Source organism: Phasianus colchicus, chromosome 9 (assembly GCF_987193195.1).
Source record: "Phasianus colchicus chromosome 9, bPhaCol1.hap1.1, whole genome shotgun sequence".
NCBI lineage: Eukaryota > Metazoa > Chordata > Aves > Galliformes > Phasianidae > Phasianus > Phasianus colchicus.
In genome coordinates, this window is record NC_143444.1 from 4,711,251 (window position 1) to 4,781,203 (window position 69,953).

At 51.5% G+C, this 69,953-nt stretch overlaps 3 protein-coding genes across 3 annotated transcripts; all 3 read right to left on the reverse strand.

Moving 5' to 3' along the window:
- Positions 1–24,519: 24,519 nt before the first annotated feature.
- LOC149916774 (uncharacterized) lies at positions 24,520–27,857 on the reverse strand. Its single transcript, XM_090145873.1, has 4 exons — positions 27,140–27,857; positions 25,203–26,998; positions 24,874–24,943; positions 24,520–24,680 (listed from the first exon to the last, which is right to left on the reverse strand). The coding sequence occupies exons 1-4, from the start codon at positions 27,855–27,857 to the stop codon at positions 24,520–24,522; spliced, it is 2,745 nt and encodes a 914-aa protein (XP_090001999.1).
- A 2,905-nt stretch (positions 27,858–30,762) lies between these two features.
- LOC149916775 (uncharacterized) lies at positions 30,763–34,100 on the reverse strand. The gene is made up of 4 exons (XM_090145874.1): positions 33,383–34,100; positions 31,446–33,241; positions 31,117–31,186; positions 30,763–30,923 (listed from the first exon to the last, which is right to left on the reverse strand). The coding sequence occupies exons 1-4, from the start codon at positions 34,098–34,100 to the stop codon at positions 30,763–30,765; spliced, it is 2,745 nt and encodes a 914-aa protein (XP_090002000.1).
- Positions 34,101–49,943: 15,843 nt separating this feature from the next.
- Positions 49,944–53,281, reverse strand: LOC149916776 (uncharacterized). Its single transcript, XM_090145875.1, has 4 exons — positions 52,564–53,281; positions 50,627–52,422; positions 50,298–50,367; positions 49,944–50,104 (listed from the first exon to the last, which is right to left on the reverse strand). The coding sequence occupies exons 1-4, from the start codon at positions 53,279–53,281 to the stop codon at positions 49,944–49,946; spliced, it is 2,745 nt and encodes a 914-aa protein (XP_090002001.1).
- Positions 53,282–69,953: the final 16,672 nt, after the last annotated feature.

Sequence of the window (69,953 nt, forward strand, 5' to 3'; positions counted from 1 at the left end):
ACGGCGGTGTGGAGAAGGAGGCGTGGGATGGAGGTGGCGAAGTCGCCAGCAGCGTGCCCAGCAGCAGCAGCGACTTCAAAGGCCGCCAGCGGCCCGGCCGAGCCCGGCCCTGCTGCTCTCCGCCCTCGGCCCTGGCAGTTAGTGCTGGCAGTTAGTGCTGGCAGTTAGTCCTGGTAGTTCATGCTGGCAGTTAGTGCTGGTAGTTAGTGCTGGCTGTGCTGGCAGTGCTGGCAGTTAGTTCTGGCAGTGCTGGCAATTAGTGCTGTAGGCGCAGGCAGTGCTGGCAATGCTGGCAGTGCAGGCCGTGCAGGCAGTTTCACCAGCAGAGGTTTAGGTTGGAACACAGGAAATCCTGTGTACAGAAGGGCGTGTTAAGCACTGGAACAGGCTCCCCAGGGCGGTGGTTGAGTCACCGTCCCTGAATGTGTTTAAAATCCATTTGGATGTGGTGCTCGGGGACATGATTCAGCGGTGGGTAGTTAGAGTGAGGGTAGGATGGTTAGGTTGTGGTTGGACTTGATGATCTTGAAGGCCTTTTCCAACCTGAGCAATTCCACGATTCTATGACCTGCGTAACCCGAATTGAGGGCTATACGCTTTTTAGAAGGGATAGGCAAGGTAGGAGAGGTTGGGAATTGCCGCCTACGACAAAAAGAGGACAGACTGCAAAGAGCTGCCTCAGAGAAATAGTCAGGCACACGTGGGGAGCCTGTGGGTTAAAACCAGGGACGAGACCAACAAAAGACAGCTGGTGGTCGGGGAATACTACAGGCCACCAAATCAAGGGGAGCCTGTAGGTGTGACCTTCTTCCTTCAGCTGCAGGAGCTGTTGTGCTCCCAGACTCTGATCCCTCTGGGGGATTTCAACCACCCAGATACCTGCTGGGAAATGAACATGGCGAGCTAGCTGCAAGTGATCCAGGAGACTCCTGGAGCCCAATAATGGTAACTTTCTGGTACCGGACTTGGACAGGTCAGGACCAGAGGGGACCAGCTGGTCACCAGTGGTTGCCGAGTTTGGTGCTCATCCGTGCAGAGGAGGTGGTCGAAGACGTTAAGATTGGAGGCAGCCTGAGCTGCAGCAACCATGCCCTGGTTGAGCTTGCGATCTCCAGGAACATGGGCCTGGCAAAGAGTGGAGTCAAGACACTGAACTTCAGGAGAGTGAACTTCAGTGACCTGTTTAAGGAATGGTTGAATGAGATCTCCTAGGAAACTGTCCTTAGGCACAAAGGAACGGAACACAGCTGGCAGCACAGTTAAGAACATGCTTCTGAGAGCACGAGAGCTCTCCATCCCCCAGAAAAAGAAATCAGGCAGGGGTGGCAGGAAACTCAGCTCAGCTGAGCACGGGGCTGCTGGGAAGGCTGAGGGAAAAGAAGGAAGCAGTGGAAGTGGGGATAGGTGGCCAGGGAGGAACAGAGGGATGTTGTTTGGATGTGCAGGGATGGCATCGGGAGGGCCAAGGCGCAGACAGTATAAAGTTCAACAAGGGATGTGGAAAGAAAAGAATAAAAAAAAAAAAAAAAAGTGTTTGTTGAAGTACATTATGAGTAGCTGGCGCCAAGCATGGAAGGAGGGATGGGCAATCCTAATAGCCCAGAGCATATTCTGAAAATGTTGAGGGACCTTGATTCTTCTCTTGCCCAGAACCAACAGGCAGTATGCAACTGGGTAGCAGACTTAAGGGCTGCTTATATTAAAGAATACAAATATCGCTGAAGAAGAGGGAAAGCAGTGGTTTGTGCAGTACTCGGGACACAGCTGGTCACACTCACAAGTACTATGGGCAGCCATGATTCTCAGGAGCCAGCATTATCTCCTCCTTGCAGGAGGAAGTAGGAAAATTATAAGAGCAGCTGGTTGAGGAGCAACAGCAGTGTCAGCAGGCAGAAGCACTGATGAAGTGCTTGGGGAGGGAAGAGGCCTTCTGCCTCTAGGCCAACTCTTAGACTACTGTAGGCAGCCCCGGCCCCACTTCCTTCCAAGACAACAAACATGAAGCCCAACCCACTCCCTTTAGGAGCTAAGGAAGGCACAGCCCCCCCTTGTAGCTGAACTATGCAATCAAGGGATTACAGCACCTGCAAACTCTCCTTGTAACTTTCCTGTATGGCCAGTGTGGGAGCCCTGTGGCAAATGGAGACTTAGAGTGGACTGCAGGCGTCTGGGTGCCGAGACTGCCCCTTCAGCAAAAGCGGCCCCAAATGTTTCAGAATTGATTACTGCCCTACGGGAACAGCCTCATCCCTTTCTGGCTGCCACTGATGCCTAAGACAGCTGTTTTATGGTCCCCTTGAGGAAGGTGGAGGACAATCAATTTGCATTTACTTGGAGGGAGTGCAATGCACAGTCACCCGATTACCCCAGGGGTACAGACACTCGCCCACTCTGGCGCTCGGAGCATTGGCACGGAGGCTGGAGAAGCTCACGTTGGACCACGGTGTCTGGGTTTGTCTGTATACCGATGACATCCTCATATGGGGGAATGATGATGTCAACGTAGGGAATACCCAAGCCTGCGCAGTGAGACACCTGAGGAGCCCTGAGCCAGCCGGGACACTTTGGTCTCCTCTCAGTAGGTGCCTGGCTGTGCTCGCACCCCTACAGACACACCGGTGCTCTCCCACCAGGGCTGCCCCTTTCACAGCCCCTCACCCCGATCATCACAGCCCACCTCACACACACACCGGCTCAGCCAGCTCACACTTTGCAAGTCACAAATCACTCTCCCTTGCACGCCCACGCTCTCTGCACTTGCTGCCACCACCGACACATGGATCCATTGCCCCGTGCTCTGAGCCCAGTAGTCGCACTCAGAGACCAACCATGCACGAGTGCACAGATGAGACAGCACTCAGGCAGGATAGAATAAAGATAGCATTTAATCAGAATTCTATGTTGACAAGATGGAATCAGAATTCTGCATTGACAAGTTGGAATCAAAATTCTTCACTGACATGATGGAATCAGAATTCTACATTGACAGGATGGAATCAATCTCTGGGGAGCTGCCTGGTGTTTACAGCCTCGTGCCTCTCCTCTCGCTGTCCCCTGATGCAGCTGCAGGTGCAAACCCTGCGCAGAGCCCGGAGCACACTCCTGATGACAGCTGGCATCCGGCGGCGAGCTGCTGTGTGTGGTGCGGCTGTGGTACCTGTGGGGGACAGAGAGCTGTAGGCAAGGGGCAGAGGCGAGCTCCTGCCTGCCACCCACCACCATGGAATTTCCCTGGGAGGACTGGCCTGGATATGGCAGCGCATGGAACGCTGTCAGCCTCCATGCCACTTGGTGGGCCATCTGAGCTTGACAGGTCCCTCCCTGGGATTGTTTTCTGTCTGGGGACGTACCTGGGCCATCCTCCGGTGCATCTCTGAAGCACACGGAGCTCTGTGCACGTTCTTCAGCCTCTGCAGAAACCTGTGTGAAGAGAACAAAACCACACACCTGTAATACCACTGGCTGTTGATGGTGTGGGTGCCAGGGGTCCAGGGGAGGGATCCCCTTTCCAGGCCCCTTTGATTGAAGGCAAGGCAGGAATAACAGAGGGGCTGTCCACCCTAATGCATGGAGCTGGTTGGAAAGGAGACAGCATCTCCAGGCATCTCCCCACAGCGCACACTCCAGGCACCACTCCTGCCTCTGCCTCCAATTCATGCCTGGTGCTGACCTTGCTCACCTCATGCTGAGGGCCCACATCTTCTGCTCCCTCACATGCTGACACATGCTCCTCAGTCATGGGATCTGCAGCTACAGATGAAGCTGAAGAAATGGCCTCCACCTCACCAGATGGCTCATCGGATGTGCTGGATGTGATGCTGACTGCCTCTGATGCAGCATCTTCCTCAGAGTCACATCCCCAGTCTTCCTCCACATTCTCCAGTGTTGAAGGGCAAGGACAGGAGGGCGGGTGCATGCCCTCATCTCTCACTGCATTGTCTCTGGCATCCAGCGTGCCCTCAGCAGTGCTGGCAGCACTGTCGCTGTCATCACTGGACTCTTCCAGTATAACTGACAGTCTAACAGTCCACTTTCTGGAGTCACCAGAGTCAAGAAACCCATCCCGTGATGTCGTGGGCCAGATACCTGGCGTGCCCTGAAGAGCGCCAACATTATTGAATGTGTCACCTCTTGCCTGGAGCCTTCGCTGCCTGGGGCTTCTCACATTCCTTGGCCAGGAAATATTCCAGTGTGACAACATCTGCTCGTTTCTGTCCTCCTCACGAATTCTCCGCATTGCTGGGATCATAGGAGAGTACCCAGAGGGCTCCCTGTTGATCTCGCTGGGATCTGGCAGTCTCCGTGCTTCTCCCAGACCTTGTCCGGAGGATTCAGGCATGGCCATAGCTGATTCTTCTCTTTCTCCTCCCTCGGACATTGGCAAGGGGAGCGATACTGCATCAGTCTCCTCTGCAGAGCTTGCAGCCTCGGAAGAATCTGAGCTTTCTGCATCTTCCAGCACTGATGCAGGTAAAGGCTCAAGGTGCCCTGCAGGCCCTGGCTCAGCATCCAGAAGAGATGGTGAACACACAGTGCGTACCTCATCAGATGGGGCAAGAGATGCAACTTGCAGGGTGCCAGATGACTGTCCTGCCGTTTCTATCTCTGCAGCCTCTTCCAACTCTAGCTGCGAGTCCTGGACTATAACACCTCTGGCTGAGGAATCATCAGAAGCAGAAAACTGGCCCTCAGCCCTCGATGTCACACTGCAGACGCTCAGCGTGTCCTGAGCACTGTCAGCTGCACTGGCACTGTCTTCTGTTGCTTGGGGCCTTAGCAGCGGGGGCACGCTCATGCTATTTGGCCAGGAGATGTTCCAGTTGGACAGCATCTGGTCCTTCTTTGCCTCATCCCGGATTCTCTGGATTGCTGGGTGACGTCGCCGTCGCTGACGGGCTCGCCCTCGGCCGCGCCGGGGCCGTCGAAGCGGCTGGAAGCGGCCGCGTCCGGCACGGAGCGGCCCCTGCCCTCGTCTCGTCGCCCAGCCCGGCCGAGTCCACCCGGCCCGAGCGGCCCGTCCGCACCTCGGCCCCGTCTTCGTGTTGCGGCTCTCCGGCCCCGCTTAGCGCTCGGATGTGCCGCGCTCTGTGGAGCAGCGTGCGGGACGCAGCTCAAGTCTCTGGAGATGAGCTCGCTGTGGAGCAAGAGTTGTGGTGGGAGCTGCATCTCATAATGAGACCCATGGTGGAGCAGTCTGTGACAGAATGACTTTAGTCCTTGGCTTGAATCCGGATTGGATTGATTCTTTATAAACTGCTGTCTTTGGGAAGTCCTCTCTGGATCACTTTGGGAAGGAGCACATCCCAGATGAGGGGCTTCGTGCTGGAGCTGGGCACAAGGCGAGGATGAACCGGCTGCAGAGGCGAAGCTTCATTATCTGTCCACAGTCCCTAATTCCCCAGCTCCAGCAATTGGTTTACTTCTTAAACATCTCCTGATTGCCACAAGGCACACATATTTCAGGATATATTTTGGAGTAGGCCTTTGTCTAATTAGCTGTTACGTATCAACTTGGAAACTAAAACAAATGTGAAGGTAATTTAATTGTATAGACTGCTATTGAATAAAAAAGTTATGAGCTAAATTTTGCCTCAATACTCAGAAACAGCTTCTCACAACAATTGCATTTTCACTGAATCACACAGAATCACAGAATGGCCCGGGTTGGAAGGGACTCCAAAGATCATGAATCTCCAATCCCCCTGCCACATGCAGGGCTACCAACTTCCACATTTAATACTAGACCAGGCTGCCCAGGGCCCCATTCAACCTGGCCTTGAACACCTCCAGGGATGGAGCATCCACAGCCTCTCTGGGCAACCTGTTCCAGCACCTCACCACTCTCACAGTAGAGAACTTCCCCCTGACATCCAACCTCAATCTTCCCTCCCTCGATTTAAAACCATTTCCCCTTCTCCTTTACTCCCCTCCTGTTTGTAGGTTCCCTTTAGGTATTGAAACGCTGCAATGAGTCGCCCCGCAGCCACCTTTTCTCCAGGCTGAACAAGCCCAGCTCCCTCAGCCTGTCTTCAAAGGAGAGGCGCTTCAGCCCTCCGCTCATCTTCGTGGCCCTCCTCTGGACCCTCTCCAACAGCTCTCTGTCGTTTTTGTACTGGGGGCTCCAGACCTGGACGCAGTACTCCAGATGGGGCCTCACAAGAGCAGAGAGGGACAATCACCTCCCTGTCCCTGCTGGTAACCCCTCTTCTGATGGAGCCCAGGATACCATTTGCTTTACAAGCTGCAAGGGCACACTGCTGGCTCATGTTAAGATTTTCATCCACCAGGACCCCCAGGTCCTTCTCTGCAGGTCTGCTCTCAAGGACTGCTCTTCGAGTCTGTAGGGATGCCTGGGATTCCTCGGCCCAAGTGCGAAACCTTGCACTTTTTTGTGTTGAAATTCATCAGGTTCATCCGGGCCCACCTTTCAAGTCCATCGAGGTCCCTCTGAGTGGCATCCCTTCCTTCCACCGTGTCAACCGCACCACTCAGCTCGGTGTCGTCAGCAAACTTGCTGAGGGTGCACTCGATTTTGTCGTCGATGTCACTGATAAAGATGTTAAAGAGCCCTGTCCCAAGACAGAGCCCTGGGGGACACCGCTTGTTACCAGCCTCCATCTGGACATAGAACCACTAATCACCAGTAGAACCATTAATCACGTATAGAACCATTAATCACCATTTTCATGGTATCTCAACTGATTCTTAGTTTCTTAGTTGCAGTTTTCAATTTTGAGCATGTCAGTGGTTTATGGGCCAGTTCAGCCTGGTTCCATGACTAATGGAGCAGGGGGCAACAGATCTACATCCTAGGAAAAAGGGAAGGGGAGAGGGGAAAAAGGGTGGGAAATGGGCCTGAAAACAGAACAGCAGCAACTATCTGAGGAGGAAAGTTAATTTACTAAATAGGATAGCGGAATGCAAGGTAACACAGTATAACACAGTATAAAAGGAATCGAAGCTAATAAATCAAATAAAGTGAGAGAGAGTGTGTTCAAAAAACTGAAGGCCTTACTCTACTGCTGAAGACCAGACGGCTAGGGAGTGCACACTGCCGAGATGAGCAGAAAGGGAAAAGGGCACATCTCATGGTCTATGAACAGTTTTATCTTTCCCTCTGAATGGAAAACAGAAACAGAACAGTGAACAGTCCTCTGGGATATGTCGTTCTTCTTCTCTTCTGAGACACGTATAGACGGAACTATCCACTACCCACGGAACTGGAGCATTAACTCTTTAACTCCCCGTGCACTACATGATTTTATGATGTGGAATACCTATAGCGAAAGTCATGAAACCATGATAGAGCAGAAAGTATTTCTTTCATACTGAAGTACATTAGGCATTCAGGTTCAGCTCAGCGGGTCTGTTTTTATCAGTGTGTATATTCTGCATGTTCTAGCATTGTTTTTGCAGTTCTGAGCTCCTTGGCAAAATTGTAGTGGGAGCAGTTACAGAGTTCTACTTAGTCCAGGGAATATTTTTAAGATAACCAATCTAGATCAAAATGAAGTCTACCTCTATATTTTTTTTTCCAGGAAAATGACATTCACCGTGTTGTGATTTAAACCCTCAGGAAGCTCAGTGCAACACAGGTGTTTGCTCCCTGCTCCATCAGTGGGATGGAGAGATAAAAACTCTTTACTAAGACAGAAAAGATAGTGAAAAAAAATGATAGTAATAATAATATATATATATATAGTTATAAATGTTTTGAAAACAAGTGATGCACAACATAATTGCTCACCACCCATGGGCAATGCCCAGTCCATCCCCAAGCAGCGGTGGCCCTCTCAGCCAATTCCCCATGGTTTTATAGTTTTTTGACACGATGCCATATGGTATGGAATATCCCTTTGGCAGTTTAGATCGACTCTCCTGGTTCTGTTCCCTCTCAACTCCTTGTGCTCCTCCAGGGCCCTCGCTGGCAACAAAGGATGAGAAGCTGAGCAACCAAAATGTTTTGGCTCTGTGCAGCACTGCTTAGCAACAACTAAGGCGTTGGTGTGTTACCAACGTTGTTTTTTCTCCTAAAGCCAAAACATAGTACCAGATGATCTGAAGAAGATCATCTGTGATAAAAATAGGACACACAGATATATCTAATTGCTAAGCTCGGAAAAAGTTGTTTATAAGAAAAAGCAATAAAACATTATTAAAGTAACCTATGGTTGAATTAATGCACTATCTTGATTCTGCCATAGCTGAACAGATGTTTCAGAGAAAACTGCATGAATATTTTTTGATACCAGTCAGTACATAGTCAGCTACCACAGGGAAGCCTTCTTTACGTGTATAAGCAATTACTGCAGATTATCCCTTTCCAGAATAAAAGAATAGTATGAAGTCATACTACTAAATTTACTCTGTTTTCTCTTATTTTTGCTGTATAAGCTCTGATATTTTAGTACAGGAGCACTAGAAATATGTCTGCTCTGACAGAAGATGATAAATAACTTTTAGAGTCTTAAGTAGTGTCATTACAGACCTTTTCTTTTACTATAGGAGAGACAATGTTCCAGATTGTAAAGTGAGAATCTATATATGTTTACCAGAAACGTTTGAGATATTTCAGACCTAAAGATGTCCTTCTGTGTTATTTAAGCAGATGATCTCAACGTCTCTAGTTTTGCTGGTTTTCTTAGATTAACAGGAATAGTGAATATCAAGTGTGAAAATCTCGAGTTATAACAGAGTTATTTCAAAACTCTTAAGAATGTTCTCTTTCTTAATTTGAGCTAATGTTTTCTTTCTTTTTGACAGTTGTCACTTTTATATCACAGAAGATACCAACTAATTTTTTACATTGTGTAGTCTATTTTATTTTACTGTCAGGTACTCTTTGAAATAGAATTATTAAGAGTGTAACTAGTAACTGGCAAAGAATAAGAAGAATTTCTTTTCACATCCAACAACGAAATCCAGGGAAAGGCCCCTCTTTTCATTATTCTCCAGTATATACCTTTTCATGTAAGTTTTACTCAGCTTATCTGCATGCAACAAAAAGCTGGTGTGCAAGCACTCTCCCCTCTGATTTTTTAGCGATGACAAATGTCATCCTTTACCCAGTGACATACTGGATCTTCACACAAAATCATTTGGCATTATTTTTAAGACTCAACAAAAACTCAGCAAAGTGCTCTGAGACAAAAGTGGTTTGACATAATACACCTGCAGAATAATACGGAATATACTTTTAACAAATCCAGGTATGATCTGTAGGGAGAGCGAGTTTTGAAGACATTCAAATGAAAGTGGTGCAAGATTTCTACCTGACAAGTTTTGACAGCAGCATTCTTCATGGCATAAGAGATTTCAGTTGTCTGGAACTATTTAATGGCCACCCAGCTTGATTTATAAAGAGCAAATTGTTGTTAACGAACTGCTCTGGCTTCTGGATCATGTGAGAGTCTGTGAAAGTATGGCAGTATAACATGGGCATCAAATATAACCTGCAGTAAATAGGGCTTGCTTCTATGAAGATATTCAAAACTTCACATGATATTCATGACATTTTTGGGGAAGAAGGTTACACTGAGACACTCGTGTACTTGAATATGTACTGGCATATTCGCTAGGGAATATCACATTGCTTGATTCTTGTCTTGCGCCACTGGGCTCAGTTGGACAAGACATAACTGGCAGAACCAGCAGGCAGTATGCAACTGGGTACCAGACTTAAGGGCAGAATACAAATATTGCTGAAGGGAAAGCAGTGGTTTGTGCAGTACTCAGGACAGTGCTGGTCACACCCACAAGTGCTACGCACAGCAATGATTCTCAGGAGCCAGCATTATCTCCTCCTTGCAGGAGATAGTAGGAAAATTACAAGAGCAGCTGGTGAGGAGCAGCAGCAGTCTCAGCAGGCAGAAGCACTGATGAAGTGCTCAGGGAGGGAAGAGGAGCGGCCTTCTGCCCCCGCTCCTTCCCAGCACCAAACTAGCACAGGCACAGAGAAATTATTCTTGAGGATGGACCCTTCTTTCGACTGCTCCCTTGGAGCAGACCCTACAGTAAATCACAACCTCATCAATGCTAACTCCCTCAGAAGTTGACCCTCAGAAGAGTGAGTTAAGTTAGATCTAGGCACTGGAGTGAGAAACTGCCTTTCCCATCTCTGTTAAGCAACGGGGGAGATGGGACATGTGGGTATTTACTAACCCTTGTGTATGCGAACAGTTCCGTTGTGGATGATGGTGCTGTTTAGGCACTCTCCCCCCAGTTCCCCACTGGGCTAGTCCAGCTCTTAGACTACTGTAGGTAGCCCCGGCCCCACTTCCTTCCAAGACAACAAACATGAAGCCCAACCCTCTCCCTTTAGGAGCTAAGGAAGGCACAGCCCCCCTTGTAGCTGAACTATGCAATCAAGGGATTACAGCACCTGCAAACTCTCCTTGTAACTTTCCTGTATGGCCAGTGTGGGAGCCCTGTGGCAAATGGAGACTTAGAGTGGATTGCAGGCGTCTGGGTGCCGAGACTGCCCCTTCAGCAAAAGCGGCCCCAAATGTTTCAGAATTGATTACTGCCCTACGGGAACAGCCTCATCCCTTTCTGGCTGCCACTGATGCCTAAGACAGCTGTTTTATGGTCCCCTTGAGGAAGGTGGAGGACAATCAATTTGCATTTACTTGGAGGGAGTGCAATGCACAGTCACCCGATTACCCCAGGGGTACAGACACTCGCCCACTCTGGCGCTCGGAGCATAGGCACAGAAGCTGGAGAAGCTCACGCTGGACCACGGTGTCCGGATTTATCTGTATACTGCTGACGTCCTCATATGGGGGAATGACGATGTCAACGTAGGGAATACCCAAGCCTGCGCAGTGAGACGCCTGGTAGTTAGTGCTGGCAGCAGGCAGTGCTGGCAATGCTGGCAGTGCAGGCAGTGCGGGCAGTTTCACCAGCAGAGGTTTAGGTTGGAGCACAGGAAATCCTGTGTACAGAAGGGCGTGTTAAGCACTGGAACAGGCTCCCCAGGGCGGTGGTTGAGTCACCGTCCCTGAATGTGTTTAAAATCCATTTGGATGTGGTGCTCGGGGACATGATTCAGCGGTGGGTAGTTAGAGTGAGGGTAGGATGGTTAGGTTGTGGTTGGACTTGATGATCTTGAAGGCCTTTTCCAACCTGAGCAATTTAATGATTCTATGACCTGCGTAACCTATATAACCCCAGCATATCCTTAGAAATAGCTGATGTGAAAGGTATGAATACCATATACATGTTCGTAACGTATTTTAGAAACAGTTACTGAATTACGTGACAAATTATTTCTCACAAAGCTGCAATGGACTTTAAATGTTCTAAAGAATGTGGGTATAGTATTCTGAAGTAGGAAACGCACTGTAAGGTTGTTCATTAGGCCAGCAGAAATGAAATGCATTTAACAGACTTTCAAGGAGTCAGAGCCTTTACACAAAGCAGAACTGTCCTACCCTGTGGGAACGTTAGGATGCCGTAGGCAGGCTCCAAGATACTCCCCTCTATCCTCCTTCCAAGCTTTTCTCTACGCAAGGACAGACGGATGACCAGAACAATGACCCAGTGTAAAAGGGCACAAATGCTAGGGGGTAATTGAACAATTAAGAGGCTATGCTTATGTTTATGTTGTAAAGCAGACATCGGAAAGTTACGGCCAAATGCTTGTTAAGAAAGCAATTGTTAGAAGGCAATTAACCAATTAAGGTATTTGTGTTTGGGTGGTAAGAATTTGTGTTTACTTGGTATTTGCATGATTAGTGAAGCGATTTTTCTGCTAATATCATGTCTAGGGCGATCCTATTCTCCCAGGCCATCCTACTTGTAGCATCCAATTGCTCTGCAATTCCCTTTATTGCCTTCTTTGTATAGTTTATACATCTCTGTTGATTGTAATAGATGTAGTTTATCCAATCCACGTTCTTGTTAATCGTCACCCACCAGAATAGCGACTCAAATCCTGCAGCAATTTGATTTCTAGCCTTAAATTCATCAGGGGCACCTCTGGGCACCCCAATGGAATCTATATGTATTATATCACCATCAAATGGGACTCCTAAACCTCTTCTGTTCCTTTTGTGAATGTGAGATAGATCCTTCTCAAATGCCAGAGTGAACGGAATGGCCAGTTGAACAAGTGCACAGGTACCTCCCCAATTAGATGGGAGAGTGGACCATAAGATCTTCCCACCGCAGCACTACCAGAGATCCGCTCTAGGGATTCCCAGCCTTGAACAGTTCCCCGCTAAATCCGTTGTAACATCCACGGTTTCACTGCACAGTGAGAAATTCCCTATAAGCCTGGTAGCCTTCACACCCTGTCTTGAGAGACAAGCTGTATGGTACCTATGGCCTTAGAGAATGCAGGAGGGATTTTGGCATCCATCTCCAATATGGGGGGAAACAACAGGGACAGTGATTTACAGGCTTCATTTCCCCAGGCGGTTTTCTCCTGGTACAGGGCAATCATACATTGCATCCCTTGGGAATCCTTGGTCCACCCTAAAGGAAGGGATACGACCTGAGCTATAGGCCGTCCTGATGCACAAGCATAGCAGTTGCTATGGTTGAGACTCCGGACAGTCTACTTAATCCATTCTACCCAGGCATTCACATCCCTGTATCCCGTCTCAATTTCAAATGTTTGTCTGAGATCTTTTATTTCCGTAATTAGCAGAGTTGCAGGACTTTTAGAAGGAATTTTCTCTCCTTTTTTCTCATCCTGAACCTTTTGAGTATAGTCAGGTAATGAATCCCATACAGCTACTCTGAATCTAGCTACTGGGTCCTTTCCCCGAATGTTTATTCCAATGCCAAAAGTGATGCTAACAAGGCTATCGGCCTTGCTAATTGTTATTGTTACCGGATTACACTGCAAAGTCTGGCAGTCTGGTTGGACAATTCCCTTGAACGTACTAATCCGTTCTTTCAGGGTGTGTGATTGCAATGTATCAGATATCCCTGGGGTGTATGTCCAGCCTTGATAGACAGTCGTCCACCATACATTATTCCATCCCCCACAGGGGGATCTCTTGTTCATGCCTAATTCAGGACACAGATATTTCTCTTCATGACTCAATTGTCGTTGGGCACTTAAGCCCCCACAGGATATCGCATTGCAAGCATCAAATGTGACAGTCTGAGGCATTTCTTTCCTTGTTACATTTACCCACATCTTCACAGGGTATCCTCCCGCTCCCCTCTGCAGGTCATCCTTTTCCCAAGCAGTCAGTTGACTAAGGCATTTTTTGAAGGTGATTGCTGTCAAAATCAAAATTACTAATTGGTCTTTCCCCCACATCATTATTTACTCATAAATATTTGTACCGTTACTACAGTGAAGAACAGGATATACTCCACTAGAAATACAAATATATCCTAAATGCCTCTCTGTCTATATTAGTAATGGAAAAAAAGATTAGTTTATTTACAATTTCTTTCTAATTTTTATCTATAGAGGATCCTTCATGGCAACAGTTTCCCACACTTCAGGGTTAGTGGAGGGTTTTACTCGGGTGTAGTGAGTCCAACCTTTCTCGGCTGTCCTGATGGCTGTTTCTGTTATCAGAAGTACTTGGAACGGTCCTTCTCAGTCGGGTTGCAGCTTTGCCTCCTTCCAGGTCTGGATGAGGACCCAGTCTCCAGGTTGGAATGGATGAATCGGAAATTCCAGAGGTGATGTCTGTGCTAACAGTCCTTGGATTCTGAGAGACGATAGTGAGGAAGACAATCCGAGTATATAGTTCTTAAGAAACATACCTTTAGTTTCAAACTGCGGTACCTCATTTTTTATTCAGCTTTATTTTTAAAGGGGTTATTTTCAACCTCCCCCCCATTCCCTTCCTTTGCCCAGACCATGGGATCTATATCTTTCTCATCTGTCTCAGTTAACACATTCATTGATACTGTAATTCCCTCCTGACAGATTGTTATTTGTATTCCCAATTTCATCATAAGATCTCTCCCCAATAAATTAGTACCAGCATCATGTACATACAATAATTGTCCTGTTACTGTCTTACTCCCTAATCTCAATTCAGTGTTTTCAAAAAGTGGTACCGTCATCCCCTTTCTCTACCCCACTTGTACCCCGTTCCTGGTACCAGGATTATACAGTTACTTTCTGGTGTCTGTACCCCCCCATAAGTTTTATTATGTTCCCTTAGAACCAAATTCTATAAAATACTAAAGGGCACAAGAAGGTGTCCATCTGGATATACACCCATCTGTCAGCTTGCTCTCTTCCCTTCTAAATCATTAATTAGATTCCTATCCTCTTTAGAATACCTTATAGGCTCTGATTAAGGTTCAGATGTTTTAAGTTTACCGTCTGGAATTAAAGCCAGTTCACCAATTTCTTTTCCTTCAGCTGCCTGTTCTGCCAGCTGATCCACCATCATATTCCCAGTTTCCTGTACAGTGTCACTCTTCTGATGTCCTTCAGTGTATGCTGCTCTTTGGTAGATTTACATCACGCTGAATTTGTTTTCCTTGTGTGTAAGCAACCCTTGCTCTTTCCAGATGATACCACGAGTGGGTACCATATACACATGCATATTTAGCATCTGTCCATATTTTTAAGTTTCTTGTTATTTCAGCCTTCTGAGCGGAAGTCCCCACAGCTAATGGTTTTGCTTCATTTACCTTGTCAGTAGCAGTTACTGCATATCCTGCCTTACAGTTTCCTTGTCTCACAAAACTGGTTCTGTCGATGAATCCAGGGGTCCTCAGCGTCGTCCAGTGGTTCCTCCTGCAGGTCTGACCAACTGGTATAGACAGCCTCATGCAGTCGCACACTGCTGGCTTGGAGGTAGCTCTTTGTTGGTGTTCTGGGTGTTCAGCAAATTGCTTCCTTCTTTTTGATCAGTTGTGCTTTCTGTTGAGAAACTTGATACCCATTTAAATCAAGAAATTCAGCAAACTCACAGTCCGTTGTACACAGTTCTCCTTTGATACTGTGGCATCCACGTACTGCAGTAAAGTTCCACCATGGAATAGAGGAACCCAAATCTCAGGCTCACAAGCTGACCAGTTCTCAAACATCATTGGGTTGTTCTCGCAACCCTGGGTCTCACTGTCCAGGTTAACTGAATTTTTGTTTTTGTGTACTTCAAATCCAGAATGGCAAACCCCACCAACTTATTCCTCAGCTTGGTTAATAAAGTGCATGGATTTACCACCATGGGTTGCATGTCTTCAACATTTCTATTAACTGCCCTCAAATCTTTTACCAAAGCATAGCTCTTGCCAATCCAAAAAGTTATTTATTATTTCTTTTATCCTCCTTCAATCTTGTATCCGAAAAGGGCATTGCTTTACCCTGGCTAGGCTGACTCCCATCTATAACTTAACTTTTATTGAGTTGCACTGTTTTTTTGGTTTTTTTTTTGGCTCTGCCAGGCACTCCTGATGCCTGCAGTCCTGTGTATACCTGATTTAGGATTTACCTAACTTCTGGGGGTACAACATTGCTTTTGCCAGTTTGTGTTAAAGCCAGACCTAAAATTTTCAGTCAATTGGTCTTGCTTGACAATTAGCTCCAATTTTCTCTACTGAATTTAATCTCTACATTCAACTGTTCTAATACATCATGCCCAAGTAATGGTTTTGGAGAACCTGGTGTGTACAAGAATTTATGTATTCCTACTTGTTCTCCTAGCCTGTATTTAATTGGTCCCCCCAAAAAGTAACCTTCTCTTGCCAGTAGCTCCTACAACTATTTCAAAAATCATCTACGGGTAATAATTCTTGATGTAGCACAGGGTAAAAGCCACCCGTATCAGAAAGTAAACTCTTTACCCTGCTTCCCCAGCTGCCTTCGGTCCAGTGGGGGTGGAACTCTCCCTGAGCCCTTCCAGGCTCCCCCTTACCTCTTCTTCTAGGTAAGGACATCCCTGTTACAGCTTGCTCAACTTTGCCTTCCTCAGCCTGTGTTTTTCCCAAACCCTTTTCACTTTCCAGACTTTCATCATTACTGAAATACAATGTTAGTAATTTCTGTTTCACTCCCTCCCCTCCCCAGGATTCCGGTGCTCACACTGGGACATCGGGTTTCCCGAGATCTCTGCAGATGACGGCTATTCTCACTCTCACTGTCCCGCCCCATCCCCATTCACAAGTCACACACCCTGCACAGTTACAGCGGGAAGCTCTCGCCCCCAGCTCTTTCTCTCACTCAGAGTTGTTCTTACAGACCGTGGGGGGGGGGGCTAGTGCGGGGGATGTGTTCTCATGCAGACCCAAACTCTAATATCCCGAACTCACTGTTTTCCTTAACCTTTTTGCCGTTTTTTTTTGTTTGTTTTCCCCACAATTCCACTATTTGTACCCTCAGTTACATTTCCATGTACCATTAACAAATAGATTTCCACACAGCATCGAGACAGTTTCTACCACTCCCTTCAAAATCCACAAATCAAACAATACAGTTCTTCAATTTCCACAAACACCCAGCATTTGCTCTCATGATTAGAGTACTCAGTTATAAAACTGGTCTCATTCTTCCATTTATGTTCCTGGTTTCTTATCCAATATTCCCCCTGGCTCACCAGCAATATTTTTCCAGTGAGCCAAAATACAACCCAGGGAGGTCTTCTTGGTATCACTTTAGACACTCTCTGTTGCATAACAGCCTCATACATGACATGACATAACATAATTTAACACTTTCACGACATAAACATTTAACAATCACAAAGACAGTGACAATAATCAGTACAATTTATCCTCAGGATCCTTCCTCTCTCTGCCTCCCTCCAGGGCCCAACCTTCCCTCTGTATTCATTTCCCACACTTGCATAGCTGCCCACCTCCTTCTCCAATAAACAACACATCAATGATAAACATCATTTCCATCCATGAGTAGAAATTAGGCCCTAGAAATTGATCTAATTGTTCTGCGACACTTATTGGATCCTCAATTAAGGAATTCTTCTTGAAAATCCTGACTTTTCTTCTAGTAAAAACAGCAGGCATTAGCATACCCTATTTCCCTTTGAGCTAAGGACACTGCCCTAAAGGATAAAGTGAAGTATTAGTAAGGTTAGTGTTAGAGAAAGGAAGGCTCTCTAGGTCCCATTCACATTACTCCAACTCGCTCAGTTAATCGAGAGTGCATCCTCTCTGTCTCTTGCATTGCTTTAGAAATCTAAGGGGGGAAGTTATCTAAGGGATCCCATTTATGATCTTTCTGCTTCTCTTTCCTTTTTCTTCTGAAGTTTGACTCCTCCTTGTGAGGAAGATTTTATTTTATTTTTTTTACTTCTTGCATCCATTAAGCGAGATAAGCCAATCCTGTTTCAGAAAAAGGAGTCAGTTTACTGATTACATATAAATACAAAGGCAGACAGGCCCATCTTCGTCAGACCCCTACTTTGGTCAAAATCATGAGTTTTCCCTGTAGTGGCTCTCTAGGCTATGTCTGTATACAGTATTTAAACATCTTTTCCCTGTTCTTTTCCCTGGTCTGGGGATTATTTTCCAAGCTTCTTTCCCAACGGGCTATCTCTAGGCACGAATTTGGGGACCCTTTTCCCTGTTCTACGGAGCTCCTATTCCCCATCCCTCCGGAATCCGATTCTTGGATTTGGGGCCAATCCCCCCGGAGCACCTCGCTCCGATTCTCAGATTCAATAGGGGTGTGCTGCTGCCACTTCGTCAAGTGCACAGGTACCGCACACCAACAGCTCCCTGCCGAGACTCACCCGAGTCTCCACCGACCCCCAAGGCAAGAATTAAATTCCCTTACCTTGGTCCATGCATGAAGTTACCGGGTCTCCAGGGGTCAAAGCACATGCCTGCCTGCCCCTTGGCTTTCACAGAGCCCGGCCTGTCTTTAACAGTCTCGGTTTCTTATCGGCCGTCCCAAGGAGTCACCTCGCCACCCAGACAGAACCTCTGAAATCAGCAGGGTGCACCTATCCTGTCCAGGGCAGTAGGGAGACCCTCAAAGAGGCGATAATTATCCCAGATGAGCCCCCAAATTGTTGGAAATATCCAAATAATTTTTCAGGACGGTTTCTCTGATAAAGCAAATTTTATTCGCAATTGCAATAGCGGGCCTCCTGCAAGCAGGAGAGCACAGAGAAAACAGTGTTACATCTTTTATCCCTACTGCCTGACGCTTATCTCTTTCCCCCCTGCTTCCTCATTGGCTGAGTACTGCAGGTTCGCACTCTTTCGCGACGCTTCACTAATCATACAAATACCAAGTAAACACAAATCCTTACCACCCAAACGCAAATATCTTAATTGGTTAATTGCCTTCTAACAATTGCTTTCTTAACAAGCATTTGGTCGTAACTTTCCGATGTCTGTTTTTTACAACATAAACATAAGCATAGCCTCTTAATTGTTCAATTACCCCCCCTAACATTTGTGCCCATTTTACACAGGGTCATTGTTCTGGTCATCCGTCTGTCCTTGTGTAGAGATAAGCTCGGAAGGAGGATAGAGGGGAATATTTTGGAGCCTGCATACGGCTCCAGAGTAGGACTGATTTGTGTAAAGGCCCTGACTCCTTGAAAGTATGTTAAATGTATTTTGCTTCTGCCGGTCGAATGAACAACATTACAATGTGTTTCCTAGTTCACAATACTATATCCACACTGTCTAGAACGTTTAAAATCTACAGCAGTTTTGTAGGAAATAATTTGTTAGGTAATTCGGTAATTATGTTTCTAAAAATGTTACTCACATGTATATGGTATTCTTACTTTCCGCATCAGTTATTTCTAAGGATATGTTACAGCTTAATTTTTTAGATCAGGAAAGTTGCCCTCTACCCTCGATGTTGTGGTGCAGGTGTCCAGCATTCCCTGACCTGTGTCAGTAACGCTGGCACTGTCATGTGCTGCATGGGGTCTCAGCAGCCTGAGCATGCTCTCACTGCTTGGCCAGGAGATGTTCCAGATGGACAACCTCTGCTCCTTCCTCGCCTCATCCCGAATTCTACGAATTGCTGGGAAAATTGGAGAATATCCATAGGTCTCCCCGTAGAGCTCTCTGCAATCTGGCAGTTTTGGTGTTTCTCCCAGAGGTTCTTTGAACAATTCCAGCACAGGCATAGCTATCTCGTCTTCTCCTCCCTTGCATTGCTGACTGGAGGAGTGGTGCTGCATTGACCTCCTCTGGACAGTGCGTGGTCTCGTTTTCTGCATCTTCTGGCACAGATGCAGGCAATGGCTCAAGGTGTCCTGCAGGCCCAGGACCAGCGCCCAGAAGAGAAGCTGAACGCACAGTTTCTGCTTCATCACACAGGGCAAGACATGCATTCTGCAGCTCTCCAGATGACTGTGCTGCAGTTCCTGTCTCAGCAATCTCTTCCACATTATGCTGTTCATCCCGCACTCCAGCATCCCAGGATAGGAGCTCTCCTGCCGCAAAAAAGAGGCCCTCCACCATCGATGTTGTGGTGCGGGTGTCCAGCATACCCTGAGCAATGTCAATAGCACTGGCACAGGCATGTGCTGCTTGGGGTCTTAGCAGCCTGAGCATGCTCATGTTTGGCCAGGAGATGGTCCAGCTGGACAACATCTGCTCCTTCCTCGCCTCATCCTGAATTCTCCAGATTGCTGGGTGAACCGGAGAACATCTGTAGGCCTCCTGGTTGACCCCTCTGGCATCTTGCAGACTCAGTGCTGCTCCCAGAGCTTGTCTAGAGACTTCAGGCACGGTGGTAGCAGTTACTTCTCTTTCTTCCCCCTCACACACTCTTGGGAACAGCACTGCATTATTGGCCACCTCTGGAGAGTGTGCAGCCTTGGGAGAATCTAGGTTACCTGCATCTTCAGGCACTAATGCAGGCAGGGGCTCCTTGTCTCGCTCTTTGCCACCTGCCTGCCCTTCTGGGCCCTTCTGAGCTGCTCTGGAAGATGGTGTAGTGGCAGCATGAGTGTCGCTGCTGCCCTCCTGAGCATCTCTCCAAGCTGCGTGGACCTTCCCAGCCTTGGTGGACAGCACCTGGGCCGTTCCTGCTGGTGGTCTCAGGGCGCCATGCACCCTGGAACTGCCAGCTGCACTTCGACGCTTGAGCTTGCGGCTGCAGCACAGCTCAGGGACACCACGCAGTTTTGTCTGGATCTGGCATGGCGAGGCCTGAGAACAGCTGAGACTTCCAGGGCTGGACCCTGGCTCTCAGGCCTTGCTGTCCCGTCCTGGACATGCAAGGTTCCCGGAGGTCTCGGGGCAAGGACTGGGAGTCTGCTGCCTCTAATGCCCACGGCACGTGCTCTGCCACTTGGAGAAGATGTGGAAGAGGCTGCTGCTGGCAGAGCAGGCAGCTTACAGATCCCAGAAGCTGCTGCTGCACGCCGGGGTGCAGCTGTTGGCAACCCTGCCCTCCTTAAGCGAGGCAGCAAGGGTGGCTGAGGCTGTCTGCTTTGGCCACTGGCACCGCCGCAGGTCACCAACACTGGAAACTCCCGCCTGCCCGCCTGCAAGAGAAGCTGAGGAGAAAGGCCGAGTGAGCGAGGTCCTTCCCGCTCGCGTTGCACGGAGCATCGAGGGCAGCCCTCAGCCCACGGGCAGCTGAGTGCAGAGGAGCTGAAGCAGAGGAGGGCTGGTCCCCACATGGCAGCCCCCACGGCACGGCAGCCCATTGTGGCAGCTCTGCACGCATGCCTGGGCAGCTGGCTGGGGGCCACCAGCAACGAGTTTCAGAGTGTGGTGAGGCAGCGTGTGCAGGACAGAGAGCTGTAGGCCAGGGGCAGAGGCAAGGCCCTGCCTGCGCGCCACCACTCCAGGTCTTCCCTGGGATGGTGGGCCTGGGTACGGCAGGGCATGCAGTGCTGCCGGCCTCCATGCTGCTTCGTGGGCCATCTGAGCTGGGAAGCCCTGCCTGGGATGGCTTTCTGCCCGGGGATGTACCCTGGCCATCCTCCTGTAGTCCTGTACTCAAGCACTTGGAGCTCTGTGCACCTCCTGTGGCCTTCGCAGGAATGTTGTGTGTGGTGTGGCAGCGGTACCTGTGGGGGCAGAGAGCTGTAGGCAAGGGGCAGGGCGGGCACCAGGCAAGGCCCTGCCTGCCACCAAGCACCGCAGCTTTCCCTGGGAGGGCTGGCCCGGGCACAGCAGGACTCTGTACATGGAGCTGCTCGCCGGGCCGCTCGGGCCCAGCAGGCCCTCCCTGGGACGGCTCTGCACTTGGAGACATAGATGGGCATGCTCAAGCTGTGTGGCCAGGATGTGGTCCTACTGGACAACATCTGCTCCTTCCTCGCCTCATCTCGGATTCTCCGGATCGCTGGGTGATCTGGAGGATATCCACACGCCACCTGTTGGTCTCTCTGGGATACGGCGATCTCGCGGCATCTCCCAGAGCTTGCGTGGACAATTCAGACACGGCCATAGCCGCTTGTTTCTTCTCCTTGTCCTCCCGCACACACTGACAGCAGGTATTCCTGCGTTGCACTGACCTCCTCCGGACAGTGTGCAGTCCCGAGAGGATCTGAGCTTTCTGCATACCGAGGCACTGATGCAGGCAAAGGCTCAGGGTGTCCTGCAGGCCCAGGTTCTGTGGCCAGAAGCGACGCTGAGCGCACGGCATCTGCCTCACACACGGCGGTGTGGAGAAGGAGGCGTGGGATGGAGGTGGCGAAGTCGCCAGCAGCGTGCCCAGCAGCAGCAGCGACTTCAAAGGCCGCCAGCGGCCCGGCCGAGCCCGGCCCTGCTGCTCTCCGCCCTCGGCCCTGGCAGTTAGTGCTGGCAGTTAGTGCTGGCAGTTAGTCCTGGTAGTTCATGCGGGCAGTTAGTGCTGGTAGTTAGTGCTGGCTGTGCTGGCAGTTAGTGCTGGCAGTTAGTTCTGGCAGTGCTGGCAGTTAGTGCTGTAGGCGCAGGCAGTGCTGGCAATGCTGGCAGTGCAGGCCGTGCAGGCAGTTTCACCAGCAGAGGTTTAGGTTGGAACACAGGAAATCCTGTGTACAGAAGGGCGTGTTAAGCACTGGAACAGGCTCCCCAGGGCGGTGGTTGAGTCACCGTCCCTGAATGTGTTTAAAATCCATTTGGATGTGGTGCTCGGGGACATGATTCAGCGGTGGGTAGTTAGAGTGAGGGTAGGATGGTTAGGTTGTGGTTGGACTTGATGATCTTGAAGGCCTTTTCCAACCTGAGCAATTCCACGATTCTATGACCTGCGTAACCCGAATTGAGGGCTATACGCTTTTTAGAAGGGATAGGCAAGGTAGGAGAGGTTGGGAATTGCCGCCTACGACAAAAAGAGGACAGACTGCAAAGAGCTGCCTCAGAGAAATAGTCAGGCACACGTGGGGAGCCTGTGGGTTAAAACCAGGGACGAGACCAACAAAAGACAGCTGGTGGTCGGGGAATACTACAGGCCACCGAATCAAGGGGAGCCTGTAGGTGTGACCTTCTTCCTTCAGCTGCAGGAGCTGTTGTGCTCCCAGACTCTGATCCCTCTGGGGGATTTCAACCACCCAGATACCTGCTGGGAAATGAACATGGCGAGCTAGCTGCAAGTGATCCAGGAGACTCCTGGAGCCCAATAATGGTAACTTTCTGGTACCGGACTTGGACAGGTCAGGACCAGAGGGGACCAGCTGGTCACCAGTGGTTGCCGAGTTTGGTGCTCATCCGTGCAGAGGAGGTGGTCGAAGACGTTAAGATTGGAGGCAGCCTGAGCTGCAGCAACCATGCCCTGGTTGAGCTTGCGATCTCCAGGAACATGGGCCTGGCAAAGAGTGGAGTCAAGACACTGAACTTCAGGAGAGTGAACTTCAGTGACCTGTTTAAGGAATGGTTGAATGAGATCTCCTAGGAAACTGTCCTTAGGCACAAAGGAACGGAACACAGCTGGCAGCACAGTTAAGAACATGCTTCTGAGAGCACGAGAGCTCTCCATCCCCCAGAAAAAGAAATCAGGCAGGGGTGGCAGGAAACTCAGCTCAGCTGAGCACGGGGCTGCTGGGAAGGCTGAGGGAAAAGAAGGAAGCAGTGGAAGTGGGGATAGGTGGCCAGGGAGGAACAGAGGGATGTTGTTTGGATGTGCAGGGATGGCATCGGGAGGGCCAAGGCGCAGACAGTATAAAGTTCAACAAGGGATGTGGAAAGAAAAGAATAAAAAAAAAAAAAAAAAGTGTTTGTTGAAGTACATTATGAGTAGCTGGCGCCAAGCATGGAAGGAGGGATGGGCAATCCTAATAGCCCAGAGCATATTCTGAAAACGTTGAGGGACCTTGATTCTTCTCTTGCCCAGAACCAACAGGCAGTATGCGACTGGGTAGCAGACTTAAGGGCAGAATGGAAATATCGCTGAAGAAAAGGGAAAGCAGTGGTTTGTGCAGTACTCGGGACACAGCTGGTCACACTCACAAGTACTATGGGCAGCCATGATTCTCAGGAGCCAGCATTATCTCCTCCTTGCAGGAGGAAGTAGGAAAATTATAAGAGCAGCTGGTTGAGGAGCAACAGCAGTGTCAGCAGGCAGAAGCACTGATGAAGTGCTTGGGGAGGGAAGAGGCCTTCTGCCTCTAGGCCAACTCTTAGACTACTGTAGGCAGCCCCGGCCCCACTTCCTTCCAAGACAACAAACATGAAGCCCAACCCACTCCCTTTAGGAGCTAAGGAAGGCACAGCCCCCCCTTGTAGCTGAACTATGCAATCAAGGGATTACAGCACCTGCAAACTCTCCTTGTAACTTTCCTGTATGGCCAGTGTGGGAGCCCTGTGGCAAATGGAGACTTAGAGTGGACTGCAGGCGTCTGGGTGCCGAGACTGCCCCTTCAGCAAAAGCGGCCCCAAATGTTTCAGAATTGATTACTGCCCTACGGGAACAGCCTCATCCCTTTCTGGCTGCCACTGATGCCTAAGACAGCTGTTTTATGGTCCCCTTGAGGAAGGTGGAGGACAATCAATTTGCATTTACTTGGAGGGAGTGCAATGCACAGTCACCCGATTACCCCAGGGGTACAGACACTCGCCCACTCTGGCGCTCGGAGCATTGGCACGGAGGCTGGAGAAGCTCACGTTGGACCACGGTGTCTGGGTTTGTCTGTATACCGATGACATCCTCATATGGGGGAATGATGATGTCAACGTAGGGAATACCCAAGCCTGCGCAGTGAGACACCTGAGGAGCCCTGAGCCAGCCGGGACACTTTGGTCTCCTCTCAGTAGGTGCCTGGCTGTGCTCGCACCCCTACAGACACACCGGTGCTCTCCCACCAGGGCTGCCCCTTTCACAGCCCCTCACCCCGATCATCACAGCCCACCTCACACACACACCGGCTCAGCCAGCTCACACTTTGCAAGTCACAAATCACTCTCCCTTGCACGCCCACGCTCTCTGCACTTGCTGCCACCACCGACACATGGATCCATTGCCCCGTGCTCTGAGCCCAGTAGTCGCACTCAGAGACCAACCATGCACGAGTGCACAGATGAGACAGCACTCAGGCAGGATAGAATAAAGATAGCATTTAATCAGAATTCTATGTTGACAAGATGGAATCAGAATTCTGCATTGACAAGTTGGAATCAAAATTCTTCACTGACATGATGGAATCAGAATTCTACATTGACAGGATGGAATCAATCTCTGGGGAGCTGCCTGGTGTTTACAGCCTCGTGCCTCTCCTCTCGCTGTCCCCTGATGCAGCTGCAGGTGCAAACCCTGCGCAGAGCCCGGAGCACACTCCTGATGACAGCTGGCATCCGGCGGCGAGCTGCTGTGTGTGGTGCGGCTGTGGTACCTGTGGGGGACAGAGAGCTGTAGGCAAGGGGCAGAGGCGAGCTCCTGCCTGCCACCCACCACCATGGAATTTCCCTGGGAGGACTGGCTTGGATATGGCAGCGCATGGAACGCTGTCAGCCTCCATGCCACTTGGTGGGCCATCTGAGCTTGACAGGTCCCTCCCTGGGATTGTTTTCTGTCTGGGGACGTACCTGGGCCATCCTCCGGTGCATCTCTGAAGCACACGGAGCTCTGTGCACGTTCTTCAGCCTCTGCAGAAACCTGTGTGAAGAGAACAAAACCACACACCTGTAATACCACTGGCTGTTGATGGTGTGGGTGCCAGGGGTCCAGGGGAGGGATCCCCTTTCCAGGCCCCTTTGATTGAAGGCAAGGCAGGAATAACAGAGGGGCTGTCCACCCTAATGCATGGAGCTGGTTGGAAAGGAGACAGCATCTCCAGGCATCTCCCCACAGCGCACACTCCAGGCACCACTCCTGCCTCTGCCTCCAATTCATGCCTGGTGCTGACCTTGCTCACCTCATGCTGAGGGCCCACATCTTCTGCTCCCTCACATGCTGACACATGCTCCTCAGTCATGGGATCTGCAGCTACAGATGAAGCTGAAGAAATGGCCTCCACCTCACCAGATGGCTCATCGGATGTGCTGGATGTGATGCTGACTGCCTCTGATGCAGCATCTTCCTCAGAGTCACATCCCCAGTCTTCCTCCACATTCTCCAGTGTTGAAGGGCAAGGACAGGAGGGCGGGTGCATGCCCTCATCTCTCACTGCATTGTCTCTGGCATCCAGCGTGCCCTCAGCAGTGCTGGCAGCACTGTCGCTGTCATCACTGGACTCTTCCAGTATAACTGGCAGTCTAACAGTCCACTTTCTGGAGTCACCAGAGTCAAGAAACCCATCCCGTGATGTCGTGGGCCAGATACCTGGCGTGCCCTGAAGAGCGCCAACATTATTGAATGTGTCACCTCTTGCCTGGAGCCTTCGCTGCCTGGGGCTTCTCACATTCCTTGGCCAGGAAATATTCCAGTGTGACAACATCTGCTCGTTTCTGTCCTCCTCACGAATTCTCCGCATTGCTGGGATCATAGGAGAGTACCCAGAGGGCTCCCTGTTGATCTCGCTGGGATCTGGCAGTCTCCGTGCTTCTCCCAGACCTTGTCCGGAGGATTCAGGCATGGCCATAACTGATTCTTCTCTTTCTCCTCCCTCGGACATTGGCAAGGGGAGCGATACTGCATCAGTCTCCTCTGCAGAGCTTGCAGCCTCGGAAGAATCTGAGCTTTCTGCATCTTCCAGCACTGAGGCAGGTAAAGGCTCAAGGTGCCCTGCAGGCCCTGGCTCAGCATCCAGAAGAGATGGTGAACACACAGTGCGTACCTCATCAGATGGGGCAAGAGATGCAACTTGCAGGGTGCCAGATGACTGTCCTGCCGTTTCTATCTCTGCAGCCTCTTCCAACTCTAGCTGCGAGTCCTGGACTATAACACCTCTGGCTGAGGAATCATCAGAAGCAGAAAACTGGCCCTCAGCCCTCGATGTCACACTGCAGACGCTCAGCGTGTCCTGAGCACTGTCAGCTGCACTGGCACTGTCTTCTGTTGCTTGGGGCCTTAGCAGCGGGGGCACGCTCATGCTATTTGGCCAGGAGATGTTCCAGTTGGACAGCATCTGGTCCTTCTTTGCCTCATCCCGGATTCTCTGGATTGCTGGGTGAACTGGAGGATATCCATATGCCTCCCCGTAGACCTCTCTGGGATCTTGCAACCTCTGTTCTTCTCCCAGAGACTGGTTGGAGAATTCAGGCATGGTGCTAGCCGTTTCTTCTTCTTCTCCCTCGCATGCTCTCCAGAAAAAAGGTGCTGCATTGGCCTCCTCTGGAAAGTATTCAGCCTTGGAAGAAGTTGAGTGTTCCCCATCTTCAGGACCTGTTACAGCCAAAGCCTCAAGGTGTCCTCCAGGCCCAGGGTCTGCAGCCAGAAGAGAAGCCGAAGGCATGCTGCCTGCCTCATCAGGTGAGGCAAGAGATGCGCTCCGCAGTTTGCCAGGTGAACATCCTGCGGATTCCCTCTCAGCAGTCTCTTCTAATTCTTGCAGCTCAACCTGCACTCCAGCATCCCTGGTTCGGGAACCACCAGAGGCAGGAATCTGAGCCTCAGCCCTCGATGTCGCGGAGCGTACGCCCAGGTTTCCCTGAGCAGTGTTGGCAGCACTGGGCCTGGGCACGCTCACAGAGTTTGCCCACCGTGTGTTGCAACTGGACAACATCTGCGGTGTGTGCTGAGGTCTCGGGGCAAGTACTGGGAGTCTGCTGCCTCTAATGGGTCTGGCATGCCGAGGCACGAGAACAGTTGAGGGGACTTCCAGGGCTGGACCCCGGCTCTCAGCCCCTGCTGTCCCGTCCTGGACATGCAAGGTTCCCGGAGGTCTCGGGGCAAGGACTGGGAGTCTGCTGCCCCTGATGCCCACGGCACGTGCTCTGCCACTTGGAGATGCTGTGGAAGAGGCTGCCGCTGGCAGAGCAGGCAGCTTGCAGACCCCAGAAGCTGCTGCTGCACGCCTGGGTGCTGCTGCCGGCAGCCCCGCCCGCCTTAAGCGAGGCAGCAAGGGTGGCTGAGGCTGTCTGCTTTGGCCACTGGCACCGCCGCCGGTCGCCGACTCCAGGAACTGCCGCCCGCCCGCCTGCAAGAGAAGCCGAGGAGAAAGGCCGAGTGAGCGCGGTCCTCGCCGCTCGCGCCGCACGCAGCACCGAGGGCAGCGCTCAGCCCGCGGGCGGCTGCCGCCCCGCTCCCCACAGCCGCACCGGCACAGGGCGGTCCCCACGCGGCGCGGGAAGACGTCCGGCCCCGCCTCCCTCGGGCTCCCTACCTGTGCGCGGCGGCTCCCGGAGGCCCGCGCGCTCTCCGGGCCGGGCAGCGGCGGCAGACGGACGCCGCGGAGGGACGAGCCCGGGCTCCGGCCGCCCGGCGGCACCACCTGCGGGGAGAAGGAGAACCGGGATGGAGGCGGCGAAGGCGCGGCCGGCGTCCCCCGCGGCGGCGACTTCGACGGCCGCCGGCGGCCCGGCCGAGCCCGAGCGCCTCCCTCCCCGGCCCGCACCTGTCGGCGGTCGCGCACGCGTGGCAGCCCCGCGTCGGGCTGGCGGTCGTCCTTCTTCTCCCGCTCCTCGCTCATCGCCGCGTCCTCGCGCAGACGCTCGGTCGCACGCACCCGGGGGAGCCGCGTCCTCCTCGCGGAGCCGCTCTCCCGAGAGTGAGCGGCACTCTCTCCGGGGGACTCCGGCCCCTCGCGGCGGCCCCGCGTCACAATGGCCTTGGGGCGCGACGCCGGCCCGCGTCACAGAGCCCCGGCGGGTTCCGCAGCGCACTGCGGCAGCCCTCCGCGCCCGCCTGGGCAGCCGGCTGCCCGGGGCTCGGCGTCGTCCTGATGACGGCGGGCCACTGGCGGCACGTCGCGGCAGCGTGTGGGGCACGGAGCGCTGCAGGCAGGGGCCGCTGCAGGCTCTCCCTGGGACGGTGGGCCTGGATACGGCGGGGCACGCAGTGCTGCCGGCCTCCGTGCTGCTTCGTGGCCGTCTGAGCTGGGTAGGCCCTCCCTGGGATGGCTTGCACGCCCTCGCTCTCTGCACTTGCTGCCACCACCGACACACGGATCCATTGCCCCGTGCTCTGAGCCCAGCACTCAACCAGGAGAGAATAAAGACAACACTGAATCAGAATTTTACATCTACAGGACTGAGTTTGTCATCCCTGGGAGCTGCCTGGTGTTTGCAGCTTCGTGCCTCTCCTCTCGCTGTCCCCCGATGCAGCTGCAGGTGCAAACCCTGCACAGAGCAGGGAGCCCACTCCTGATGACAGCTGGCATCCGGCGGCGAGCCGCTGTGTGTGGTGCGGCAGTGGTACCTGTGGGGGACAGAGAGCTGTAGGCAAGGGGCAGAGGCGAGGCCCTGCCTGCACTGTACACAGGTTTTCCCTGGGAAAATGAGCCTGCATATGGCAGGGCGCACACCGCTGCTGGCCTCCGTGCCAGTTGGTGGGACATTTGAGCTGGGCAGGCCCTCCCTGGGATGGCTTTCTGTCTGGGGACGTCCCTAGGCCATCCTCCGGTGCCTCTCTGAAGCACCTGGGGCTCTGTGCAGGTCCTCTGTCCTCTGCAGAAACCTTGGCAGCATGTGGTCTGGCAGCGGTTGCTATGGGAGACAGATAGCAATAGGCAAGGGGCAGGGTGGGCACCAGGCAAGGACCTGCGTGCTCCCCTAGCACAGCTTTTCCCTGGGAGGGAAAGCTGTCCTGGGCACAGCAGAATGGTGCGCATGGAGTGCTGCCAGCCTCCGAGCTGCTCACAAGGCTGATCAGGCTCAGCAGGCTCTCCATTTGGGGACATATCTGGGACATCTTCTGATGTCTCTCTGATACGACTGGAGTTCTGTGCACCTCCTCTGGCCTCTGCGGAAACCTGTGAGGGGAGAGCAAAACCAGCCCTGTAGGTTCCTTGCCAGCAATACTCCAAGTTCCAGGTTATCTTCTCCTGGTTTGTCAATCATGCCCCTCACATGAAGGTAAGCCGGGGGTTATGGATGTCCATCTTTCTGCATGGAGCTGGATGGAAAGAAGACAGTACCAGGCATCTCCCCACAGTGCACACTCCAGTACAGCTCCTGTCTTTGCCTTCATTTCACACTTGGTCCTGACCACATGGACTTCCCTCACCTTGTGCTTGAAATTGACTGTACTTTCTGCTCCTTTGCATGCAGATGAATGTCCCTCAGGTCTGGGTCCTGCAGCCACAGGGGAAGCTGAAGGCATGGTCTTCATCTCACCATATGAAGAACCAGAAATGCTTGGTGGCACACTGGCTGCCTCAGCAGCTTCTTCCTCATGGCTGTCTTCCCATTCTTCTTCCACACCCTCCACAGTATCAGGGCAAAAACAGGAGAGTGTGGGCGTGCTCTCAGCCATCACTGCAGTGTTCCTGGTATCCATATCCAGCATGCCGTGATCAGTGCTGGCATCGCTGGCAGCACTGTCAATGGTCTCTTACTGTGTGTACTTAATTCTAATATCCTGGCTTTGGGAAGCACAAGATGCAGGGAAGTGGCCATCCACCCTCGATGTCATGTTGCAGAGGTCCAGCATGCCCCAAGCAGTGTCGGCAGCACTGGCCCCGTCATCTGCTGCTTGGAGCACGAGAAGCCTGGGCGTGCCCACACTGTGTGGCTCAGACACGTTCCTTACAGTGGACTACAGGCATCTGGAGGCCAAGACTGCCCCTTCAGCAAAAGCTGCCCCAAATGTTTCAGAATTGATTACTGCCCTACAGGAACAGGCTCATCCCTTTCTGGCTGCCATTGATGCCTAAGACAGCTGTTTTATGGTCCCCTTGAAGAAGGTGGAGGACAATCAATTTGCATTTACTTGGAGGGAGTGCAATGCACAGTCACCCGATTACCCCAGGGGTACAGACACTCGCCCACTCTGGCGCTCGGAGCATTGGCACGGAGGCTGGAGAAGCTCACGTTGGACCACGGTGTCTGGGTTTGTCTGTATACCGATGACATCCTCATATGGGGGAATGATGATGTCAACGTAGGGAATACCCAAGCCTGCGCAGTGAGACACCTGAGGAGCCCTGAGCCAGCCGGGACACTTTGGTCTCCTCTCAGTAGGTGCCTGGCTGTGCTCGCACCCCTACAGACACACCGGTGCTCTCCCACCAGGGCTGCCCCTTTCACAGCCCCTCACCCCGATCATCACAGCCCACCTCACACACACACCGGCTCAGCCAGCTCACACTTTGCAAGTCACAAATCACTCTCCCTTGCACGCCCACGCTCTCTGCACTTGCTGCCACCACCGACACATGGATCCATTGCCCCGTGCTCTGAGCCCAGTAGTCGCACTCAGAGACCAACCATGCACGAGTGCACAGATGAGACAGCACTCAGGCAGGATAGAATAAAGATAGCATTTAATCAGAATTCTATGTTGACAAGATGGAATCAGAATTCTGCATTGACAAGTTGGAATCAAAATTCTTCACTGACATGATGGAATCAGAATTCTACATTGACAGGATGGAATCAATCTCTGGGGAGCTGCCTGGTGTTTACAGCCTCGTGCCTCTCCTCTCGCTGTCCCCTGATGCAGCTGCAGGTGCAAACCCTGCGCAGAGCCCGGAGCACACTCCTGATGACAGCTGGCATCCGGCGGCGAGCTGCTGTGTGTGGTGCGGCTGTGGTACCTGTGGGGGACAGAGAGCTGTAGGCAAGGGGCAGAGGCGAGCTCCTGCCTGCCACCCACCACCATGGAATTTCCCTGGGAGGACTGGCTTGGATATGGCAGCGCATGGAACGCTGTCAGCCTCCATGCCACTTGGTGGGCCATCTGAGCTTGACAGGTCCCTCCCTGGGATTGTTTTCTGTCTGGGGACGTACCTGGGCCATCCTCCGGTGCATCTCTGAAGCACACGGAGCTCTGTGCACGTTCTTCAGCCTCTGCAGAAACCTGTGTGAAGAGAACAAAACCACACACCTGTAATACCACTGGCTGTTGATGGTGTGGGTGCCAGGGGTCCAGGGGAGGGATCCCCTTTCCAGGCCCCTTTGATTGAAGGCAAGGCAGGAATAACAGAGGGGCTGTCCACCCTAATGCATGGAGCTGGTTGGAAAGGAGACAGCATCTCCAGGCATCTCCCCACAGCGCACACTCCAGGCACCACTCCTGCCTCTGCCTCCAATTCATGCCTGGTGCTGACCTTGCTCACCTCATGCTGAGGGCCCACATCTTCTGCTCCCTCACATGCTGACACATGCTCCTCAGTCATGGGATCTGCAGCTACAGATGAAGCTGAAGAAATGGCCTCCACCTCACCAGATGGCTCATCGGATGTGCTGGATGTGATGCTGACTGCCTCTGATGCAGCATCTTCCTCAGAGTCACATCCCCAGTCTTCCTCCACATTCTCCAGTGTTGAAGGGCAAGGACAGGAGGGCGGGTGCATGCCCTCATCTCTCACTGCATTGTCTCTGGCATCCAGCGTGCCCTCAGCAGTGCTGGCAGCACTGTCGCTGTCATCACTGGACTCTTCCAGTATAACTGGCAGTCTAACAGTCCACTTTCTGGAGTCACCAGAGTCAAGAAACCCATCCCGTGATGTCGTGGGCCAGATACCTGGCGTGCCCTGAAGAGCGCCAACATTATTGAATGTGTCACCTCTTGCCTGGAGCCTTCGCTGCCTGGGGCTTCTCACATTCCTTGGCCAGGAAATATTCCAGTGTGACAACATCTGCTCGTTTCTGTCCTCCTCACGAATTCTCCGCATTGCTGGGATCATAGGAGAGTACCCAGAGGGCTCCCTGTTGATCTCGCTGGGATCTGGCAGTCTCCGTGCTTCTCCCAGACCTTGTCCGGAGGATTCAGGCATGGCCATAACTGATTCTTCTCTTTCTCCTCCCTCGGACATTGGCAAGGGGAGCGATACTGCATCAGTCTCCTCTGCAGAGCTTGCAGCCTCGGAAGAATCTGAGCTTTCTGCATCTTCCAGCACTGAGGCAGGTAAAGGCTCAAGGTGCCCTGCAGGCCCTGGCTCAGCATCCAGAAGAGATGGTGAACACACAGTGCGTACCTCATCAGATGGGGCAAGAGATGCAACTTGCAGGGTGCCAGATGACTGTCCTGCCGTTTCTATCTCTGCAGCCTCTTCCAACTCTAGCTGCGAGTCCTGGACTATAACACCTCTGGCTGAGGAATCATCAGAAGCAGAAAACTGGCCCTCAGCCCTCGATGTCACACTGCAGACGCTCAGCGTGTCCTGAGCACTGTCAGCTGCACTGGCACTGTCTTCTGTTGCTTGGGGCCTTAGCAGCGGGGGCACGCTCATGCTATTTGGCCAGGAGATGTTCCAGTTGGACAGCATCTGGTCCTTCTTTGCCTCATCCCGGATTCTCTGGATTGCTGGGTGAACTGGAGGATATCCATATGCCTCCCCGTAGACCTCTCTGGGATCTTGCAACCTCTGTTCTTCTCCCAGAGACTGGTTGGAGAATTCAGGCATGGTGCTAGCCGTTTCTTCTTCTTCTCCCTCGCATGCTCTCCAGAAAAAAGGTGCTGCATTGGCCTCCTCTGGAAAGTATTCAGCCTTGGAAGAAGTTGAGTGTTCCCCATCTTCAGGACCTGTTACAGCCAAAGCCTCAAGGTGTCCTCCAGGCCCAGGGTCTGCAGCCAGAAGAGAAGCCGAAGGCATGCTGCCTGCCTCATCAGGTGAGGCAAGAGATGCGCTCCGCAGTTTGCCAGGTGAACATCCTGCGGATTCCCTCTCAGCAGTCTCTTCTAATTCTTGCAGCTCAACCTGCACTCCAGCATCCCTGGTTCGGGAACCACCAGAGGCAGGAATCTGAGCCTCAGCCCTCGATGTCGCGGAGCGTACGCCCAGGTTTCCCTGAGCAGTGTTGGCAGCACTGGGCCTGGGCACGCTCACAGAGTTTGCCCACCGTGTGTTGCAACTGGACAACATCTGCGGTGTGTGCTGAGGTCTCGGGGCAAGTACTGGGAGTCTGCTGCCTCTAATGGGTCTGGCATGCCGAGGCACGAGAACAGTTGAGGGGACTTCCAGGGCTGGACCCCGGCTCTCAGCCCCTGCTGTCCCGTCCTGGACATGCAAGGTTCCCGGAGGTCTCGGGGCAAGGACTGGGAGTCTGCTGCCCCTGATGCCCACGGCACGTGCTCTGCCACTTGGAGATGCTGTGGAAGAGGCTGCCGCTGGCAGAGCAGGCAGCTTGCAGACCCCAGAAGCTGCTGCTGCACGCCTGGGTGCTGCTGCCGGCAGCCCCGCCCGCCTTAAGCGAGGCAGCAAGGGTGGCTGAGGCTGTCTGCTTTGGCCACTGGCACCGCCGCCGGTCGCCGACTCCAGGAACTGCCGCCCGCCCGCCTGCAAGAGAAGCCGAGGAGAAAGGCCGAGTGAGCGCGGTCCTCGCCGCTCGCGCCGCACGCAGCACCGAGGGCAGCGCTCAGCCCGCGGGCGGCTGCCGCCCCGCTCCCCACAGCCGCACCGGCACAGGGCGGTCCCCACGCGGCGCGGGAAGACGTCCGGCCCCGCCTCCCTCGGGCTCCCTACCTGTGCGCGGCGGCTCCCGGAGGCCCGCGCGCTCTCCGGGCCGGGCAGCGGCGGCAGACGGACGCCGCGGAGGGACGAGCCCGGGCTCCGGCCGCCCGGCGGCACCACCTGCGGGGAGAAGGAGAACCGGGATGGAGGCGGCGAAGGCGCGGCCGGCGTCCCCCGCGGCGGCGACTTCGACGGCCGCCGGCGGCCCGGCCGAGCCCGAGCGCCTCCCTCCCCGGCCCGCACCTGTCGGCGGTCGCGCACGCGTGGCAGCCCCGCGTCGGGCTGGCGGTCGTCCTTCTTCTCCCGCTCCTCGCTCATCGCCGCGTCCTCGCGCAGACGCTCGGTCGCACGCACCCGGGGGAGCCGCGTCCTCCTCGCGGAGCCGCTCTCCCGAGAGTGAGCGGCACTCTCTCCGGGGGACTCCGGCCCCTCGCGGCGGCCCCGCGTCACAATGGCCTTGGGGCGCGACGCCGGCCCGCGTCACAGAGCCCCGGCGGGTTCCGCAGCGCACTGCGGCAGCCCTCCGCGCCCGCCTGGGCAGCCGGCTGCCCGGGGCTCGGCGTCGTCCTGATGACGGCGGGCCACTGGCGGCACGTCGCGGCAGCGTGTGGGGCACGGAGCGCTGCAGGCAGGGGCCGCTGCAGGCTCTCCCTGGGACGGTGGGCCTGGATACGGCGGGGCACGCAGTGCTGCCGGCCTCCGTGCTGCTTCGTGGCCGTCTGAGCTGGGTAGGCCCTCCCTGGGATGGCTTGCACGCCCTCGCTCTCTGCACTTGCTGCCACCACCGACACACGGATCCATTGCCCCGTGCTCTGAGCCCAGCACTCAACCAGGAGAGAATAAAGACAACACTGAATCAGAATTTTACATCTACAGGACTGAGTTTGTCATCCCTGGGAGCTGCCTGGTGTTTGCAGCTTCGTGCCTCTCCTCTCGCTGTCCCCCGATGCAGCTGCAGGTGCAAACCCTGCACAGAGCAGGGAGCCCACTCCTGATGACAGCTGGCATCCGGCGGCGAGCCGCTGTGTGTGGTGCGGCAGTGGTACCTGTGGGGGACAGAGAGCTGTAGGCAAGGGGCAGAGGCGAGGCCCTGCCTGCACTGTACACAGGTTTTCCCTGGGAAAATGAGCCTGCATATGGCAGGGCGCACACCGCTGCTGGCCTCCGTGCCAGTTGGTGGGACATTTGAGCTGGGCAGGCCCTCCCTGGGATGGCTTTCTGTCTGGGGACGTCCCTAGGCCATCCTCCGGTGCCTCTCTGAAGCACCTGGGGCTCTGTGCAGGTCCTCTGTCCTCTGCAGAAACCTTGGCAGCATGTGGTCTGGCAGCGGTTGCTATGGGAGACAGATAGCAATAGGCAAGGGGCAGGGTGGGCACCAGGCAAGGACCTGCGTGCTCCCCTAGCACAGCTTTTCCCTGGGAGGGAAAGCTGTCCTGGGCACAGCAGAATGGTGCGCATGGAGTGCTGCCAGCCTCCGAGCTGCTCACAAGGCTGATCAGGCTCAGCAGGCTCTCCATTTGGGGACATATCTGGGACATCTTCTGATGTCTCTCTGATACGACTGGAGTTCTGTGCACCTCCTCTGGCCTCTGCGGAAACCTGTGAGGGGAGAGCAAAACCAGCCCTGTAGGTTCCTTGCCAGCAATACTCCAAGTTCCAGGTTATCTTCTCCTGGTTTGTCAATCATGCCCCTCACATGAAGGTAAGCCGGGGGTTATGGATGTCCATCTTTCTGCATGGAGCTGGATGGAAAGAAGACAGTACCAGGCATCTCCCCACAGTGCACACTCCAGTACAGCTCCTGTCTTTGCCTTCATTTCACACTTGGTCCTGACCACATGGACTTCCCTCACCTTGTGCTTGAAATTGACTGTACTTTCTGCTCCTTTGCATGCAGATGAATGTCCCTCAGGTCTGGGTCCTGCAGCCACAGGGGAAGCTGAAGGCATGGTCTTCATCTCACCATATGAAGAACCAGAAATGCTTGGTGGCACACTGGCTGCCTCAGCAGCTTCTTCCTCATGGCTGTCTTCCCATTCTTCTTCCACACCCTCCACAGTATCAGGGCAAAAACAGGAGAGTGTGGGCGTGCTCTCAGCCATCACTGCAGTGTTCCTGGTATCCATATCCAGCATGCCGTGATCAGTGCTGGCATCGCTGGCAGCACTGTCAATGGTCTCTTACTGTGTGTACTTAATTCTAATATCCTGGCTTTGGGAAGCACAAGATGCAGGGAAGTGGCCATCCACCCTCGATGTCATGTTGCAGAGGTCCAGCATGCCCCAAGCAGTGTCGGCAGCACTGGCCCCGTCATCTGCTGCTTGGAGCACGAGAAGCATGGGCGTGCCCACACTGTATGGCTCAGACACGATCCTTACAGTGGACTACAGGCATCTGGAGGCCAAGACTGCCCCTTCAGCAAAAGCTGCCCCAAATGTTTCAGAATTGATTACTGCCCTACAGGAACAGGCTCATCCCTTTCTGACTGCCATTGATGCCTAAGACAGCTGTTTTATGGTCCCCTTGAAGAAGGTGGAGGACAATCAATTTTGCATTTACTTGGAGGGAGTGCAATGCACAGTCACCTGATTACCCCAGGGGTACAGACACTCGCCCACTCTGGCGCTCGGAGCATAGGCACAGAAGCTGGAGAAGCTCACGTTGGACCACGGTGTCCGGATTTATCTGTATACTGATGATATCCTCATAAGGGGGAATGATGATGTCAATGTAGGGAATACCCAAGCCTTTGCAGTGAGACACCTGAGGAGCCCTGATCCAGCTGGGACACTCCTGGTCTCCTCTAGGTAGGTGTCTGGCCGTGCCACCCACCACCATGGAATTTCCCTGGGAGGACTGGCCTGGATATGGCAGCGCATGGAACGCTGTCAGCCTCCATGCCACTTGGTGGGCCATCTGAGCTTGACAGGTCCCTCCCTGGGATTGTTTTCTGTCTGGGGATGTACCTGGGCCATCCTCCGGTGCATGTCTGAAGCACACGGAGCTCTGTGCACGTTCTTCAGCCTCTGCAGAAACCTGTGTGAAGAGAACAAAACCACACACCTGTATGCCACTGGCTGGTGATGGTGTGGGTGCCAGGGGTCCAGGGGAGGGATCCCCTTTCCAGGCCCTTTGATTGAAGGCAAGGCAGGAATAACAGAGAGGCTGTCCACCCTAATGCATGGAGCTGGTTGGAAAGGAGACAGCATCTCCAGGCATCTCCCCACAGCGCACACTCCAGGCACCACTCCTGCCTCTGCCTCCAATTCATGCCTGGTGCTGACCTTGCTCACCTCATGCTGAGGGCCCACATCTTCTGCTCCCTCACATGCTGACACATGCTCCTCAGTCATGGGATCTGCAGCTACAGATGAAGCTGAAGAAATGGCCTCCACCTCACCAGATGGCTCATCGGATGTGCTGGATGTGATGCTGACTGCCTCTGATGCAGCATCTTCCTCAGAGTCACATCCCCAGTCTTCCTCCACATTCTCCAGTGTTGAAGGGCAAGGACAGGAGGGCGGGTGCATGCCCTCATCTCTCACTGCATTGTCTCTGGCATCCAGCGTGCCCTCAGCAGTGCTGGCAGCACTGTCGCTATCATCACTGGACTCTTCCAGTATAACTGGCAGTCTAACAGTCCACTTTCTGGAGTCACCAGAGTCAAGAAACCAGTTACCAGCCCGGGATGTCGTGGGCCAGATACCTGGCATGCCCTGACGAGCGCCAACATTATTGAATGCGTCACCTCTTGCCTGGAGCCTTCGCTGCCTGGGGATTCTCACATTCCTTGGCCAGGAAATATTCCAGTGTGACAACATCTGCTCGTTTCTGTCCTCCTCACGAATTCTCCGCATTGCTGGGATCATAGGAGAGTACCCAGAGGGCTCCCTGTTGATCTCGCTGGGATCTGGCAGTCTCCGTGCTTCTCCCAGACCTTGTCCGGAGGATTCAGGCATGGCTATAGCTGATTCTTCTCTTTCTCCTCCCTCGGACATTGGCAAGGGGAGCGATACTGCATCAGTCTCCTCTGCAGAGCTTGCAGCCTCGGAAGAATCTGAGCTTTCTGCATCTTCCAGCACTGAGGCAGGTAAAGGCTCAAGGTGCCCTGCAGGCCCTGGCTCAGCATCCAGAAGAGATGGTGAACACACAGTGCGTACCTCATCAGATGGGGCAAGAGATGCAACTTGCAGGGTGCCAGATGACTGTCCTGCCGTTTCTATCTCTGCAGCCTCTTCCAACTCTAGCTGCGAGTCCTGGACTATAACACCTCTGGCTGAGGAATCATCAGAAGCAGAAAACTGGCCCTCAGCCCTCGATGTCACACTGCAGACGCTCAGCGTGCCCTGAGCACTGTCAGCTGCACTGGCACTGTCTTCTGTTGCTTGGGGCCTTAGCAGCGGGGGCACGCTCATGCTATTTGGCCAGGAGATGTTCCAGTGTGGCAGCATCTGGTCCTTCTTCGCCTCATCCCGGATTCTCTGGATTGCTGGGTGAACTGGAGGATATCCATATGCCTCCCCGTAGACCTCTCTGGGATCTTGCAACCTCTGTTCTTCTCCCAGAGACTGGTTGGAGAATTCAGGCATGGTGGTAGCCGTTTCTTCTTCTTCTCCCTCGCATGCTCTCCAGAAAAAAGGTGCTGCATTGGCCTTCGGGAACCACCAGAGGCAGGAATCTGAGCCTCAGCCCTCGATGTCGCGGAGCGTACGCCCAGGTTTCCCTGAGCAGTGTTGGCAGCACTGGGCCTGGGCACGCTCACAGAGTTTGCCCACCGTGTGTTGCAACTGGACAACATCTGCGGTGTGTGCTGAGGTCTCGGGGCAAGTACTGGGAGTCTGCTGCCTCTAATGCCACGTCCTCCTCGCCGAGCCGCTCTCCCGAGAGTATGTAGATTTTCCTATTTAAACTTACACATTCACAGTCTAAATGCAAAGACTGACTGTGAAATATCACTTTGTTTAATTACCCTAAGTTTGCACATTGACTAGTGAGGCAAACAAAATGAAGCATTCCAAAACTGTGCTTATCAGAATGTTAAAATATCTTTCAAATTAAGATGGCGTATGAGAATTGGCCTTTTGATCTTTGAAACTACTCACCACTTACAAAGAAAAGGAAGCTATAACTGGAAAAACGGGTTATTTCTTTATCAAGGAGTTTAGATCCTCAAAAAGGCACCAAGTAGAGCTTTTTAATTAAGCTTGCTAAACAAATGCCTAATCTTTCTGTGCGAGTATTTGTTTTGCAGTAAGCAGCCCTTTTTGCCCTTCTTAAACATTGACTCATATCAGAGGGACTGCAAACACTGTATTTTAAGAAGATCATTAAGCCTGATTATTAAGACTGGGAGCAACACACAGAGCCACAGCAATTGTTGTAGCTGTTCCCAGGCTTCTTTGGAGAATCCTCGTGGCTGCTCTGGGTGATAGCTTGCTCCTGGCTGGCTGGAAGAGACTACACCTTTTATCCACAGATGGTACTAGTGGGTCTCAAACCCTCATTCAGCAATCAGCTGGTGAAGAGACAGACAACCAGGCAAATGAGGGCAGCAAGGAAAGACAGTGTGCAGCCTTCAGCAGTGCTTGCAGCGTGGCCACAGGGACACAGCAACTCTGCTGAAAGCTACACAGCATGAAGACGTGCTACGTGTTGTGACCGCCGTGGGCTGGAGAAACAGTATGCCTTTAGCACATAGTAGATTTTAACCCAGAAGCACCTCCCAAGAGAGGATGTGGTTGACCAGATGTTGTTTGAAGGGTATTTGGGGTGGCCTCATCTCAGGGAGTTGTGCTGTGGTCAGAGTGCAGAGGGACCACGTGAAGAAGCTGTAGGAAGTGGCAATCGCTGAGGAAGACAAACAAGGGTATGAACAGTCCATTTAGATACCTCACCCTCTGTTTCAAGGGAAGAGGAAAGCAGGAGACATATGACAGGCCGGCCCCTACAGACCGTGGGCACCACACGGAGCAGATCTCCATTGCAGCCATGAAGCAGCCCATGGTAGGCGCGGCCTGCAGGAGGCCGCAGCCATGTTGTGCCCACAGGAGCAGCCCCGGGCCGGAGCTGCGGCCATGGAGAAGGGCCGCGGTGGGGCAGGAGGGCTGGGCCAGCTGCTGCTCTTGAAGAGGAGAGTGTGGTGTTGAAGCTCTGGGGAAGTGCTGCCCGTGGGGCAGTTTCTACAGGATGGACTCCGGGGTACGGAGCCACTTTAGAGTAGCGCTTGAAGAGCTGCAGTCTGTCAGAAGCCCGTGAGGGATTGGTTTAGAAAAGATGGCTGCCGTGAGAGGGACCCTGTGTGGTGCAACATCAGAGCTTTAGGGACCGACCATAGCCCCAGTTCCCTGCTCCACTTAAGGGGACGACTTGGAAGAGAATGAGTGAATGGGAAAATGTTTTTAGTTTGCTTCTAGTTCCTCAGTGCTCTAGTCTGCTATTAACAGACAGAAACTTACATTCGTCCCCTAACTTGAGTCTGTTTTGCACACGATGGTCCTTGGTGAGAGATCTCCCTGTCCTTATCTCAACTGAAGCTCTCCTTCATTGTATTTTCATCCCTGTTCCTTTAAGAAGGGAGAGTGAAAGAGCAGCATGGTGGAGTGCAGCCAGCCAGCCCCGTTAAGCATACACACGTCTCCTGAATAGCCATGGCACTAGAGTGAAAATCTTATTCAGTGTATAAATTGAGACCACCATGGCTGGTAGTTAAAATCCTGCCAGCACACTCTCTTGTGTTTTGGAAAAAAAGGCTGTTTTTTTTTTTCTCCTGGAAATTTGTTCAGATATATTACTTAAAAACTTATTTCATTTGAAACCTGCAATAGTTTCAGATGCCTATATTGGCATTTTTTCTATTAATAGGAAATATATTGTCACTGGACTATATAGGAAGTGGGAAATAGTGTCACTGGATTTTTGTCTTCTATAAAATGTAAATAGTAATTGTATATAAATGTAAATATATAATAGCATAATATGTGGAATAATGGAAATGTCTATAAAATGTAAATATTTATATGAAGATATAAATTTGGCAGCAAAGTAGACATGGCAGTAATTTTTTGAGAATTGTTTGCTCATACATCTACATAATACAACAAAAATGTTAGTGCTTGTATGACAGCAAATTTTAAGTCCAAATCTGGAAATTCACTTATTTGAAAAGATGGGATGGGGGAGAGAATCAGAAAAAAAATGATTTGGTTGAGATAAAAACTGTTTACTAAGGCAGAAAAATAAGAGAGAAATTACAGCAGTGCTAATAATACATGCATACGTATATATACTTACAAAACAAATGATTCACAAGCAATTATCATCTGCCAGTCTCTCCCAAAGCAGTGGCTGCCCATCTCAGTCAAACCCGTCAGTTTTGAGGTTTTTTTCACCATGTCATACGGTATGGATTACCCTTCTGGCCTGTTTCATTAGAAAATGAAAAGCATGATGCAGCTCCCTTACTAGGGGTTCTGAAGGAGCAGTTAAGGTATAAAGAAAATAGCGATACTGTCGCCCATAGTTTGCCTCAAGAAAAAATCTACCCTCTAGAAGGATTGAAAGAAATGAAGGCAAGGCTAGACAAATTAGAGGCCTCTCCAGCCCAGATGCACCCTTTGATAAAAACCGAATATGCATTCAATAACAGGGAGGATCTAGATCCTCAAATGAATGTTAAAGGAATTCCCTTCTCAGCCACTGAACTAGCAAAATTGAAAAAAGATTTCAGCCGCTCTCCAAAGGAGTCAGAAAATGAGTATGTATGGAGGGTTAGTCTCACTGGTGGAGACCAGATACAGCTAATGGAAAAGGAAGCGGAAGGTTACTGGGGACCAGGAGTATTTTTAACTACTGGCAACAATGGTGCTCCCTGGTCCTTAACACAGAGGGCTGCCTATTGGGCAGGTGGTCTCAATCCTTTAGAAAAGGGATACCCTCTTGCTATTACTGGAACAGTCGACCAGTTAGTAGAGAGCGTTCAAAAGGCTGCTTGTCTCCAAATGATGTATGATAGAAAGCTGCAGCCACACCACGAATCACCTATGATGATGCCTGTTGATCCTGAGAGAATGACTGCTTTAATTAGGGGGCTTCCAGAGTCATTGAAACCCATAGGCATACAACTGCAAGGAAAGATACAAGCTATGTGTCAGGGAGAGAGAACCCGGGCAGCGTTAGAAGGAACTGTAACATCTAACCATCTGCAGTCAGGGGACGTATGGGCGTGGAAGAAGGCTGTCCAAGAGTTAATCAACTATGGAAGAAAATATGGGTCAGTGATTTCTTCCGCCAGTAAATTTGAGCCAAGGGAAGTAAGACTTGCAGTGGTCAGCCTTGCCCCCAGGCCACCTAGCCCAAAGCTCAGTGGGACTGGAAGGGTTTCATTGTCAGTAAAAACAGATAGGTGGAATATTGATCATAAATGTAATTGTCTCTGGACACTGGGCTGGCAAAAGGGTGTCCTGTGAGATCTGATGAATGGATTACCCACTGTCAGGTTAGAGAAATTAGTTAAGTGGTGGCCAGAACAAAAGCTCAAGACCTGGAAAGCAAAACCTGAGCAGCTATCCAATAAAAAACTGATGTCTTCACCCCTCCCAAGTGACCGGGGTGGGGGCAGTGAAGGGTGGATGCATTAGAAAGCTTACCACAAAGGGAAACCAGATCCTCCATTTAACACCTTGTGTCTAAAGGCCTCACCACTGTTGCCAGTTACCCCTGTGAGTCATGATCCAGAGGCTGATAAGCCAGGGAAACACTCTTATCTCCCTGGCCAGCCTGTGCGATTGACTCAGGTAACGTGAGGCCAGTTCCCTAACCTTAACAGAATCCCTTACCAAATATCCTTGGAAGGCTAAAGACACCCTGAAAAAAGTAATATGAAATCAACACTTCCTCAATTGTTCCCTCATTTTTTAACCATATTTACAAAGCCCAAAAAGGGCAAGTTGGTTCTTGTTTTATTTTACAGAAGATCCCCGTGGGCACTTGACAGAAAGGCTAATTTTAAGGCTGATTTTAACCGTTTGTGTTTTGTGACAGAAATACTGAAGATTTGATCGTGCTAGAATACTGAATATACCTCTTAATTACATTTCTTTGGTTGCAATCATATTGTGTTTTGCATTGTTGTGAGTGTGGGTGGTGATTGATATCAGTCCTTGGATCTGTTAAATTTCACAACTGGGTTCAGAGTTCTTACAGGTCATCCTGGCTTACTGGTACTCCCTGCACAGTGATACCATTTCTTTTGACCCCTTCTTTCACCCCTTTTTTTCAAACTGATTATGATTTGCATGTGACTCCTCCACAGTGTTTCCAAATTCCTAACAAACTGGGAAATGAATCAAGAGGCCCATCTAATATCTGTTAGATGTGGGCACAAAAGAAATCTATTGTAAAGCCTTTTGCACTGATGCTTTTCAGTGTCACACGAGTCCAGGAGTTCCATCCAAAACATGGTTGTTGGAAAGTGTCTAAGTTTTGATAAGAGATGTGTATGTTTTTGGGATTACTCCTCTTGATGGTTTATACTGTGGACTATCCTGCACACACTATCCTGTGAAAAATTCTGTAGACTGTAGCAATACTTGAACTTGCCAAACTAAGATTTATATCTCTCAGCATTTGAATTGCTTTGGAAATGTTCAAGTGGAGAGTTCTCGTGATACTAAATCATCTTAGAAAACATTACATGGCAAGTCCACATATTGTCAAATTGGACTAGATACGCTTTTGATGAATTCACTGAAGTGTAATATTGTATGGGTGTTCATAAACACCACAACCTCTACTGAAGAATTCCCATCTGGATCTTGGCTTACACTGGCAGTTCCTGGGTGGGGAAAGCAGCTGACACAAATAGCTCTATTTGTTTTACTTACTGATTTAATATTATTGGCTATTGTTAAAGGTATGGTTATTGCCAAATGTACAGTTGTCTCTTTTCACTTTCTAATTTTTATTCATTATGGAACGTTCGTGTCACCACTCCTGAAGAGTCACAGGTGGTGTCTGTGGCAAATTGAATGACTCTAATTGTTGTCTAAAAATGGAATGATAATGAAAAAGTTGCTAAACAAATTGCCCACGGGAGAAACGTATCCTTTTTCGTGTGCTGTTGCAACTCTTATGTTTGTTTCTTGTATGGCTCCATGTTTGATTCAACTTTTATACAAGGAGTTGTATCCTCCATGTACTTTGTAACCACTTCAACTGATGATGAACAAGTCCAACAAATCAGGGCAACCTCTGTAACCAAGCCCAAGAAATTCTTCATAACAACTGTAACATTTAACCCCCCTTCTCTGAACAGTGTCGGTAGCACTGGCACTGTCATGTGCTGCTTGGGGTCTCAGCAGCCTGAGCATGCTCTCGTTGCTTGGCCAAGAGATGTTCCAGCTGGACAACATCTGCTCCTTCCTCGCCTCATCCCGAATTCTACGAATTGCTGGAAAATTGGAGAATATCCATAGGTCTCCCTGTAGAGCTCTCTGGGATCTTGCAGTCTTGATGGTTCTCCCATAGCTTGTTTGGACAATTCCAGCACAGGCATAGCTGCTTCTTCTCCCTCGGACACTGACAAGGATAGATGCTGCATCAGCATTCTCTGCAGAGCGTGCAGCCTCAGAAGAATCTGAGCTTTCTGCATCTTCCAGCACTGATGCAGGCAGAGGCTCAAGGTGTTCTGCAGGCCCAGGACCAGCGCCCAGAAGAGATGGTGAACACACTGTGTGTGCCTCATCAGACTGGGCAAGACATGCACTCTGCAGGTCACCAGATGACTGTCCTGCAGATTCTGTCTCAGCAATCTCTTCCGAATCATGCTGTTCATCCTGCACTCCAGCATCTCCGGATATGAACTCTCCTGGTGCAGGAATGGGGCCCTCCACCATCGATGTTGTGGTGCAGGTCTCCAGCATACTCTGAGCACTGTTGGTAGCACTGGCACTGTCATGTGCTGCTTGGGGTCTCAGCAGCCTGAGCATGCTCTCGTTGCTTGGCCAGGAGATGTTCCAGGTGGACAACATCTGCTCCCTCCTCGCCTCATTCCGAATTCTCCAGATTGCTGGGTGTACTGGAGAACATCCATAGGCCTCCTGGTTGACCCCTCTGAGATCTTGCAGTCTCAGTGCTGCTCCCAGAGCTTGTTTGAAGGCTTCAGGCATGGTGGTGGCAGTTATGTCTCTTTTTCCCCCCTCACACACTCTTGGGAACAGCGCTACATGATCGGCCTCCTCTGGAGAGTGTGCAGCCTTGGGAGAATCTAAGTCGCCTACATCTTCAGGCACTAATGCAGGCAGGGGCTCCTTGTCTTGCTCTTTGCCGCCTGCCTGCCCTTCTGGGCCCTTCTGAGCTGCTCTGGAAGATGGTGTAGTGGCAGCACGAGTGTCTCTGCTGCCCTCCTGAGCATCTCCCCAAGCTGCGTGGACCTTCCCAGCCTTGGTGGACAGCACCTGGGCCGTCCTTGCTGGTGGTCTCAGGGCGCCATGCACCCTGGAACTGCCAGCTGCACTCGGACGCTTGAGCTTGCGGCTGCAGCACAGCTCAGGGACACCACGCAGTTTTGTCTGGGTCTGGCATGGCGAGGCGGTCTGGCATGGCGAGGCCTGAGAACAGCTGAGACTTCCAGGGCTGGACCCTGGCTCTCAGGCCTTGCTGTCCCGTCCTGGACATGCAAGGTTCCCGGAGGTCTCGGGGCAAGGACTGGGAGTCTGCTGCCTCTAATGCCCATGGCACGTGCTCTGCCTCTTGGAGAAGATGTGGAAGAGGCTGCTGCTGGCAGAGCAGGTAGCTTACAGATCCCAGAAGCTGCTGCTGCATGCCGGGGTGCAGCTGTCAGCAACCCTGCCCGCCTTAAGCGAGGCAGCAAGGGTGGCTGAGGCTGTCTGCTTTGGCCACTGGCACCAACACTGGAAACTCCTGCCTGCCCGCCTGCAAGAGAAGCTGAGGAGAAAGGCTGAGTGAGCGCGGTCCTTCCCGCTCGCGTTGCACGGAGCATCGAGGGCAGCCCTCAGCCCACGGGCAGCTGAGTGCAGAGGAGCTGAAGCAGAGGAGGGCTGGTCCCCACATGGCAGCCCCCACGGCACGGCAGCCCATTGTGGCAGCTCTGCACGCATGCCTGGGCAGCTGGCTGGGGGCCACCAGCAACGAGTTTCAGAGTGTGGTGAGGCAGCGTGTGCAGGACAGAGAGCTGTAGGCCAGGGGCAGAGGCAAGGCCCTGCCTGCGCGCCACCACTCCAGGTCTTCCCTGGGATGGTGGGCCTGGGTACGGCAGGGCATGCAGTGCTGCCGGCCTCTGTGCCGCTTCGTGGGCCATCTGAGCTGGGAAGCCCTGCCTGGGATGGCTTTCTGCCCGGGGATGTACCCTGGCCATCCTCCTGTAGTCCTGTACTCAAGCACTTGGAGCTCTGTGCACCTCCTGTGGCCTTCGCAGGAATGTTGTGTGTGGTGTGGCAGCGGTACCTGTGGGGGCAGAGAGCTGTAGGCAAGGGGCAGGGCGGGCACCAGGCAAGGCCCTGCCTGCCACCAAGCACCGCAGCTTTCCCTGGGAGGGCTGGCCCGGGCACAGCAGGACTCTGTACATGGAGCTGCTCGCCGGGCCGCTCGGGCCCAGCAGGCCCTCCCTGGGACGGCTCTGCACTTGGAGACATAGATGGGCATGCTCAAGCTGTGTGGCCAGGATGTGGTCCTACTGGACAACATCTGCTCCTTCCTCGCCTCATCTCGGATTCTCCGGATCGCTGGGTGCACTGGAGGATATCCACACGCCACCCGTTGGTCTCTCTGGGATACGGCGATCTCGCGGCATCTCCCAGAGCTTGCGTGGACAATTTAGACACGGCCATAGCCGCTTGTTTCTTCTCCTTGTCCTCCCGCACACACTGACAGCAGGTATTCCTGCGTTGCACTGACCTCCTCCGGACAGTGTGCAGTCCCGAGAGGATCTGAGCTTTCTGCATACCGAGGCACTGATGCAGGCAAAGGCTCAGGGTGTCCTGCAGGCCCAGGTTCTGTGGCCAGAAGCGACGCTGAGCGCACGGCATCTGCCTCACACACGGCGGTGTGGAGAAGGAGGCGTGGGATGGAGGTGGCGAAGTCGCCAGCAGCGTGCCAAGCAGCAGCAGCGACTTCAAAGGCCGCCAGCGGCCCGGCCGAGCCCGGCCCTGCTGCTCTCCGCCCTCGGCCCTGGCAGTTAGTGCTGGCAGTTAGTGCAGGCAGTGCAGGCAGTTAGTGCTGGCAGTTAGTGCTGGCAGTTAGTGCAGGCAGTGCAGGCAGTTAGTGCTGGCAGTTCGTGCTGGTAGTTAGTGCTGGCAGTTAGTGCTGGCAGTTAGTGCAGGCAGTGCAGGCAGTTAGTGCTGGCAGTTAGTCCTGGTAGTTCGTGCTGGTAGTTAGTGCTGGCAGTGCAGGCAGTTAGTGCAGGCAGTGCTGGTAGTTAGTGCTGTAGGCGCAGGCAGTGCTGGCAATGCTGGCAGTGCAGGCCGTGCAGGCAGTTTCACCAGCAGAGGTTTAGGTTGGAACACAGGAAATCCTGTGTACAGAAGGGCGTGTTAAGCACTGGAACAGGCTCCCCAGGGCGGTGGTTGAGTCACCGTCCCTGAATGTGTTTAAAATCCATTTGGATGTGGTGCTCGGGGACATGATTCAGCGGTGGGTAGTTAGAGTGAGGGTAGGATGGTTAGGTTGTGGTTGGACTTGATGATCTTGAAGGCCTTTTCCAACCTGAGCAATTCCACGATTCTATGACCTGCGTAACCCGAATTGAGGGCTATACGCTTTTTAGAAGGGATAGGCAAGGTAGGAGAGGTTGGGAATTGCCGCCTACGACAAAAAGAGGACAGACTGCAAAGAGCTGCCTCAGAGAAATAGTCAGGCACACGTGGGGAGCCTGTGGGTTAAAACCAGGGACGAGACCAACAAAAGACAGCTGGTGGTCAGGGAATACTACAGGCCACCAAATCAAGGGGAGCCTGTAGGTGTGACCTTCTTCCTTCAGCTGCAGGAGCTGTTGTGCTCCCAGGCTCTGATCCCTCTGGGGGATTTCAACCACCCAGATACCTGCTGGGAAATGAACATGGCGAGCTAGCTGCAAGTGATCCAGGAGACTCCTGGAGCCCAATAATGGTAACTTTCTGGTACCGGACTTGGACAGGTCAGGACCAGAGGGGACCAGCTGGTCACCAGTGGTTGCCGAGTTTGGTGCTCATCCGTGCAGAGGAGGTGGTCGAAGACGTTAAGATTGGAGGCAGCCTGAGCTGCAGCAACCATGCCCTGGTTGAGCTTGCGATCTCCAGGAACATGGGCCTGGCAAAGAGTGGAGTCAAGACACTGAACTTCAGGAGAGTGAACTTCAGTGACCTGTTTAAGGAATGGTTGAATGAGATCTCCTAGGAAACTGTCCTTAGGCACAAAGGAACGGAACACAGCTGGCAGCACAGTTAAGAACATGCTTCTGAGAGCACGAGAGCTCTCCATCCCCCAGAAAAAGAAATCAGGCAGGGGTGGCAGGAAACTCAGCTCAGCTGAGCACGGGGCTGCTGGGAAGGCTGAGGGAAAAGAAGGAAGCAGTGGAAGTGGGGATAGGTGGCCAGGGAGGAACAGAGGGATGTTGTTTGGATGTGCAGGGATGGCATCGGGAGGGCCAAGGCGCAGACAGTATAAAGTTCAACAAGGGATGTGGAAAGAAAAGAATAAAAAAAAAAAAAAAAAAGTGTTTGTTGAAGTACATTATGAGTAGCTGGCGCCAAGCATGGAAGGAGGGATGGGCAATCCTAATAGCCCAGAGCATATTCTGAAAACGTTGAGGGACCTTGATTCTTCTCTTGCCCAGAACCAACAGGCAGTATGCAACTGGGTAGCAGACTTAAGGGCAGAATGGAAATATCGCTGAAGAAAAGGGAAAGCAGTGGTTTGTGCAGTACTCGGGACACAGCTGGTCACACTCACAAGTACTATGGGCAGCCATGATTCTCAGGAGCCAGCATTATCTCCTCCTTGCAGGAGGAAGTAGGAAAATTATAAGAGCAGCTGGTTGAGGAGCAACAGCAGTGTCAGCAGGCAGAAGCACTGATGAAGTGCTTGGGGAGGGAAGAGGCCTTCTGCCTCTAGGCCAACTCTTAGACTACTGTAGGCAGCCCCGGCCCCACTTCCTTCCAAGACAACAAACATGAAGCCCAACCCACTCCCTTTAGGAGCTAAGGAAGGCACAGCCCCCCCTTGTAGCTGAACTATGCAATCAAGGGATTACAGCACCTGCAAACTCTCCTTGTAACTTTCCTGTATGGCCAGTGTGGGAGCCCTGTGGCAAATGGAGACTTAGAGTGGACTGCAGGCGTCTGGGTGCCGAGACTGCCCCTTCAGCAAAAGCGGCCCCAAATGTTTCAGAATTGATTACTGCCCTACGGGAACAGGCTCATGCCTTTCTGGCTGCCATTGATGCCTAAGACAGCTGTTTTATGGTCCCCTTGAGGAAGGTGGAGGACAATCAATTTGCATTTACTTGGAGGGAGTGCAATGCACAGTCACCCGATTACCCCAGGGGTACAGACACTCGCCCACTCTGGCGCTCGGAGCATAGGCACAGAAGCTGGAGAAGCTCACGCTGGACCACGGTGTCCGGATTTATCTGTATACTGATGACGTCCTCATATGGGGGAATGATGATGTCAATGTAGGGAATACCCAAGCCTGCGCAGTGAGACACCTGAGGAGCCCTGAGCCAGCCGGGACACTTTGGTCTCCTCTCAGTAGGTGCCTGGCTGTGCTCGCACCCCTACAGACACACCGGTGCTCTCCCACCAGGGCTGCCCCTTTCACAGCCCCTCACGCCCTTCATCGCAGCCCACCTCACACACACACTGGCTCAGCCAGCTCACACTTTGCAAGTCACAAATCACTCTCCCTTGCACGCCCACGCTCTCTGCACTTGCTGCCACCACCGACACATGGATCCATTGCCCTGTGCTCTGAGCCCAGTAGTCGCACTCAGAGACCAACCATGCACGAGTGCACAGATGAGACAGCACTCAGGCAGGATAGAATAAAGATAGCATTTAATCAGAATTCTATGTTGACAAGATGGAATCAGAATTCTGCATTGACAAGTTGGAATCAAAATTCTTCACTGACATGATGGAATCAGAATTCTACATTGACAGGATGGAATCAATCTCTGGGGAGCTGCCTGGTGTTTACAGCCTCGTGCCTCTCCTCTCGCTGTCCCCTGATGCAGCTGCAGGTGCAAACCCTGCGCAGAGCCCGGAGCACACTCCTGATGACAGCTGGCATCCGGCGGCGAGCTGCTGTGTGTGGTGCGGCTGTGGTACCTGTGGGGGACAGAGAGCTGTAGGCAAGGGGCAGAGGCGAGCTCCTGCCTGCCACCCACCACCATGGAATTTCCCTGGGAGGACTGGCCTGGATATGGCAGCGCATGGAACGCTGTCAGCCTCCATGCCACTTGGTGGGCCATCTGAGCTTGACAGGTCCCTCCCTGGGATTGTTTTCTGTCTGGGGACGTACCTGGGCCATCCTCCGGTGCATCTCTGAAGCACACGGAGCTCTGTGCACGTTCTTCAGCCTCTGCAGAAACCTGTGTGAAGAGAACAAAACCACACACCTGTAATACCACTGGCTGTTGATGGCGTGGGTGCCAGGGGTCCAGGGGAGGGATCCCCTTTCCAGGCCCCTTTGATTGAAGGCAAGGCAGGAATAACAGAGGGGCTGTCCACCCTAATGCATGGAGCTGGTTGGAAAGGAGACAGCATCTCCAGGCATCTCCCCACAGCGCACACTCCAGGCACCACTCCTGCCTCTGCCTCCAATTCATGCCTGGTGCTGACCTTGCTCACCTCATGCTGAGGGCCCACATCTTCTGCTCCCTCACATGCTGACACATGCTCCTCAGTCATGGGATCTGCAGCTACAGATGAAGCTGAAGAAATGGCCTCCACCTCACCAGATGGCTCATCGGATGTGCTGGATGTGATGCTGACTGCCTCTGATGCAGCATCTTCCTCAGAGTCACATCCCCAGTCTTCCTCCACATTCTCCAGTGTTGAAGGGCAAGGACAGGAGGGCGGGTGCATGCCCTCATCTCTCACTGCATTGTCTCTGGCATCCAGCGTGCCCTCAGCAGTGCTGGCAGCACTGTCGCTGTCATCACTGGACTCTTCCAGTATAACTGGCAGTCTAACAGTCCACTTTCTGGAGTCACCAGAGTCAAGAAACCCATCCCGTGATGTCGTGGGCCAGATACCTGGCGTGCCCTGAAGAGCGCCAACATTATTGAATGTGTCACCTCTTGCCTGGAGCCTTCGCTGCCTGGGGCTTCTCACATTCCTTGGCCAGGAAATATTCCAGTGTGACAACATCTGCTCGTTTCTGTCCTCCTCACGAATTCTCCGCATTGCTGGGATCATAGGAGAGTACCCAGAGGGCTCCCTGTTGATCTCGCTGGGATCTGGCAGTCTCCGTGCTTCTCCCAGACCTTGTCCGGAGGATTCAGGCATGGCCATAGCTGATTCTTCTCTTTCTCCTCCCTCGGACATTGGCAAGGGGAGCGATACTGCATCAGTCTCCTCTGCAGAGCTTGCAGCCTCGGAAGAATCTGAGCTTTCTGCATCTTCCAGCACTGATGCAGGTAAAGGCTCAAGGTGCCCTGCAGGCCCTGGCTCAGCATCCAGAAGAGATGGTGAACACACAGTGCGTACCTCATCAGATGGGGCAAGAGATGCAACTTGCAGGGTGCCAGATGACTGTCCTGCCGTTTCTATCTCTGCAGCCTCTTCCAACTCTAGCTGCGAGTCCTGGACTATAACACCTCTGGCTGAGGAATCATCAGAAGCAGAAAACTGGCCCTCAGCCCTCGATGTCACACTGCAGACGCTCAGCGTGTCCTGAGCACTGTCAGCTGCACTGGCACTGTCTTCTGTTGCTTGGGGCCTTAGCAGCGGGGGCACGCTCATGCTATTTGGCCAGGAGATGTTCCAGTTGGACAGCATCTGGTCCTTCTTTGCCTCATCCCGGATTCTCTGGATTGCTGGGTGAACTGGAGGATATCCATATGCCTCCCCGTAGACCTCTCTGGGATCTTGCAACCTCTGTTCTTCTCCCAGAGACTGGTTGGAGAATTCAGGCATGGTGGTAGCCGTTTCTTCTTCTTCTCCCTCGCATGCTCTCCAGAAAAAAGGTGCTGCATTGGCCTCCTCTGGAAAGTATTCAGCCTTGGAAGAAGTTGAGTGTTCCCCATCTTCAGGACCTGTTACAGCCAAAGCCTCAAGGTGTCCTCCAGGCCCAGGGTCTGCAGCCAGAAGAGAAGCCGAAGGCATGCTGCCTGCCTCATCAGGTGAGGCAAGAGATGCGCTCCGCAGTTTGCCAGGTGAACATCCTGCGGATTCCCTCTCAGCAGTCTCTTCTAATTCTTGCAGCTCAACCTGCACTCCAGCATCCCTGGTTCGGGAACCACCAGAGGCAGGAATCTGAGCCTCAGCCCTCGATGTCGCGGAGCGTACGCCCAGGTTTCCCTGAGCAGTGTTGGCAGCACTGGGCCTGGGCACGCTCACAGAGTTTGCCCACCGTGTGTTGCAACTGGACAACATCTGCGGTGTGTGCTGAGGTCTCGGGGCAAGTACTGGGAGTCTGCTGCCTCTAATGGGTCTGGCATGCCGAGGCACGAGAACAGTTGAGGGGACTTCCAGGGCTGGACCCCGGCTCTCAGCCCCTGCTGTCCCGTCCTGGACATGCAAGGTTCCCGGAGGTCTCGGGGCAAGGACTGGGAGTCTGCTGCCCCTGATGCCCACGGCACGTGCTCTGCCACTTGGAGATGCTGTGGAAGAGGCTGCCGCTGGCAGAGCAGGCAGCTTGCAGACCCCAGAAGCTGCTGCTGCACGCCTGGGTGCTGCTGCCGGCAGCCCCGCCCGCCTTAAGCGAGGCAGCAAGGGTGGCTGAGGCTGTCTGCTTTGGCCACTGGCACCGCCGCCGGTCGCCGACTCCAGGAACTGCCGCCCGCCCGCCTGCAAGAGAAGCCGAGGAGAAAGGCCGAGTGAGCGCGGTCCTCGCCGCTCGCGCCGCACGCAGCACCGAGGGCAGCGCTCAGCCCGCGGGCGGCTGCCGCCCCGCTCCCCACAGCCGCACCGGCACAGGGCGGTCCCCACGCGGCGCGGGAAGACGTCCGGCCCCGCCTCCCTCGGGCTCCCTACCTGTGCGCGGCGGCTCCCGGAGGCCCGCGCGCTCTCCGGGCCGGGCAGCGGCGGCAGACGGACGCCGCGGAGGGACGAGCCCGGGCTCCGGCCGCCCGGCGGCACCACCTGCGGGGAGAAGGAGAACCGGGATGGAGGCGGCGAAGGCGCGGCCGGCGTCCCCCGCGGCGGCGACTTCGACGGCCACCGGCGGCCCGGCCGAGCCCGAGCGCCTCCCTCCCCGGCCCGCACCTGTCGGCGGTCGCGCACGCGTGGCAGCCCCGCGTCGGGCTGGCGGTCGTCCTTCTTCTCCCGCTCCTCGCTCATCGCCGCGTCCTCGCGCAGACGCTCGGTCGCACGCACCCGGGGGAGCCGCGTCCTCCTCGCGGAGCCGCTCTCCCGAGAGTGAGCGGCACTCTCTCCGGGGGACTCCGGCCCCTCGCGGCGGCCCCGCGTCACAATGGCCTTGGGGCGCGACGCCGGCCCGCGTCACGGAGCCCCGGCGCCGGGCTCCCCTCTCCCCGCTCCCCTCGGCCGTCTCCGCGGCCGCCCCGCGCCTTTCCCGGCGGCGCCGTCGCCGTCGCCGTCGCCGTCGCCGTCGCCGTCGCTGACGGGCTCGCCCTCGGCCGCGCCGGGGCCGTCGAAGCGGCTGGAAGCGGCCGCGTCCGGCACGGAGCGGCCCCTGCCCTCGTCTCGTCGCCCAGCCCGGCCGAGTCCACCCGGCCCGAGCGGCCCGTCCGCACCTCGGCCCCGTCTTCGTGTTGCGGCTCTCCGGCCCCGCTTAGCGCTCGGATGTGCCGCGCTCTGTGGAGCAGCGTGCGGGACGCAGCTCAAGTCTCTGGAGATGAGCTCGCTGTGGAGCAAGAGTTGTGGTGGGAGCTGCATCTCATAATGAGACCCATGGTGGAGCAGTCTGTGACAGAATGACTTTAGTCCTTGGCTTGAATCCGGATTGGATTGATTCTTTATAAACTGCTGTCTTTGGGAAGTCCTCTCTGGATCACTTTGGGAAGGAGCACATCCCAGATGAGGGGCTTCGTGCTGGAGCTGGGCACAAGGCGAGGATGAACCGGCTGCAGAGGCGAAGCTTCATTATCTGTCCACAGTCCCTAATTCCCCAGCTCCAGCAATTGGTTTACTTCTTAAACATCTCCTGATTGCCACAAGGCACACATATTTCAGGATATATTTTGGAGTAGGCCTTTGTCTAATTAGCTGTTACGTATCAACTTGGAAACTAAAACAAATGTGAAGGTAATTTAATTGTATAGACTGCTATTGAATAAAAAAGTTATGAGCTAAATTTTGCCTCAATACTCAGAAACAGCTTCTCACAACAATTGCATTTTCACTGAATCACACAGAATCACAGAATGGCCCGGGTTGGAAGGGACTCCAAAGATCATGAATCTCCAACCCCCCTGCCACATGCAGGGCTACCAACTTCCACATTTAATACTAGACCAGGCTGCCCAGGGCCCCATTCAACCTGGCCTTGAACACCTCCAGGGATGGAGCATCCACAGCCTCTCTGGGCAACCTGTTCCAGCACCTCACCACTCTCACAGTAAAGAACTTCCCCCTGACATCCAACCTCAATCTTCCCTCCCTCGATTTAAAACCATTTCCCCTTCTCCTTTACTCCCCTCCTGTTTGTAGGTTCCCTTTAGGTATTGAAACGCTGCAATGAGTCGCCCCGCAGCCACCTTTTCTCCAGGCTGAACAAGCCCAGCTCCCTCAGCCTGTCTTCAAAGGAGAGGCGCTTCAGCCCTCCGCTCATCTTCGTGGCCCTCCTCTGGACCCTCTCCAACAGCTCTCTGTCGTTTTTGTACTGGGGGCTCCAGACCTGGACACAGTACTCCAGATGGGGCCTCACAAGAGCAGAGAGGGACAATCACCTCCCTGTCCCTGCTGGTAACCCCTCTTCTGATGGAGCCCAGGATACCATTTGCTTTACAAGCTGCAAGGGCACACTGCTGGCTCATGTTAAGATTTTCATCCACCAGGACCCCCAGGTCCTTCTCTGCAGGTCTGCTCTCAAGGACTGCTCTTCGAGTCTGTAGGGATGCCTGGGATTCCTCGGCCCAAGTGCGAAACCTTGCACTTTTTTGTGTTGAAATTCATCAGGTTCATCCGGGCCCACCTTTCAAGTCCATCGAGGTCCCTCTGAGTGGCATCCCTTCCTTCCACCGTGTCAACCGCACCACTCAGCTCGGTGTCGTCAGCAAACTTGCTGAGGGTGCACTCGATTTTGTCGTCGATGTCACTGATAAAGATGTTAAAGAGCCCTGTCCCAAGACAGAGCCCTGGGGGACACCGCTTGTTACCAGCCTCCATCTGGACATAGAACCACTAATCACCAGTAGAACCATTAATCACGTATAGAACCATTAATCACCATTTTCATGGTATCTCAACTGATTCTTAGTTTCTTAGTTGCAGTTTTCAATTTTGAGCATGTCAGTGGTTTATGGGCCAGTTCAGCCTGGTTCCATGACTAATGGAGCAGGGGGCAACAGATCTACATCCTAGGAAAAAGGGAAGGGGAGAGGGGAAAAAGGGTGGGAAATGGGCCTGAAAACAGAACAGCAGCAACTATCTGAGGAGGAAAGTTAATTTACTAAATAGGATAGCGGAATGCAAGGTAACACAGTATAACACAGTATAAAAGGAATCGAAGCTAATAAATCAAATAAAGTGAGAGAGAGTGTGTTCAAAAAACTGAAGGCCTTACTCTACTGCTGAAGACCAGACGGCTAGGGAGTGCACACTGCCGAGATGAGCAGAAAGGGAAAAGGGCACATCTCATGGTCTATGAACAGTTTTATCTTTCCCTCTGAATGGAAAACAGAAACAGAACAGTGAACAGTCCTCTGGGATATGTCGTTCTTCTTCTCTTCTGAGACACGTATAGACGGAACTATCCACTACCCACGGAACTGGAGCATTAACTCTTTAACTCCCCGTGCACTACATGATTTTATGATGTGGAATACCTATAGCGAAAGTCATGAAACCATGATAGAGCAGAAAGTATTTCTTTCATACTGAAGTACATTAGGCATTCGGGTTCAGCTCAGCGGGTCTGTTTTTATCAGTGTGTATATTCTGCATGTTCTAGCATTGTTTTTGCAGTTCTGAGCTCCTTGGCAAAATTGTAGTGGGAGCAGTTACAGAGTTCTACTTAGTCCAGGGAATATTTTTAAGATAACCAATCTAGATCAAAATGAAGTCTACCTCTATATTTTTTTTTCCAGGAAAATGACATTCACCGTGTTGTGATTTAAACCCTCAGGAAGCTCAGTGCAACACAGGTGTTTGCTCCCTGCTCCATCAGTGGGATGGAGAGATAAAAACTCTTTACTAAGACAGAAAAGATAGTGAAAAAAAATGATAGTAATAATAATATATATATATATAGTTATAAATGTTTTGAAAACAAGTGATGCACAACATAATTGCTCACCACCCATGGGCAATGCCCAGTCCATCCCCAAGCAGCGGTGGCCCTCTCAGCCAATTCCCCATGGTTTTATAGTTTTTTGACACGATGCCATATGGTATGGAATATCCCTTTGGCAGTTTAGATCGACTCTCCTGGTTCTGTTCCCTCTCAACTCCTTGTGCTCCTCCAGGGCCCTCGCTGGCAACAAAGGATGAGAAGCTGAGCAACCAAAATGTTTTGGCTCTGTGCAGCACTGCTCAGCAACAACTAAGGCGTTGGTGTGTTACCAACGTTGTTTTTTCTCCTAAAGCCAAAACATAGTACCAGATGATCTGAAGAAGATCATCTGTGATAAAAATAGGACACACAGATATATCTAATTGCTAAGCTCGGAAAAAGTTGTTTATAAGAAAAAGCAATAAAACATTATTAAAGTAACCTATGGTTGAATTAATGCACTATCTTGATTCTGCCATAGCTGAACAGATGTTTCAGAGAAAACTGCATGAATATTTTTTGATACCAGTCAGTACATAGTCAGCTACCACAGGGAAGCCTTCTTTACGTGTATAAGCAATTACTGCAGATTATCCCTTTCCAGAATAAAAGAATAGTATGAAGTCATACTACTAAATTTACTCTGTTTTCTCTTATTTTTGCTGTATAAGCTCTGATATTTTAGTACAGGAGCACTAGAAATATGTCTGCTCTGACAGAAGATGATAAATAACTTTTAGAGTCTTAAGTAGTGTCATTACAGACCTTTTCTTTTACTATAGGAGAGACAATGTTCCAGATTGTAAAGTGAGAATCTATATATGTTTACCAGAAACGTTTGAGATATTTCAGACCTAAAGATGTCCTTCTGTGTTATTTAAGCAGATGATCTCAACGTCTCTAGTTTTGCTGGTTTTCTTAGATTAACAGGAATAGTGAATATCAAGTGTGAAAATCTCGAGTTATAACAGAGTTATTTCAAAACTCTTAAGAATGTTCTCTTTCTTAATTTGAGCTAATGTTTTCTTTCTTTTTGACAGTTGTCACTTTTATATCACAGAAGATACCAACTAATTTTTTACATTGTGTAGTCTATTTTATTTTACTGTCAGGTACTCTTTGAAATAGAATTATTAAGAGTGTAACTAGTAACTGGCAAAGAATAAGAAGAATTTCTTTTCACATCCAACAACGAAATCCAGGGAAAGGCCCCTCTTTTCATTATTCTCCAGTATATACCTTTTCATGTAAGTTTTACTCAGCTTATCTGCATGCAACAAAAAGCTGGTGTGCAAGCACTCTCCCCTCTGATTTTTTAGCGATGACAAATGTCATCCTTTACCCAGTGACATACTGGATCTTCACACAAAATCATTTGGCATTATTTTTAAGACTCAACAAAAACTCAGCAAAGTGCTCTGAGACAAAAGTGGTTTGACATAATACACCTGCAGAATAATACGGAATATACTTTTAACAAATCCAGGTATGATCTGTAGGGAGAGCGAGTTTTGAAGACATTCAAATGAAAGTGGTGCAAGATTTCTACCTGACAAGTTTTGACAGCAGCATTCTTCATGGCATAAGAGATTTCAGTTGTCTGGAACTATTTAATGGCCACCCAGCTTGATTTATAAAGAGCAAATTGTTGTTAACGAACTGCTCTGGCTTCTGGATCATGTGAGAGTCTGTGAAAGTATGGCAGTATAACATGGGCATCAAATATAACCTGCAGTAAATAGGGCTTGCTTCTATGAAGATATTCAAAACTTCACATGATATTCATGACATTTTTGGGGAAGAAGGTTACACTGAGACACTCGTGTACTTGAATATGTACTGGCATATTCGCTAGGGAATATCACATTGCTTGATTCTTGTCTTGCGCCACTGGGCTCAGTTGGACAAGACATAACTGGCAGAACCAGCAGGCAGTATGCAACTGGGTACCAGACTTAAGGGCAGAATACAAATATTGCTGAAGGGAAAGCAGTGGTTTGTGCAGTACTCAGGACAGTGCTGGTCACACCCACAAGTGCTACGCACAGCAATGATTCTCAGGAGCCAGCATTATCTCCTCCTTGCAGGAGATAGTAGGAAAATTACAAGAGCAGCTGGTGAGGAGCAGCAGCAGTCTCAGCAGGCAGAAGCACTGATGAAGTGCTCAGGGAGGGAAGAGGAGCGGCCTTCTGCCCCCGCTCCTTCCCAGCACCAAACTAGCACAGGCACAGAGAAATTATTCTTGAGGATGGACCCTTCTTTCGACTGCTCCCTTGGAGCAGACCCTACAGTAAATCACAACCTCATCAATGCTAACTCCCTCAGAAGTTGACCCTCAGAAGAGTGAGTTAAGTTAGATCTAGGCACTGGAGTGAGAAACTGCCTTTCCCATCTCTGTTAAGCAACGGGGGAGATGGGACATGTGGGTATTTACTAACCCTTGTGTATGCGAACAGTTCCGTTGTGGATGATGGTGCTGTTTAGGCACTCTCCCCCCAGTTCCCCACTGGGCTAGTCCAGCTCTTAGACTACTGTAGGCAGCCCCGGCCCCACTTCCTTCCAAGACAACAAACATGAAGCCCAACCCTCTCCCTTTAGGAGCTAAGGAAGGCACAGCCCCCCTTGTAGCTGAACTATGCAATCAAGGGATTACAGCACCTGCAAACTCTCCTTGTAACTTTCCTGTATGGCCAGTGTGGGAGCCCTGTGGCAAATGGAGACTTAGAGTGGACTGCAGGCGTCTGGGTGCCGAGACTGCCCCTTCAGCAAAAGCGGCCCCAAATGTTTCAGAATTGATTACTGCCCTACGGGAACAGCCTCATCCCTTTCTGGCTGCCACTGATGCCTAAGACAGCTGTTTTATGGTCCCCTTGAGGAAGGTGGAGGACAATCAATTTGCATTTACTTGGAGGGAGTGCAATGCACAGTCACCCGATTACCCCAGGGGTACAGACACTCGCCCACTCTGGCGCTCGGAGCATTGGCACGGAGGCTGGAGAAGCTCACGCTGGACCACGGTGTCCGGATTTATCTGTATACTGCTGATGTCCTCATATGGGGGAATGACGATGTCAACGTAGGGAATACCCAAGCCTGCGCAGTGAGACGCCTGGTAGTTAGTGCTGGCAGCAGGCAGTGCTGGCAATGCTGGCAGTGCAGGCAGTGCGGGCAGTTTCACCAGCAGAGGTTTAGGTTGGAGCACAGGAAATCCTGTGTACAGAAGGGCGTGTTAAGCACTGGAACAGGCTCCCCAGGGCGGTGGTTGAGTCACCGTCCCTGAATGTGTTTAAAATCCATTTGGATGTGGTGCTCGGGGACATGATTCAGCGGTGGGTAGTTAGAGTGAGGGTAGGATGGTTAGGTTGTGGTTGGACTTGATGATCTTGAAGGCCTTTTCCAACCTGAGCAATTTAATGATTCTATGACCTGCGTAACCTATATAACCCCAGCATATCCTTAGAAATAGCTGATGTGAAAGGTATGAATACCATATACATGTTCGTAACGTATTTTAGAAACAGTTACTGAATTACGTGACAAATTATTTCTCACAAAGCTGCAATGGACTTTAAATGTTCTAAAGAATGTGGGTATAGTATTCTGAACTAGGAAACGCACTGTAAGGTTGTTCATTAGGCCAGCAGAAATGAAATGCATTTAACAGACTTTCAAGGAGTCAGAGCCTTTACACAAAGCAGAACTGTCCTACCCTGTGGGAACGTTAGGATGCCGTAGGCAGGCTCCAAGATACTCCCCTCTATCCTCCTTCCAAGCTTTTCTCTACGCAAGGACAGACGGATGACCAGAACAATGACCCAGTGTAAAAGGGCACAAATGCTAGGGGGTAATTGAACAATTAAGAGGCTATGCTTATGTTTATGTTGTAAAGCAGACATCGGAAAGTTACGGCCAAATGCTTGTTAAGAAAGCAATTGTTAGAAGGCAATTAACCAATTAAGGTATTTGTGTTTGGGTGGTAAGAATTTGTGTTTACTTGGTATTTGCATGATTAGTGAAGCGATTTTTCTGCTAATATCATGTCTAGGGCGATCCTATTCTCCCAGGCCATCCTACTTGTAGCATCCAATTGCTCTGCAATTCCCTTTATTGCCTTCTTTGTATAGTTTATACATCTCTGTTGATTGTAATAGATGTAGTTTATCCAATCCACGTTCTTGTTAATCGTCACCCACCAGAATAGCGACTCAAATCCTGCAGCAATTTGATTTCTAGCCTTAAATTCATCAGGGGCACCTCTGGGCACCCCAATGGAATCTATATGTATTATATCACCATCAAATGGGACTCCTAAACCTCTTCTGTTCCTTTTGTGAATGTGAGATAGATCCTTCTCAAATGCCAGAGTGAACGGAATGGCTAGTTGAACAAGTGCACAGGTACCTCCCCAATTAGATGGGAGAGTGGACCATAAGATCTTCCCACCGCAGCACTACCAGAGATCCGCTCTAGGGATTCCCAGCCTTGAACAGTTCCCCGCTAAATCCGTTGTAACATCCACGGTTTCACTGCACAGTGAGAAATTCCCTATAAGCCTGGTAGCCTTCACACCCTGTCTTGAGAGACAAGCTGTATGGTACCTATGGCCTTAGAGAATGCAGGAGGGATTTTGGCATCCATCTCCAATATGGGGGGAAACAACAGGGACAGTGATTTACAGGCTTCATTTCCCCAGGCGGTTTTCTCCTGGTACAGGGCAATCATACATTGCATCCCTTGGGAATCCTTGGTCCACCCTAAAGGAAGGGATACGACCTGAGCTATAGGCCGTCCTGATGCACAAGCATAGCAGTTGCTATGGTTGAGACTCCGGACAGTCTACTTAATCCATTCTACCCAGGCATTCACATCCCTGTATCCCGTCTCAATTTCAAATGTTTGTCTGAGATCTTTTATTTCCGTAATTAGCAGAGTTGCAGGACTTTTAGAAGGAATTTTCTCTCCTTTTTTCTCATCCTGAACCTTTTGAGTATAGTCAGGTAATGAATCCCATACAGCTACTCTGAATCTAGCTACTGGGTCCTTTCCCCGAATGTTTATTCCAATGCCAAAAGTGATGCTAACAAGGCTATCGGCCTTGCTAATTGTTATTGTTACCGGATTACACTGCAAAGTCTGGCAGTCTGGTTGGACAATTCCCTTGAACGTACTAATCCGTTCTTTCAGGGTGTGTGATTGCAATGTATCAGATATCCCTGGGGTGTATGTCCAGCCTTGATAGACAGTCGTCCACCATACATTATTCCATCCCCCACAGGGGGATCTCTTGTTCATGCCTAATTCAGGACACAGATATTTCTCTTCATGACTCAATTGTCGTTGGGCACTTAAGCCCCCACAGGATATCGCATTGCAAGCATCAAATGTGACAGTCTGAGGCATTTCTTTCCTTGTTACATTTACCCACATCTTCACAGGGTATCCTCCCGCTCCCCTCTGCAGGTCATCCTTTTCCCAAGCAGTCAGTTGACTAAGGCATTTTTTGAAGGTGATTGCTGTCAAAATCAAAATTACTAATTGGTCTTTCCCCCACATCATTATTTACTCATAAATATTTGTACCGTTACTACAGTGAAGAACAGGATATACTCCACTAGAAATACAAATATATCCTAAATGCCTCTCTGTCTATATTAGTAATGGAAAAAAAGATTAGTTTATTTACAATTTCTTTCTAATTTTTATCTATAGAGGATCCTTCATGGCAACAGTTTCCCACACTTCAGGGTTAGTGGAGGGTTTTACTCGGGTGTAGTGAGTCCAACCTTTCTCGGCTGTCCTGATGGCTGTTTCTGTTATCAGAAGTACTTGGAACGGTCCTTCTCAGTCGGGTTGCAGCTTTGCCTCCTTCCAGGTCTGGATGAGGACCCAGTCTCCAGGTTGGAATGGATGAATCGGAAATTCCAGAGGTGATGTCTGTGCTAACAGTCCTTGGATTCTGAGAGACGATAGTGAGGAAGACAATCCGAGTATATAGTTCTTAAGAAACATACCTTTAGTTTCAAACTGCGGTACCTCATTTTTTATTCAGCTTTATTTTTAAAGGGGTTATTTTCAACCTCCCCCCCATTCCCTTCCTTTGCCCAGACCATGGGATCTATATCTTTCTCATCTGTCTCAGTTAACACATTCATTGATACTGTAATTCCCTCCTGACAGATTGTTATTTGTATTCCCAATTTCATCATAAGATCTCTCCCCAATAAATTAGTACCAGCATCATGTACATACAATAATTGTCCTGTTACTGTCTTACTCCCTAATCTCAATTCAGTGTTTTCAAAAAGTGGTACCGTCATCCCCTTTCTCTACCCCACTTGTACCCCGTTCCTGGTACCAGGATTATACAGTTACTTTCTGGTGTCTGTACCCCCCCATAAGTTTTATTATGTTCCCTTAGAACCAAATTCTATAAAATACTAAAGGGCACAAGAAGGTGTCCATCTGGATATACACCCATCTGTCAGCTTGCTCTCTTCCCTTCTAAATCATTAATTAGATTCCTATCCTCTTTAGAATACCTTATAGGCTCTGATTAAGGTTCAGATGTTTTAAGTTTACCGTCTGGAATTAAAGCCAGTTCACCAATTTCTTTTCCTTCAGCTGCCTGTTCTGCCAGCTGATCCACCATCATATTCCCAGTTTCCTGTACAGTGTCACTCTTCTGATGTCCTTCAGTGTATGCTGCTCTTTGGTAGATTTACATCACGCTGAATTTGTTTTCCTTGTGTGTAAGCAACCCTTGCTCTTTCCAGATGATACCACGAGTGGGTACCATATACACATGCATATTTAGCATCTGTCCATATTTTTAAGTTTCTTGTTATTTCAGCCTTCTGAGCGGAAGTCCCCACAGCTACTGGTTTTGCTTCATTTACCTTGTCAGTAGCAGTTACTGCATATCCTGCCTTACAGTTTCCTTGTCTCACAAAACTGGTTCTGTCGATGAATCCAGGGGTCCTCAGCGTCGTCCAGTGGTTCCTCCTGCAGGTCTGACCAACTGGTATAGACAGCCTCATGCAGTCGCACACTGCTGGCTTGGAGGTAGCTCTTTGTTGGTGTTCTGGGTGTTCAGCAAATTGCTTCCTTCTTTTTGATCAGTTGTGCTTTCTGTTGAGAAACTTGATACCCATTTAAATCAAGAAATTCAGCAAACTCACAGTCCGTTGTACACAGTTCTCCTTTGATACTGTGGCATCCACGTACTGCAGTAAAGTTCCACCATGGAATAGAGGAACCCAAATCTCAGGCTCACAAGCTGACCAGTTCTCAAACATCATTGGGTTGTTCTCGCAACCCTGGGTCTCACTGTCCAGGTTAACTGAATTTTTGTTTTTGTGTACTTCAAATCCAGAATGGCAAACCCCACCAACTTATTCCTCAGCTTGGTTAATAAAGTGCATGGATTTACCACCATGGGTTGCATGTCTTCAACATTTCTATTAACTGCCCTCAAATCTTTTACCAAAGCATAGCTCTTGCCAATCCAAAAAGTTATTTATTATTTCTTTTATCCTCCTTCAATCTTGTATCCAAAAAGGGCATTGCTTTACCCTGGCTAGGCTGACTCCCATCTATAACTTAACTTTTATTGAGTTGCACTGTTTTTTTGGTTTTTTTTTTGGCTCTGCCAGGCACTCCTGATGCCTGCAGTCCTGTGTATACCTGATTTAGGATTTACCTAACTTCTGGGGGTACAACATTGCTTTTGCCAGTTTGTGTTAAAGCCAGACCTAAAATTTTCAGTCAATTGGTCTTGCTTGACAATTAGCTCCAATTTTCTCTACTGAATTTAATCTCTACATTCAACTGTTCTAATACATCATGCCCAAGTAATGGTTTTGGAGAACCTGGTGTGTACAAGAATTTATGTATTCCTACTTGTTCTCCTAGCCTGTATTTAATTGGTCCCCCCAAAAAGTAACCTTCTCTTGCCAGTAGCTCCTACAACTATTTCAAAAATCATCTACGGGTAATAATTCTTGATGTAGCACAGGGTAAAAGCCACCCGTATCAGAAAGTAAACTCTTTACCCTGCTTCCCCAGCTGCCTTCGGTCCAGTGGGGGTGGAACTCTCCCTGAGCCCTTCCAGGCTCCCCCTTACCTCTTCTTCTAGGTAAGGACATCCCTGTTACACCTTGCTCAACTTTGCCTTCCTCAGCCTGTGTTTTTCCCAAACCCTTTTCACTTTCCAGACTTTCATCATTACTGAAATACAATGTTAGTAATTTCTGTTTCACTCCCTCCCCTCCCCAGGATTCCGGTGCTCACACTGGGACATCGGGTTTCCCGAGATCTCTGCAGATGACGGCTATTCTCACTCTCACTGTCCCGCCCCATCCCCATTCACAAGTCACACACCCTGCACAGTTACAGCGGGAAGCTCTCGCCCCCAGCTCTTTCTCTCACTCAGAGTTGTTCTTACAGACCGTGGGGGGGGGGGGGGGGGGGGGGGCTAGTGCGGGGGATGTGTTCTCATGCAGACCCAAACTCTAATATCCCGAACTCACTGTTTTCCTTAACCTTTTTGCCGTTTTTTTTTGTTTGTTTTCCCCACAATTCCACTATTTGTACCCTCAGTTACATTTCCATGTACCATTAACAAATAGATTTCCACACAGCATCGAGACAGTTTCTACCACTCCCTTCAAAATCCACAAATCAAACAATACAGTTCTTCAATTTCCACAAACACCCAGCATTTGCTCTCATGATTAGAGTACTCAGTTATAAAACTGGTCTCATTCTTCCATTTATGTTCCTGGTTTCTTCTCCAATATTCCCCCTGGCTCACCAGCAATATTTTTCCAGTGAGCCAAAATACAACCCAGGGAGGTCTTCTTGGTATCACTTTAGACACTCTCTGTTGCATAACAGCCTCATACATGACATGACATAACATAATTTAACACTTTCACGACATAAACATTTAACAATCACAAAGACAGTGACAATAATCAGTACAATTTATCCTCAGGATCCTTCCTCTCTCTGCCTCCCTCCAGGGCCCAACCTTCCCTCTGTATTCATTTCCCACACTTGCATAGCTGCCCACCTCCTTCTCCAATAAACAACACATCAATGATAAACATCATTTCCATCCATGAGTAGAAATTAGGCCCTAGAAATTGATCTAATTGTTCTGCGACACTTATTGGATCCTCAATTAAGGAATTCTTCTTGAAAATCCTGACTTTTCTTCTAGTAAAAACAGCAGGCATTAGCATACCCTATTTCCCTTTGAGCTAAGGACACTGCCCTAAAGGATAAAGTGAAGTATTAGTAAGGTTAGTGTTAGAGAAAGGAAGGCTCTCTAGGTCCCATTCACATTACTCCAACTCGCTCAGTTAATCGAGAGTGCATCCTCTCTGTCTCTTGCATTGCTTTAGAAATCTAAGGGGGGAAGTTATCTAAGGGATCCCATTTATGATCTTTCTGCTTCTCTTTCCTTTTTCTTCTGAAGTTTGACTCCTCCTTGTGAGGAAGATTTTATTTTATTTTTTTTACTTCTTGCATCCATTAAGCGAGATAAGCCAATCCTGTTTCAGAAAAAGGAGTCAGTTTACTGATTACATATAAATACAAAGGCAGACAGGCCCATCTTCGTCAGACCCCTACTTTGGTCAAAATCATGAGTTTTCCCTGTAGTGGCTCTCTAGGCTATGTCTGTATACAGTATTTAAACATCTTTTCCCTGTTCTTTTCCCTGGTCTGGGGATTATTTTCCAAGCTTCTTTCCCAACGGGCTATCTCTAGGCACGAATTTGGGGACCCTTTTCCCTGTTCTACGGAGCTCCTATTCCCCATCCCTCCGGAATCCGATTCTTGGATTTGGGGCCAATCCCCCCGGAGCACCTCGCTCCGATTCTCAGATTCAATAGGGGTGTGCTGCTGCCACTTCGTCAAGTGCACAGGTACCGCACACCAACAGCTCCCTGCCGAGACTCACCCGAGTCTCCACCGACCCCCAAGGCAAGAATTAAATTCCCTTACCTTGGTCCATGCATGAAGTTACCGGGTCTCCAGGGGTCAAAGCACATGCCTGCCTGCCCCTTGGCTTTCACAGAGCCCGGCCTGTCTTTAACAGTCTCGGTTTCTTATCGGCCGTCCCAAGGAGTCACCTCGCCACCCAGACAGAACCTCTGAAATCAGCAGGGTGCACCTATCCTGTCCAGGGCAGTAGGGAGACCCTCAAAGAGGCGATAATTATCCCAGATGAGCCCCCAAATTGTTGGAAATATCCAAATAATTTTTCAGGACGGTTTCTCTGATAAAGCAAATTTTATTCGCAATTGCAATAGCGGGCCTCCTGCAAGCAGGAGAGCACAGAGAAAACAGTGTTACATCTTTTATCCCTACTGCCTGACGCTTATCTCTTTCCCCCCTGCTTCCTCATTGGCTGAGTACTGCAGGTTCGCACTCTTTCGCGACGCTTCACTAATCATACAAATACCAAGTAAACACAAATCCTTACCACCCAAACGCAAATATCTTAATTGGTTAATTGCCTTCTAACAATTGCTTTCTTAACAAGCATTTGGTCGTAACTTTCCGATGTCTGTTTTTTACAACATAAACATAAGCATAGCCTCTTAATTGTTCAATTACCCCCCCTAACATTTGTGCCCATTTTACACAGGGTCATTGTTCTGGTCATCCGTCTGTCCTTGTGTAGAGATAAGCTCGGAAGGAGGATAGAGGGGAATATTTTGGAGCCTGCATACGGCTCCAGAGTAGGACTGATTTGTGTAAAGGCCCTGACTCCTTGAAAGTATGTTAAATGTATTTTGCTTCTGCCGGTCGAATGAACAACATTACAATGTGTTTCCTAGTTCACAATACTATATCCACACTGTCTAGAACGTTTAAAATCTACAGCAGTTTTGTAGGAAATAATTTGTTAGGTAATTCGGTAATTATGTTTCTAAAAATGTTACTCACATGTATATGGTATTCTTACTTTCCGCATCAGTTATTTCTAAGGATATGTTACAGCTTAATTTTTTAGATCAGGAAAGTTGCCCTCTACCCTCGATGTTGTGGTGCAGGTGTCCAGCATTCCCTGACCTGTGTCAGTAACGCTGGCACTGTCATGTGCTGCATGGGGTCTCAGCAGCCTGAGCATGCTCTCACTGCTTGGCCAGGAGATGTTCCAGATGGACAACCTCTGCTCCTTCCTCGCCTCATCCCGAATTCTACGAATTGCTGGGAAAATTGGAGAATATCCATAGGTCTCCCCGTAGAGCTCTCTGCAATCTGGCAGTTTTGGTGTTTCTCCCAGAGGTTCTTTGAACAATTCCAGCACAGGCATAGCTATCTCGTCTTCTCCTCCCTTGCATTGCTGACTGGAGGAGTGGTGCTGCATTGACCTCCTCTGGACAGTGCGTGGTCTCGTTTTCTGCATCTTCTGGCACAGATGCAGGCAATGGCTCAAGGTGTCCTGCAGGCCCAGGACCAGCGCCCAGAAGAGAAGCTGAACGCACAGTTTCTGCTTCATCACACAGGGCAAGACATGCATTCTGCAGCTCTCCAGATGACTGTGCTGCAGTTCCTGTCTCAGCAATCTCTTCCACATTATGCTGTTCATCCCGCACTCCAGCATCCCAGGATAGGAGCTCTCCTGCCGCAGGAAAGAGGCCCTCCACCATCGATGTTGTGGTGCGGGTGTCCAGCATACCCTGAGCAATGTCAATAGCACTGGCACAGGCATGTGCTGCTTGGGGTCTTAGCAGCCTGAGCATGCTCATGTTTGGCCAGGAGATGTTCCAGCTGGACAACATCTGCTCCTTCCTCGCCTCATCCTGAATTCTCCAGATTGCTGGGTGAACCGGAGAACATCTGTAGGCCTCCTGGTTGACCCCTCTGGCATCTTGCAGACTCAGTGCTGCTCCCAGAGCTTGTCTAGAGACTTCAGGCACGGTGGTAGCAGTTACTTCTCTTTCTTCCCCCTCACACACTCTTGGGAACAGCACTGCATTATTGGCCACCTCTGGAGAGTGTGCAGCCTTGGGAGAATCTAGGTTACCTGCATCTTCAGGCACTAATGCAGGCAGGGGCTCCTTGTCTCGCTCTTTGCCACCTGCCTGCCCTTCTGGGCCCTTCTGAGCTGCTCTGGAAGATGGTGTAGTGGCAGCATGAGTGTCGCTGCTGCCCTCCTGAGCATCTCTCCAAGCTGCGTGGACCTTCCCAGCCTTGGTGGACAGCACCTGGGCCGTTCCTGCTGGTGGTCTCAGGGCGCCATGCACCCTGGAACTGCCAGCTGCACTTCGACGCTTGAGCTTGCGGCTGCAGCACAGCTCAGGGACACCACGCAGTTTTGTCTGGATCTGGCATGGCGAGGCCTGAGAACAGCTGAGACTTCCAGGGCTGGACCCTGGCTCCCAGGCCTTGCTGTCCCGTCCTGGACATGCAAGGTTCCCGGAGGTCTCGGGGCAAGGACTGGGAGTCTGCTGCCTCTAATGCCCACGGCACGTGCTCTGCCACTTGGAGAAGATGTGGAAGAGGCTGCTGCTGGCAGAGCAGGCAGCTTACAGATCCCAGAAGCTGCTGCTGCACGCCGGGGTGCAGCTGTTGGCAACCCTGCCCTCCTTAAGCGAGGCAGCAAGGGTGGCTGAGGCTGTCTGCTTTGGCCACTGGCACCGCCGCAGGTCACCAACACTGGAAACTCCCGCCTGCCCGCCTGCAAGAGAAGCTGAGGAGAAAGGCCGAGTGAGCGAGGTCCTTCCCGCTCGCGTTGCACGGAGCATCGAGGGCAGCCCTCAGCCCACGGGCAGCTGAGTGCAGAGGAGCTGAAGCAGAGGAGGGCTGGTCCCCACATGGCAGCCCCCACGGCACGGCAGCCCATTGTGGCAGCTCTGCACGCATGCCTGGGCAGCTGGCTGGGGGCCACCAGCAACGAGTTTCAGAGTGTGGTGAGGCAGCGTGTGCAGGACAGAGAGCTGTAGGCCAGGGGCAGAGGCAAGGCCCTGCCTGCGCGCCACCACTCCAGGTCTTCCCTGGGATGGTGGGCCTGGGTACGGCAGGGCATGCAGTGCTGCCGGCCTCTGTGCCGCTTCGTGGGCCATCTGAGCTGGGAAGCCCTGCCTGGGATGGCTTTCTGCCCGGGGATGTACCCTGGCCATCCTCCTGTAGTCCTGTACTCAAGCACTTGGAGCTCTGTGCACCTCCTGTGGCCTTCGCAGGAATGTTGTGTGTGGTGTGGCAGCGGTACCTGTGGGGGCAGAGAGCTGTAGGCAAGGGGCAGGGCGGGCACCAGGCAAGGCCCTGCCTGCCACCAAGCACCGCAGCTTTCCCTGGGAGGGCTGGCCCGGGCACAGCAGGACTCTGTACATGGAGCTGCTCGCCGGGCCGCTCGGGCCCAGCAGGCCCTCCCTGGGACGGCTCTGCACTTGGAGACATAGATGGGCATGCTCAAGCTGTGTGGCCAGGATGTGGTCCTACTGGACAACATCTGCTCCTTCCTCGCCTCATCTCGGATTCTCCGGATCTCTGGGTGCACTGGAGGATATCCACATGCCACCCGTTGGTCTCTCTGGGATA

What these genes read in the sequence shown, in the direction of transcription:
- LOC149916775 (XM_090145874.1), bottom strand. Translation starts at nt 34,100, where the DNA reads ATGAGCGAGGAGCGGGAGAAGAAGGACGACCGCCAGCCCGACGCGGGG. An exon ending in ACGTGCCGTGGGCATCAGGG is followed by an intron (nt 33,242 to 33,382) that starts GCAGCAGACTCC and finishes GACCCATTAGAG; the next exon opens with GCAGCAGACTCCCAGTACTT. An exon ending in TGCACCGGAGGATGGCCCAG is followed by an intron (nt 30,924 to 31,116) that starts GTACGTCCCCAG and finishes TGTCCCCCACAG; the next exon opens with GTACCACAGCCGCACCACAC.
- LOC149916776 (XM_090145875.1), bottom strand. Translation starts at nt 53,281, where the DNA reads ATGAGCGAGGAGCGGGAGAAGAAGGACGACCGCCAGCCCGACGCGGGG. An exon ending in ATGTGGGCCCTCAGCATGAG is followed by an intron (nt 50,368 to 50,626) that starts GTGAGCAAGGTC and finishes CTCTTCACACAG; the next exon opens with GTTTCTGCAGAGGCTGAAGA. An exon ending in TGCACCGGAGGATGGCCCAG is followed by an intron (nt 50,105 to 50,297) that starts GTACGTCCCCAG and finishes TGTCCCCCACAG; the next exon opens with GTACCACAGCCGCACCACAC.
- LOC149916774 (XM_090145873.1), bottom strand. Translation starts at nt 27,857, where the DNA reads ATGAGCGAGGAGCGGGAGAAGAAGGACGACCGCCAGCCCGACGCGGGG. An exon ending in ACGTGCCGTGGGCATCAGGG is followed by an intron (nt 26,999 to 27,139) that starts GCAGCAGACTCC and finishes GACCCATTAGAG; the next exon opens with GCAGCAGACTCCCAGTACTT. An exon ending in ATGTGGGCCCTCAGCATGAG is followed by an intron (nt 24,944 to 25,202) that starts GTGAGCAAGGTC and finishes CTCTTCACACAG; the next exon opens with GTTTCTGCAGAGGCTGAAGA.